This window comes from Ascaphus truei, chromosome 6 (assembly GCF_040206685.1).
Source record: "Ascaphus truei isolate aAscTru1 chromosome 6, aAscTru1.hap1, whole genome shotgun sequence".
In the NCBI taxonomy this organism is placed as follows: Eukaryota; Metazoa; Chordata; class Amphibia; order Anura; family Ascaphidae; genus Ascaphus; species Ascaphus truei.
Window position 1 is genome coordinate 38,649,611 of NC_134488.1, and position 72,089 is coordinate 38,721,699.

Here is a 72,089-nt window from a genome sequence, read left to right on the forward strand (position 1 = left end):
GTTAATTGCCACCCATTGGCAAGAACTATAAGGCTGCTATATATATAACAGTGTTCGACAAACCTATACATTTGCACGCCCCGGGCGAGTCGATTTAACATCGTGGCGAGCTCCTATTGGCCCAGGCATCACACGTTTGGTACTAGGTGGCGAGTAGATTTTTTTGTTGGGCGAGTAGATTTTTTGGTGATTTGTCGACCACTGTATATATATATATATATAGTTATAGGTTGAAGCAGGTCTCCGGAGCTGAACTGTGTTAATTTCAGCTTCAGGACCCCTTGCTTCCTGAGACACTTACCTCCGTAGGCGGTGCTGGTAGCAGCTCCAGTTGGGCTATGTGGGGCTATTAAAATAACGACTTTAAAAGCTCCCATATCACGCGGGCCAATAGAAAGGCATGATGTCATCCCTATCGGCTTCCAATTGGCCCACATGACTGGGAGCTTTAAACATGCGGAACTGCTACCGGCCCCTCCTATGGAGGCAAGTATCTCCGGAAGCAGGGGGTCCCATGAGCTGAAATTAGAAGGGTTCAGCTCCGGAGACCCCCTGCACCAATCCTATTTTTGTTTTGTTTTTAAATGTTCCGGCTTGGATTGCCTCTTTAAAAGGGCAATACCTCTTATATCACAAAAACTATTTGTTGTCAAATAACTTAGCAATGTGGAGAAATCTGATTGCCATTTTTTTCCCTTTGAGACATTATTAAATAATGTTTCACTGGGGTTTTTTGTTTGCCTTCCTTTGGATCAAAATACTGTAAATACAAATATAGGATAAGGACCTGCTGTCTAAATTTAGCATAGGTTTAACATGACGGACATATGTCTTTTTTCAACCTCACCTACTATGTAACTATGTTCGGGTTTATTTTTCTTAACGTGGACACTAAATAGCGGGGATTTTCAATCCAGAGCTTCCTTAACTTGTACTCCACCCTGTAAGAGGGTTAGTAACGAAAGGTCTACACATCGCATAGGACCATATATAAAGTGTTACTGCATAAGACGCCTTCGGAGTTGGCAGACACCGTACAGTCCCATTCAACAGAAAGGAGTAAATAAAAGAATAAAGGGCCATATTTAATAAGCAGTCACTGCATAAGATATTTTACAGCTCATTCCCTTTAATTTAATAAGCTGTACTGGAAGGTGTCTTATGTAGAAGTACCACTTAGTAATATGGCGCGTGATGGCATCACAATAGCAATAGTAATAATGTTATTATTAATCCTCCTCATTTATTGTAAGTGAACACGTGATTTTATCAGTATATTCCAGTTACTTCCAGTGATACTGTAAACGTCACCAACATTGTCTGCTATTTTGCAACTTGTGCCATATGGCATCTTAAAGTCCATTTTAATACCTTATGATTAGCACTACTTAGTATTTATGGTCCTCTATGTCAAAGATGTAAAAGGAAATCATCATCAGCGACCTTAAGGGTTAACTCACCAGCATTTAGCTGTTTAGAATTCTTGTATGTGACATTGTCAGTGATGATATAAGCGCTGAAATAAAAATAATACATTGGTATTAGTTGACATTTATTTTTTGTTAAAACCCCAACATTTTGGAAAACTTGAAGTTTATAATGCTCCATATAATGGCCCCAAGGAGAGCAACCCAATCTTTAAAAACCTTACAGAACAACCAGAGATGTAATACTTTTAGCCCGTTCCAGTAATAATGATGTTTAATGGTCTAATAAAAGAGATATTCACAGATGTATAATGCAATAGAAACTTCCCAGGTCTCGTCTTCATGTGTGTACTGCATGTGTATTTTTCACATCAGTAAATATGAAGCAGAGACTTGTGAGGTTTCTAAAGCTCTATACATCCTATGACTGTGAATTGAGGTACCAGATTTCTGGAAGGCTTAACTGGGACAAAGTTATAGTCAGAGCCAACTATATATCAGATAGAGGGCAGGATACTAAATGATAAGGTTCATGGACCATAACGTGTCTTATGGGGCTGAAGGCGGAATGGGACTTAGCCATGACCAAATCGCCACCGGTGCTCCGCCGCCAAGACAGCTCACCTTTGGTAACCTCAAAGCCGTTCACCTCGTCGCCATCTGCCATTGTTAAATGTCTAGCCGCAGATCTCCCCATCTCCGCAGTAGCCACCGCAGGCAGCTTTATTGAGCGTGCCAAGTGCGCGCGCCCAGCCAGGAAACGTTTTTACATTTCCTGTGGGTGTGCTCAGAAATGCTGTGGCGGCTACTGCTGGGGAGATGGGGAGATCTGCGGCTGAACATTTAGAAATGGCGGACTGGTCCAGTCTTAGGAAGTTTACAGTCTCCGAACTTGTATTATGTATTATACATAGACCTCAGACCTAGCATATGTATTATGCTATGTCCTCTCTGACATTTGACAATGACATGTACCAGCAATACCTTACGTGAGTGCTTTATTCATTTATTAGCACTACACGTCGTTGCGGAATGTAATTATTTTTGAAGTGAAACTTCTTTAGTGGCACCTATTCTGATGGGGTAAAACGGGAGAGATGGGGGACAAATGTGAAACGGAAGTGACGTCACGGCTCCCCCATCCCTCCCCCCCACATGCCTGCTGTGACATGCGGCGGCGGCGATAGCCGCCGGCGCCGCTCCTAACGGCCGCCGTTAACCCCACACGTCCGCTGCCATGGGTGTACAAATATGGCTGGCGCAGAGCTTCCGGTGCTGCGGGTGTGGGTGTAGTTAGATGGCGGAAGCCCCGCAAGTCCTCCGGCTGTTCAGCCTCTCTCCTCCCTAACTACGCTTCCCCTTCCATGTGTCCCGCTGACTGAGCGCTGCCGGGGCCGGAGGAGAGCCGCCATTCCCCCCACACGTCCACACAGACATGGGAGGTTGAGGCGCATGCGCAGATTTGACCGCCGGGTCCCGCAGGCCAGGAAGCTATCTGCATCCGTTGATGCAAGGCAGCGCATGCGCAGAGTCGCCCACCCCTCGTAGCAGCGTCTGAGGGTGAAGCGGAAGCGGCGCCGAGAGTGGAGATGCAGCTGTCCCCATCCCTCCCCAATCCACGCGATTGAACGAGCACAGCACGGGGGGGGGAGGGGGCTCGCCTCTCACTGCTCCGGTAACGCGGGAAGCGGGGGTTTGAGTGCGCCGCTTCCAACGCAGCACTGCCGAGGGGGGGCTCTCAATCAGGGTATCTGCCCCTCACATACGCCGGGCCCGGCAGCGGCCGCGTCTCCCTGGGGGTGGGGGTGCGGGGGAGGAGAGACTCAGACAGAGCCGCCGCGGGTCCGCAGCTCTGCCTGCGTTTTGGGGGGGGGGAGGAGAGTCTCAGACAGCCGCCGCGGGTCCGCAGCTCTGCCTGGGGTGGGGGGATTCAGGAGGGAGGGGGCAGGACACAGAAAGAGAGACACAGATACACTGACACACATACACACACTGACTGACACACACACACACACACACACACACATACACACTGACTGACACACACACACACTGACTGACACACACACTGACTGACACACACACACACTGACTGACACACACACACACTGACTGATACACACACACACATTGACACACACACACACACACACACACACACACACACACTGACTGACACACACACACTGACTGACACACGTACACACGCACACTGACTGACACACGTACACACGCACACTGACTGACACATACACGCGCACACTGACTGACACACATACACACGCACACCGACTGACACATACACACGCACACTGACTGACACATATACACACGCACACTGACTGACACACATACACTCACTGACCGACACAGAGAGAGAGAGAGACATACACTGACACACACAAACACACATTGACTGACACACACACACATTGACTGACACACACATACACACACACATTGACTGACACACACACACACACACACACACACACACACACACACACACACACACACACACACACACACACACACACACACACACATTGACTGACACACTCACTCACACACTGACTGACACACTGACTGACACACATGCACACACTGACCGACACACATGCACACACTGACCGACACACATGCACACACTGACCGACACACATGCACACACTGACCGACACACATGCACACACTGACCGACACACATGCACACACTGACAGACACACATGCACACACTGACCGACACACGCACAAACAAACACACATACATACTCTCTGACTGACACACATACATACTCTCTGACTGACACACATACATACTCTCTGACTGACACACATACATACTCTCTGACTGACACACATACATACTCTCTGACTGACACACATACATAGTCACTGACTGACACTTGTGTGCCGAGCACGCGCGTTATAAGTCAATTTCTGTGACAAAAGTCAAAGAAGTTTCACTTACTATGCGCGTGCACAGCACACACAGCTTTTTTTTCTTATTGTTTTCACTCTATTGCGCTTAATTATTTCACATTCATCTCAAACCTGACAGATTTTGTGATGCTAACAAAGGGACAGAAAAATAACACATGGAGATACAGCTGTTGATAGATCCCAAAATAATGTGTAACACCTCCCTAACTCCTCCTATTAACACTCTCCAAATCACATGCTGAGGCACATGGGACGGATATGGAGCAAAGTACTTTTATAGAATGAAGCCAAGAGATGCATAATGAATCTGCCCTGTCAAGCGCTTTTTCAAAATGTTAAGCGCTTCCCTGTGCTAGAGAAGATATACGCCTCACAGCAAGTTAAATAGGAACCAGAGTGTCATGTCTGCTCTAAATTTGCCTTGATAAATCTCCCTTAGGGTGTTTATACATGTGAGGTTGCATCAGGGTGTTAAGTAAGATCTTGCGCAGGTAAGGTGCCAACCCCACCCATTTCCCTTTCAACATTGATCTTCAGAAAGATAAGGCAGGCTAACAGTAAATTAAATATTTGGTTGGCATAAAATCTGGGTTATTTGGTAATATTCTGCACCAACATGTTCATTAAATTCTAGTGATTCGGTGTTATACCTGTAACAGTTATCTGGGAGAACAGTGCCACACCCCATGTCTGTATAGCCTGTATGACTCATCTGCTGATGTGTTGTTACTTACAAAGAACATGCCACTTACTTTATTACAACATTAGCCACTTGATTTGGTGAAGTCCAGTTTGCCACCAGAGAGCCATTTGCTTGGAATGGATCCTGGAACACGGGGTTTCCTGTACAGTTAGAGTTTACGTTTGCTCCTTCTGACCAAGTTCCAACATTGGAAGAGTTCCATACAGCCTGCAGAACGACTGTAACATTTCCACTTCCAGTGACCGTCACTGCAAATTGTATCACAAAAAGTAATTAGCCATTGATCAGTCAAGTTGTACAAGGCTGGAGCGCCTGACCCAAGCACTTTACAATGTTATGTTTGGTGCATGAGAAAGAAAGGTGCTTAAAGTGACACTCAGGCTTAGCAATGGGGAACCACTTTACTTAATGTGTTGTGGGCCAGCAGGTTTAAAAGGGTTAATGCTTGTGCATCGCCCATCTAATGGTAAGGAAAATGAGGCATGGTCTGGTGCTTGGAGCACACATGACGGGGTTAATGCAACACCTGCCAGCATTATAAAATATTATTGCATAGAAATCCCAAGCTGACCCCAGAGGGCATGAAAGGAATTAGGATCTCTGACAGAACACTTGCAGAAAACAAGATATTTCTTGCCATAGTATTCATGACAACCCTTATCCCTTTGCATTCCCACATTCTGCCATTCTCTCTCTCTCTCTCTCTCTCTCTCTCTCTCTCTCTCTCTCTCTCTCTCTCTCTCTCTCTCTCTCTCTCTCTCTCTCTCTCTCTCTCTCTCTCTCTCTCTCTCTCTCTCTCTCTCTCTCTCTCTCTCTCTCTCTCTCTCTCTCTCTCACTCTCTCTTGAAAACTAGCTATTAAACGTATCACATCTACCCTACTTTCGTTTATTTATTCAACTTGATAACAGGGTACCATCTTCTATTTGTGAGTAGATAGAGCATAATTGGCAATTTATTCAGGTATGCAATGTTTTTCGGTATGCTCAGCTTCGCGTATATACTGTACGAAGGTGCATTTGCACATTATTATCTGACAATTCCATCACGTAAAATATCCGGTTAGAGAACGTTGGGAAGAAAAAAACAATTAAATATCTTAATCTTCCATTGACACTGATGGAAATTAGGGGAACTTTATCGGGGGAAAGTAAATTAAAGATGAGATTTTCACTTTTTGGCACAGTCTCCTGATATATGGGAGAGTGAGGCAGTATGAAGGAAATATGAATATTATTACATCCGCATCATATCTCCCTTTGCATTACCAGCTTTACATAACGTCAATTATTTCCTGTGGTGAAGCCAATATTGACAATCTTGTTAAAGGGAACAGGAACGCCTGATATCCACCTGTTCATATCAATTATTATTTTTAAGGTGACTAGATCCATCACTTATATCCAGTAGCTGAAGCACTATAAAAAGTAGCGATACTGTGCTTGATTTGAAGCATTTTGAAACTTGGCAAAGAATTGGGACTTTAAAACATCATTTTAGAGAGTGATGCAATATCCCCTTTAGTACCATTTTCTAATACTAAAAGCATTAAAAAATTACAGGCTTTTTCAATTAAAATACTAAATATACAGTATATTTGAACCAAATCACTGTAAGATATTGGCCATTATTCTGTAATGTGTGATAAGCACAGATGACGTGCTATCGCAGGAAAAGTCATATTGACTAATGGGTTTTCCATGAGATAGCACGTCATCTGTGCTACTGTAATCACACCTTACAGGATAAGGGCCACTATCTCCCTGTTGAGTGCCATAAGACGGCTTTCTACATTAAGCCTAGATTTGCATGAAGAGGAAAAGACAGCACTTTACTGAGCAGCAAATGGAAAGTGATCTGTGACATGAACACTAGCTCCCAACATAGAGGCCCGAGGCCCGGAGGCTCCCGCAATAGGAGAAGGAGTGGCTCAATGACTAATGACACTGACTGGCAACTGACTGGCACTGAGTGTGAAGCAGGGGAACCTGGTCAAATTCCCGGTGTCGGCTCCTTGTGACCTTGGGCAAGTCACTTTATCGCCCTGTGCCTCAGACACCAAAAACATAGATTGTAAGCTCCACGGGGCAGGGGCTGTGCCTGCAAAATGTCTCTGTAAAGCGCTATGTAAAACTAGCAGCGCTATACAAGAATATGTTGTTATTGTTGTTGTGGTTGTTGTTATTATTATTATTAGTATTATTATGTCAGGGGGCTCAACTCCAATCATCCTCAAGTTCCCCACAACAGGTAAGATTTGAGGATAACCAGCTTCAGCCCAGGTAGCTTAGTCAGATTGAGCCATCTGTGCTGAAGCAGGGCATGATTGAGCTGCCGATGCTGAAGCTGGAGCTCATTGAGTCACCTGTGCTGGTCTTGTGGCCTCGAGTTGAGAACCCCTGCAGAATGGGGAATTCATAAATGCTTGGGCTAGAAATAATATAAAAGAAAGCCAAGACTCAAATACGATCTGAGCAGATAGGAAGATAGTTAGCCGAGGTAAGCCAAGTGCTTCTTATCTGCCCAATGTCTGAGAAATGTAATTCTAATAGGATTTAGACCAGGAACATTCAATGCCCTTTTACTACTCTGTCAAGGGCCACTTTCTTGTCTCTGTAAAGTATCCTGGTGTCTGCTATACAATGTATTCATGTTTTATCATATCAAATAGAAGACCTACACATGCCAAATATTAGGATAACTGCAGCAAATCCCACGAGAGATTTTGGCCAGTGTAAAATAATCACCCAGCAACATCTGTGTGTGCGATATAAAGGTTTCCCTCTTCCCAGGTGATGTTCTATATAATTGATGGGGCAGCCCTTGCCAGATCTGCCATATTGATTCTGGCTTTCTTCAAGCCTCTATAAAACCCAGTAGAGTCCTTTTTATGATTCAATGAAACCTCCATAGGCACGGTATTGATTTCACCAAATCAATGCGTATGTAAACCATCAACAATCAAGCCCTTCAACGCTAATGCATTGCATGACCATGTGACAGTGCAGACAGGGTGAAATCCCAACAGAAACTGGAACAAAAGCAAAAATTAGATCAACTCACCTGTGTACGTTTCATTGGCATTGAGCGTAGTAGATGAGATGGTCAGTGTGAAATTGCTGCTCGCATTGTAGTTGCCATTCAGAATAGTGCAGTTGAAATCAGCGGCTGCAGTGCTGGGTATGAAGACTGGTGAGACCATCAGACCAAGGAGCAGAAGGAACGCAGTGGATGCTGTGAGTGCCATTGTGATGAGAAGCTTTGTCCTATGTAGTTACAGTAATGATCACACAGTACCAGTAACCCTCTCACTCAGTGACACGCTGCTTATATATCCAGCTGGTACAATGCAAATCTGGAAGGGAAGGGCCAAGAAGGGTATAATAAACTGTTCTTGCACAATTTCTGATGCCGTCAGCATTATCAGTGCAGGTTCTGATGTCACAAGAGTCATGAGAGTCACTGGGTAAAGGGCTAAAAAAAAATTGATTTTTAGACTTAATATTACCTCTTCTGCTGCTACATATTGAATACATTTTTTCTTTTTTTGTAAGCTCTGGTGTAATTGTTTCTCCATTTGTTATATACATATGCATTAAAGGTCAGAGCTAATCCTAGGAGACACGTGGGCAGCGTTTCAGGCAGGGCGATATACCACCAACTAGCAGCAAGAGGCTCTTCTCCCCGACGACCGCCCCTATATCGGAGCTCCGGTTCAAGGAGCGTGTGGACGGCTTTGGAGCACTTCTGCAGATGTCCCCCTTCAACGGAGGAGATAGCAGCAGTCTTCTTGTCACAGTTGGATTTGCCTGTTTACTCTGCATTTGTCGTGAGTAGGATTCTGGTCTTTCCAACCAGACCAGCAGCATCACGCAACACTATTTGTAGAATTTTATTGTCTTTTAATTTTTTAAGAAAATTAGCTTAACTGTTTTTCAGCCATTTTTTGTTGTTTGTTTCTTGTAGACTTGTATGTTGTGTAAATGTCTTGTTTATTTGTTTGTTAGTTATATGTGGTGGGTTTTTGTTTGTTATATGTGATTAAGTTTTGTCAGCAGTATACACTATGATTTTCATCTGTGTTTAAATCCCACATATCACGGGACGTATCTCCACGGATCCATCAAGACGGTCCAGGGTGCAAGATTGGACTTCCAATTAAGCTCTACTTTATCATCTTGAAGTTCATTCTGACTTTTTTTGGACCATTTCTGAGGCGCTGGTTCGTATTTGTTATTTATACATATACATTGTGCATATAGTAGAGAAGAGATTAGAAATTGACTATAACTACTGTCTGTCTCACTCTCTTTCTCTCTTTCTGACACTCTAAAATAAGATATTATTTGTGTTTCCTGCCTACCCTTCCCTCTGCTTTCTTTCTTTCTCTCGTTGTTTCTTGCTGACCCTTCCCTCTGCTTTCTTTCTGTCTCTCTGTTTCCTGCTGATCTTCCCTCTGCTTCCTTTCTGTCTCGCTGTTTCTTGCTGACCCTTTCTTCTGCTTTCTTTCTGTCTCGCTGTTTCCTGCTGACCCTTCCCTCTGCTTTCTTTCTTTCTCTCGCTGTTTCCTGCTGACCTTCCCCCTGCTTCCTTTCTGTCTCGCTGTTTCTTGCTGACCCTTTCTTCTGCTTTCTTTCTATGTCTCGCTGTTTCCTGCTGACCCTTTCTTCTGCTTTCTTTCTGTCTCGCTGTTTCCTGCTGACCCTTCTCTCTGCTTTCTTTCTTTTTCTTGCTGTTTCCTGCTGACCCTTTATTCTGCTTTCTTTTTATGTCTTGCTGTTTCTTGCTGACCCTTCCCTCTGCTTTCGTTCTATCTCTCGTAATTTCTTGTGTACCATTCCCTTTGCTTTATTGCTATCTCTCGCTGTTTCTTGCTGAAACTTCCCTCTGCTTTCTTTCTGTCTCTCACTGTTTCTTGCTGACCCTTCCCTATGATTTATTTCTGTGTCTCGCTGTTTCTTGCTGACCCTTCCCTCTGCTTTCTTTGTATCTCTCGTCATTTCTTGCTGACCCTTCCCTCTGCTTCCTTTGTCTTTTTTTGCTTTTTTCCCCTTTTGTTCTGCTATTTTTATTTTACAAATTCAGTTCCATCCCGGTCCCGCTCCCATCTGCAGCCTTACCCATCCAAAGCTAAATAGCTGCAAGTTAATGGATAGATGTATATATTGTGATGCCCACACCACGTTACAGTCTCTTTAAGTCCCAATTTAAGTCCCAATAGGAAACACTGTATTTCTTATATGGGGTGTATTTACAGGGATTAAATCATATGATAACAGGCCCACCGTCCCTTTAAGTCAAACAAATCATAAAATAAAATACCTATTCCCGTTAGGGAAAATCTCAAATTTGCTTCAGCCTTTTCTAACCACAGCTGGCCAACTATACTGGTTCACAGCTTAAAACACGCGTTTTGCTGATCTGTTAGTCCTTTAGAGCAGACGTCCCCACTTTAGCATGGTCTCTCCTCCTTTCCTTCCTAGGGGAACTCGACCCGACGTGAGCTCAGAGAAACACTTTTCTGCAGGTCCACTGTGAAGGGCTGGTCCTGCCTTCCTTCTTTAGCTGGGGAGCACTTCTCTGTCCCCCTCTCTGGGACAGCAATCTCTCACTCTGTGACTCTCAGCATGGCAGCTTCTCTGTAGTCACTTCCTGACTATTAAAAACTCCATGAGAAATCAGGAGTTCAGCCTTCTCAATTAGGCATCAGCTGAACTAGCTACTTCTAAGGAGGATTAACTCTCTGAGAGCTGAAAAGGTCCTTTACTGGAGTGCTCCAGCACCTAGAGGACAGTGATGGTATCACAATATATATATATATATATATATATATATATATATATATATATATATAGTGGCACTGTGTGCTCATTTGCATGTCATTTCCCAGAATCCCTTGCTGCAGTGGAAGTGCTGGGTGCTGGGTGATAACGGGGAAAGGCGGGGTTGCAGACCTGCCTAAGACATGCAGATGAGCATACAGTTGTATTTTTATATATATATATATATATAACAAAGAGAGGTGCAGGCTCCATAGTGTTTAACTGTATAAAAATAAAGTCCATTTAATACGACACGCAGTCCCTAGGAATCACACTTTCAAAATTAAAAAAAGCACTGAACGTTTGAGAGAAATCTCTAAGGGATACGTCAGCTGGGTTGGAGGGTCCAATATTAAACTCTGTCTTGGTATGATACAGCCGTTGGAAACTCCTGTCACACTTCCACAATGCTACACTCGATCAGCCAGTCTCTCAGCACATTAATGCCAGTCCTCCGGTCAGTTGAATGCTCCGGACACAGAACGCATGTGCAGTGTTTGCAACCAGGCTATCCGTCAGTTACAGAGACCTCCTCTCTACCGCCATGCGTGCTGACCTCACCACCTCATCCCAACTAGTTTCGTCACTATCACGTGACATCCTCAGGGGATAATGAATAACCACAGAGTACTACCTAATATAGTGGTGCCTATGTAAATCTAACTCCACTCTTGAGAATCAGCTGTGCTGATTTACTACCATCAGGGACATAACTACTGTATATTAATGCCACATTACAGTGTTCTGTGAAGATAGAAGGCAAGAATAACCTCCATATAACCAATATTATTAATAAACATATATACATTGTAGAAACAAAATGTTAGAACTCATATAATAATAATAATAATAATAATAATAATAATAATAATAATAATAATAATAATAATAATAATAATAATAATAATAATAATAACAATAATAACAATCTGTCAATAATATTATTAATAACTCCAAGATGATCCATTAAATCAAAATATACTTGCTCAGTCTTTTTCTAATTGTACTGTCATGAACTTTAACATTTAACATGCTAACTGAGGTCTGTAGAGTCTGAGATGTAACTCTTTGTTTTTTTTGCAATTTCTCTGCGCATTGCATGGTCTGACCTTGGGGTACATTTGCTGGGACGTCCAATCCTGGGAAGATTGGCAACTGTCTTGAATGTTTTCCACTTTGAATAATCTTTCTCACTGTAGAATGATGGACTTTAAATTGTTTGGAAATGGCCTTATAACCCTTCCCAGATTAATGGGCAGCAACAATTGCTTTTCTAAGATCATTGCTGATGTCTTTCCTCCTTGGCATTGTGTTAACACACACCTGAATGCTCCAGACCAGCAAACTGCTAAAACTTCGACTTTTATAGAGGTGGTTACACTTGCTGATGATCAATTAATCAAAGGCATTTGATTAGCAACACCTGTCTGCTACTTAGCATCTTAATTCCTATGGAAGCAGTACGGGTGTACTTAGTTTTTCACACATACAGTAGCTTCTCCATTTTGGCTTTATTTTTGTTAAATAAATCATGACACGGTGTAATATGTTATGTGTTGTTGTTCATCTGAGGTTGTATTTACCTCATTTTAAGACCTGCTAAGGAACAGATGATTGTTATTATGTCCTGATATGTAAAACCATAGAATTCAAAGAGGGTGTACTTTCTTTTTCACATGACTGTATTTGTAAGGAAGAATGGTCTCTGATATGTCTTCAGCCTTGTCTTCTACCACGAATTGGCGGGACAGTGCGTCAGCTTTCAGTTTTTTTGACCCAGGAATATAAAAGATAAGATAATTGAATCTAGAGAAAAAAAGTGACCAACGGACCTGACAGGCACAAAGGCATCAAGTGCTTTCTATACTGTATAGAGCAAATTTTTATGATCTGTGAGAATTGAGAGGGGGTTTTCAGTACCTTCCAATAGGTGTCTCCATTCTTTAAGTGCAAGCTTGATAGGTAGGAGCTCCTGGTTGCCAACGTCATAGTTCTGCTCCCCTGAAGAAAATGTCTTAGAAAAAAACCCACAAGGGTGTTACTTGGCTTGAGGTGTTTGCCTCTGTGACAAGATAGCCCCAGACCCAACATCAGAAGCATCCACTTCCAGAGTGAAGGGAAGTTTGGGGTTTAGGTGGTGTAAGATAGGGGTGGAAACAAAAGCTTTTTTGAGTGAGTCGAAGGCTTGAAGTGCCGCAGGTGACCAGGAAGAGGGATCTGCTCCTTTTTTTGTTAGAGCAGTGATTGGAGCTACAGTAGAAGAAAAATTTTGAATAAATTTACGATAATAATTAGTGAACCCTAAAAAACATTGAATCACCTTCAGAGATGTAGGTTGTGGCCATTCCAACACAGCCTTGAGTTTATAAGGGTCTATGGAGAATCCAGAGTCTGAAATAATATAGCCCAGGAAAGACGCAGAAGTGTGGTGAAACTGACATTTCTCTAGTTTAGACAGAACCAACTTGTTATGATGAATGTGTTCAGAAAGAGACTTGGAAAAGATAAGAATATTGTCAAGCTAGACTATGACAAAAAGATTGAGGAGGTCTCGAAAAATCTCATTCACTAATTTTTGGAACATGGCCAGGCCATTACACAAGCCAAAAGGCATGACCAAATATTCGTAGTGACCATCGCGCGTGTTGAAGGCCATCTTTCATTCGTCACCCTGATGTATACGTGTCAGATTGTATGCCCCTCGGAGATCCAATTTAGAAAAAATTGTGGAACCTTGCAAGCGATCAAAAAGCTCAGAGATGAGTTGTAAGGGAAAACAGTTCTTCAAAGTGATTTGTTGAGCCCTCTGTAATCTATGCAGGGGAGGAGAGAACCGTCCTTCTTTTTGACAAAGAAAAAAACTGCCCCGGCTGGGGATGAAGAATTTCGAATAAATCCCTTCTTCAGATTTTCTTAAACATATTCCGACATTGCTTTGGTTTCAGGAAGAGAAAGAGGATAAGATTTGGTTCTGGGAAGAACAGCTCCAGGCAGAAGATCAATCAGGCAATCAAAAGGGTGATGAGGGGGCAGAACTTCAGAGTGTACCTTGTCAAAGACATCTAGGAACTTCAGGTAGGACAGACTTGTCCGGCTTGGGAATTTCTAGACCACATATCTGTTGCACAGGGTTGATACAAGATTTAGCACATACAGTAGAGGACTACATTGTATGGGTCTTTTCTCAGTCCAATCCAAGTGTGGATTGTATCGTTGGAGCCTGGGGAGGCCCAAAATTACCTCCACGGATGGTGAATGGATTACGTCCAGACACATCTCCTCTTTGTGACCATCCTTCGTTGAGAGAGAGAGCACGCAGGTTACCAGAGAGATGAAGGCCGGCTGGAGAGGATGTCCGTCAATGGCTTAAAACCTGACAGGCACAGACTTTTGAATTAGAGGAAGGAAAATTGGAAAAAAAACTGGGGTGCTCCCTAGAAAGGTGGTCAGAGTGGATAATCGCAGTAAACTCTAAATTATAGCAAAAAATAAAGAACACAAGATAAACAAAAGGAGCGGTCAAAAAAATATCCCCTGGATCCTCATAGAGTAGGTTGAAGCAGGATGACTTCGAGCGATGAGAGAGAGAAAATAAAAAATATACAATGCTAAATAATATATACTGATAATGAATGTTTATCAGACATCTTATTGCAAGCACATACAATAAATGCAGTGTGAGAGATGGAACACACTCTTGGGGAAGGAGAGGGTATGGGGAAGATAATAATAATCAAATTGATCACTCACACGGCCCTGTGTGAGTGGCCTGCACATATGTTGCAGAGTTGGATAACTCTGTTCTGACACACACTTTTCTTTCAGTGGTTCCTGAAGAGCATGTATGTTGGATACAACGTGGAAAGATGAAAGGAATAAGGGAATGTGGGGAATAATAATAAATGAATACCAGCACTCACACGGCCATGTGTGAGTGGCCTGCACATCTGTTTGCAGAGTAGGCCCACTCTGTTACAGCATACACTTCTGCTTGTACGGTTATATACTACTCCAAACTCCTTAGTTTCTTCCGTATGAGTCTCAGGTATAAAGAGACAGCACAAGTTTGTACCAAGCAAGGGGAGGGTTCAACTATAAATATAGTGAATAGATATACAAATAGCACTCACATGGCCATATGTGAGTGGTTGCTTGTCATAAATATGACAAGCAAACACTCACATATGGCAATGTGAGTAGTATAACCGTACAAGCAGAAGTCTATGCTGTAACAGAGTGGGCCTACGCTGCAACAGATGTGCTGGCCACTCACACATGGCCGTGTGGGTGCTGATATTTATTTATTATTATTCCCACATTCCCTTATTCCTTTTATATTTTAGCTTCCCTTTTAAACTCTTTTTTATTAGTATTTTTTTATCAGTACAGGCTACTCTGATGTTTTTATCATTATGATATTATGTATTTTAGTTATTTTTATCAGCATTAGTTCAGAGCTTACTCTTGATATTTTGTTCTTCGTTGTAGATTTTACATCATTCGTCGAGCCTTCGAGATTAACTGCATTTCTTTTTATGTGACATCATGCTTTTTTTGCACATAATAGTGTTATCATACTATGATCTTTTATATTTAGTAATTAAGCCATATAAGCACCCTGCTATCTGGTACGTTTATGATATGACGTTTATTACACTTAACGGCCAAGATGGATTTATTAGATCTTTCCATAAGGTTATAAATGTATTTTTAGCATGATCACTGCCCTTTATGAATTATACTGCTAACATTCATGAGCCTAAACATGCAGTTGTAGTTATAAGCTCTTTTGTATCCTTCCTGTTTCCCATTATATATCAGTCCAACATATTAACTTGACTGAATTATTGTACTATATATTTTTCAAAGTTTTCCATAGTTTTTTGTTTTTGTCCACTGTGTGCATTATGGGTGTTATATTCACCACAATTAGCTAACTGTGAAATTTCTGTTTTGACACATTCAGTATTGACAAGGCTGTTATATTGCCTATGTGGGTTTTAACTCTTTGAACTATTTGCCACCGGCACTCATTATAGTGGGTCTCCGTAGGCAAATACAACCATGCTTTTGCATCTCTTTTAAAACTCTTGCGGATGCGCTGAACACCTGTTATATTGTCGGTACCACTTTAAGACCAGATGACACTGTATCGGGTGTGCATAGTATCACTGCAGCTAATAGCAATGAGGCAATTATTTCAAGAGTACTTACGGATCGATAACATCCTCGAACACCAGAACCTGAGGAAGCAGTTGTTGCGAAACGTGTTGTTCTAAAGCTAAGAAGAATTTGTACAGCTGTCGGCCACCGTCGCTTCTGAAAGCCTCCTCCCTGCATGTCCTGTGATCCGGACGCGGAAGCAAGAAAACTCCTGCAGCAAGAGACTGACGCAACTTCGGCATGCCCAACTGTGCACTTTTAAGTGTACAAGTGTATACTATGCCCATCAGGAACCATTGAAAGAAATGTGTGTGTCAGAACAGAGTTATCCAACTCTGCAACATATGTGCAGGCCACTCACACATAACTTAAAATGTATTTTAAACCTACACAGCCTAGAAATATTTCAAAGCAAGGATAAACCAACCTCACACTGATGATACCCATCAAGGTTGAAACATGTCTGTGAGTGGTCTGTACTTGCTTTGCTAGTCCCATGCTGTGTTTAAAAGCTGTGCGAATGGCGATGCATCAGCTTAAATGGGCTCCATATAAATGGATATTCCAGGCAAAAGGTGACACATTGTGTGCTCATTTGCATGTCATTTCCCAGACTCCCTTGCTGCAGTGGGAGGAGAGAGAGAGAGTGATCTTCCTCCAGCGATGCTCTGGTGACACGCAGCGTGGCCATCAGCTTCACATACTGCTCTGTGGGGACATACTGGGTACTCAGCCGTTCCTGTAGCACTTGCACTTGGTTAGCAGCCTGGTCACTTGTTTCCTGTAAAACTCGCTGCTTCTCCTTGTCCGCTTACAGATGCGCACGCAGCTCTTGCAGCTGGCTCTGCAGTACTGCCTGTATTTCTAAAATTTCCAGGGACTATTGTTCCTTCATTTGTTTCTGCTTGGTGAAGCTTCTCCTTTCCTTCACTGGCCTGATCAGAAAAATCTGAATTTTCTTCTTTCAGACTTGCATTCTCTTTCTTTAAAGTCTCTAAATCCCTCAGGGCATTCTCATGGGTTTCCTTTAACATACCCAGCTCTGTGTTTAGACCGTAGCCCTCTTTTAGACTCCTTATATTTCTGTTTGAGGTTAGCAAACAGTTTGTCAGACTTGTTCTGCTTTTCCGCCATGGTAGCAATTGAGGTGTTGGCCTTTTCCAGACTAGTCGTCACCTCCTCCAACTCACTCCGTAAGAGACGCTCTGTTTTCTTCAAAGATTTGTACTCTTCTATAGCTGGGAGTATACACCTCTGTACCTCAGCGTAATCTTCTTGCTCCTTATCCAATCATTCCTGCAGGACATCATAATCATGGTGGGCAGTTTGGAGTGCAGAAATTAAGGCCTCTTTATCCTGGATCAAGGATTCAACATTCCTTTGCTCCTCCTTTTCCTTTGCCACCGTTCCCGTGACAATTCTGCCCATCACTCCGGTCTGCAGCACATCTTGGCGCCTTTCTGTCGCATGTTGTTCTGACAGCGCAGGCTCAAGTGGTTCGGTCACTTCCTCTGTGACTTGAGAAATATTTTTCTTTTTCTTCTTCTTTCTCTCTGCTTTATTAGTTTCATAGACATCAGTATTACTGGTCACACACTCACTGGTATCAGCTTCCACATCTTCCTTACGCTCACAACGCAATGTTTGCTTTTGCAGCTGTTTGTCTTTGAAAATTTGGGGACATACATCTTCCATGTGACCTACTTCGTGACAGGCCCAGCATACTAAATTAATTTGCGGGTCTGAGTCGTCATCGTCATCGTCATCGTCATCGTCATCATCATCATCATCATCATCATCATCATCATCATCATCATCATCATCCTCATCATCATCATCATCATCATCATCGTATGACCTGAAGGAACACTGTTTTGTATGATTGCGTACATTGCAAAACAAACATTTCACGTCGGCCATTTTAAAAAGACCCGGCAGGAAAAACTTGACACCCAGCACTTTGCTTATGGCATTAGCTTTCACAATACAGCAATCTTTTCATACCCGACAGGGCTGACTTTACACTCAGCATTTGCTAGATGCAATTTTCACTTTCTTCAGCAAACATTTTTAGTTTTCTGCTTCAGTTCAAGACTTTAACATATCATCATCTACTGAGCTCTGGGTGCTATTGCATCCACACTTCACACATTCTCTTTGTATGCTGTAAGCACAACTGGTCATACACAGCGAGACAGATTTCACTTGCAGACTGCACTTTACTTTGGCCGGGCGGCCATTTTAAATCCCAGCATTTATTTACAAACCCACAACCAACCTCACATCGATGAGGCCACAAGGTTGAAACAGTTTGTTTATGAGTGGGTTTATTGGCTTTGCATCTCATCCCAAGCTATGTTTAAAAGCTGTGTTTAAAGTAGCATGCATTGGTTTAAGGGTTTAACCATGTAATGTGGTCTTGAGACAAAAGATGGCACTGTGTGCTCATTTGCATGTCATTTCCCAGAATCCCGTGCTGTAATGGAAGCACTGTATGCTAGGTGATAATGGTGAAAAGCAGGGTTGCAGACCTGTCTAAGACATGTGAATGTTCTCACAAGTAATATTTTTATATGCTATATGCTATACGGTGGAGGGTTTTTAGTCACCTTTTCACCCACCATAACAGATAGATAGATAAATAGATAGATAGATAGATAGATAGATAGATAGATAGATAGATAGATAGATAGATAGATAGATAGATAGATAGATAGATAGATAGATAGATAGATAGATAGATAGATAGATAGATAGATAGATAGATAGATAGATAGATATTTCCTGCCACAGGTGGAAGATTTTAACCAGCACCCGAGATTTTGCGCAGACATTCTCTCATTTGAATGAATAGAGCACAGTATGTCTGTAATGTTCTTATACTACTCTTTATTCACCGACAAGGCCATATTAAAAAGAAGAAATACAGATTGAGCAATCATCCTTACCCCTGTTAATGCGAGTAAATGCACAAAATGGTGCGTTTAATAAAACGTTATCACCTTAAGCCTTGTTTTCAATTAGCCCTCGTGTTAAATACGGTGCTATCGTTAATGCATTGAGTAAATGACGCAATAACACGTGTACACCTTTGTACAATTTAAAACTTTCAGCATTGTAAAACTAGCCCAATCTCGGCATTTCCTTGTTGATTAATGATTTCATGCAACAGTTGTGGGGAAATGACTTTCGTCACAAGTTCTATTTATAGAATTGTTTTATGGTTCTTCCTGTATCTATGGTACATATACATCTATAATTATTCTACTGTGTAGGGAGGAGTGTGCTTTTGGTTTTGGGATTAGTAAATAGCCCAAGGTCTATAAAATAGAATTAGCAATATAGTGGGTGAGGCTAACTGTGAATATGACTTGCTCTGTTTTGCAACTTGTGCATCATGAGTCAAAAATATTTTGTATAAATTTGCAGGAATGTCACAATCCAAGGACTAACAAATTGTGTTTTATTGGAAACATTTTTGACATCAGGAGGTTTTGAGTTACCCCTCATACCTAGACCACCGCCCCCTCCACACCCAATAAGACACAGACTCCAGAATTGGGGTAACATGGCCACATAATTTATGAATACAACATATCCCAAATAGAAGCGCCACATGGCACCCACATGTGATGAAGCAGACGCAGATGATCTGGCCAGTGAAATGGACAGACGGAATGAAGTATAGGAAGAATGGTCGCAAAGCAAGTAAAAGAAGAGTTTGAGAAATGGAAAGATGAGTTGGTTCGAGAAGTCCTCCGCAGGGTTGAGGAAGCTACTGTAAGCACAAAGCAGTAATTTGAAGAACTTGAGCAGCAGAGGCTCACTGAGTTCCCTGCACAAAAATTCAGAACAGAATGAGAATGGGCAAAGCGTGCCAAGCTAGAGCAAATGCTTGAAGAGACACTGTTCGAGTGCACAGGGTACAAAAACGTTGTCGCCAGTGTTCTCTTCAACAACGATTACACAGAGGGCAGAAACTGATAAAGAGGTAGCGATTTTTTACTTCATGTCCTGATTACCAGAGAATTCCCATAAACGAGAAACCAAAAGATACTTGTAGGAGTGAAGATGGTCTGAAGAGAATACATCGCACAAAGGAGAGCCAGAGTCGTGAACCCCATCGGAAGTTGGATGGCGTGGAAGACACAGAAAGGACTGAAGTGAAGTTTGGAACCATGATGGACTGGAAGTCCAAGAAGAAGAAAAGGGAAGTTGTAACCGAAACACAGCCTAGAAGAAGACTTACCCTCAAGTCGAGTCTTGTCCCCGACAGGGAGGGAGGATGTTGAATGACAAGCGTACGCAGGGCTACACTCTGAGATGGGAATTATGTGAGAGAGTGAAGGGTTAAACTCTTCATGTTCTCTCAGGAAACCCAATCCTAGTGTGTCAGGTTTCCTGAGCTGTTTCAAGGGAACTCCGGATTGAGCCGAGTTTTAAATGCACTAAGTCAAATCCAAAATCCAGCACCAAGCTCCAAGACTGCAGGGACCCGGGCTTCTTGTTCCATAAGGGATTAACATGGGAACACCTGACATCCCTAGCTCTTTGCCAAACCTGTCTTGCCATCACCTCAGACAGACCAACACAGGAAAACTGAATGCCAAATATATCTGTGCTATGTAAAAAATAGATCAACTGTCTGCAAATAATTTCCCCCAACATATATAAATTAACACCAGCGGCTCAGCAAGTGACCTCCTTATTTTCAACAGCTACAGAAGTATTTGCACCCGTCATGTACCCCGAAGGCCCAACCCTGATATCTCAACCACTGACCCAGATATCCCCAGCTGCTTTCCCTATGGGCTTCGATTCGCCCTCTTTTCTGCCCAATGAATGTAGGAATACAACAAACCCAGACTCTGTCAGGGAAGCGACCTAGATAAAGAGGAATGATGGGACATAATGAACAAACCTTAGCACACCTCGCAGCAGCATGAACGTAACTCCTAAAGCGCTGCGACTTTAACCTGCCAATTCAACTTAGCAGCTCATGCCCCAGCTTACACGCTACCATAGCCGCTCCTATTCTAAAGAGTGAGGTATGAACCCAGATGGTTGAAGCCCAACTGCTGCAAAGCCTTTCTAAAATCGAAGGTAAAATGAAATTGTGTAAGAGGCACACCATAAAGTTGAACAAAAATGAGCCCTGGACCAGAATTCTATTAGCTATAAAGGCCCTAATTGCGCTCACAGGGCAAAAAAACCCAAGATCAATAACTGTCAATGAGACCCACACCTCCCTTTCTGCTGGTCTGTTTTGGATCCCCTAATTAAAATCTTCACTGCTGCCTGATCCACCACCCCTTCATAACCTTTATTGTTTAGCTGGTTTATTGTCCTGTGTTTACTAAACCACCATCCCTGCTCTGAAAGGACAAAGGGTGCTTAGGGACCATAAGCGATAGCCACAAATCCATGTTCTTAAAGCCCTATAGAACCGTTTTTTTCACAGCCATCCATTGTAAAAATACTTTGTCGTACTTCCACCAGGCCGATTTATGTCTTGAAAGCCTACCAAATTGTGTCTTGGAATGTGAACAGATCCCAACAGTTTATGTGACTTCACGCCTATTATCAGGCTGGCAAAAATGACATATGCCTCTAGCCAGTTCTTGGTACCTGCTTCTCTTTCTTTTCATCCTCCTTTTCATCCCCTTTTTTGTCCACTCACACAAGCAGGTCTTTATACCTCGAGAGCAATGTCTAAATATCTGTATAGCCGCCTATCCACACCTTTTCTTTTGTGGTTATTGCCAAGTGTGTTACCAGTGAGCTAGCCTGGAAGAAATAGGCCTCCTTGAAGCTGACATAAGTCATCTCCTTTTTGGGCTTCTACTATCATGGCCACCGCGACCATCTGCATTGCCTGTGCCCCGCTTCCCCCCCCCCCCAGTGCTCGCCACTCCTGTCGGGCCCAGTGAAACAGCTAACCCTCTGTCAGCCGCTTTTGCCTGCATGGACACTCCTTTTAATACTCAAACCCCCGCTACCCCCAAAACTGCCTGCACTCCACTGCTTACCACCCTACGTGACTGTAGAGGGAGAGGGGGTTGGCCCGGTATTAAAGGGGTTGCACCCCATATGGAAACCCCCAGACCTCACCAGGGAGGCAAGGGGTTAACTGGACTGCGGTCCAGGAATGTGGTTTACACCTTGTCATGTCATGAAAATGTATGTTCCCCTGTTCCCATGTTTCATTATAATCCTGTATTTTAAAGATGTTTTAAAGTGCATTTCTGTATCTCCAGTTCTGGAGGTCGCAGAGAGTTGATATTTGGCCAATATGTGGAGTCACTGTAGGCATTAAAAACTGGCAAATTTCGACCCACTGAGCCCACCAGAATGGAACTTATTAATATGTGTAGATATTAAAGTGTATATGTATGGTATTTTGGATCTGTTCTGAAAATGCAGACGCCATCTGCTAGGCTAATAGGTCATGAAGGGCAGCCTGCTGATTGAGCCTAAGTACTGTGATCAAAAAGTTAACTGCCCTGATTGTTTACCCAAAGTCTAGGAACCAAGTATTGGTCAAACGACTCTACTACTCTAATTGTTACCTGAGGGCGGAGGAACATCAAACTGGAGTGGTTTGTAAGTGTTATGTCTACACCTACAAACAATGAAGCTCCTGCCAGCTACTTCATTTTGTAGACTGGTCGTCGCCCCTGATTTTATTATGGGGCTACAGAAATAAGACCCTCAAAGTCCCAGTACACATGGACTAATTTGCTGGGGGGCATGGGTTAATCTGTGTCTCCACGTTAGGGACTGGATACAGATAATTGTTCACCAATAGTCTGTATTCAATGTTAAGAATAGGGTTACACAGGTATATAAACTGTGTCAACCCTACAGTTTTTAGTTGTGCTTCTGATTCCACCTGGAATGTCACCGGATTGCTGGAGAATTGCTAGCTGATACTTCTCCATTCCCCAACCCTAAGTAAGTGTTACCTTCTTGTCTGTTAATTGTACTATATTGCTGTGTTCACCTTTTTTAAGGAATAAATTATATTTTATTATATCTAAGCCTCGTTCAGTTCAAACCAGATATTTGGTGTTCATTATATCTTGTCATAAGCTACCGTGACACTGACCCCCTATGGCAACCCCTTGAGCATCTAGCCAGGCAATGACATTACACAACGCTACCCAGGATTTCCAGAACCCTGTCCTCTCCTGCCAGAGGCCCCCCCAACATTGGTCCTCCTATCTTCTCCTGGCCACCCAACCAGGCCAGGGACCACTGCTGTTTCTGCTCAGTTTGTGCTATAAATGACATAGAAGCTGCTGCTGATGTCCGCCTCATTCTCCCGCCAGTCTCTCAGCTACCAGCAACAGATACACTGGTAAGGGACGCTATATCGTCATCTCATGTCTGAACTACCCTTACATCTTCCCGACCTGCAGTTTACCTCCTCACAAACACGGCCTTAGACACACGAATACTGGGAAAAGAGGGGACATATTCCCCTTGGCTGTCCCCTGCCCAAAGATCCCCATATCCAAAGCTATGGGAGGGTACTGACTAATCTAAAACCCCAACCTTCCCCAAACTAACCTCTCTCCAATACCTGGTTGCTCAATACCCCTTATTAACCCCACCTTAACCTAAGCATAAACTTCAGCTCCCACAAAACTTCTCCGCCTCTTCTGCCCCTCAAACTGGCCATCTGTGCCGGTCTGTCATCCCTCTGTTTAGCTGGGGGGCGCTCCTCCTGGTGATGGAAGGTCCTGCCACTGGCGGGTGTGCAGCTCATTAGTCTGATGGGGGAACCACCTCCTCCCCCACAGGAACTTTCCTCCTGTCTCCCCCAGCAGCTGCAGACACAGCAGCAGCAGCAAAGCATGCAGCTGGAACATCAATAACTCCAAGGAGCAAGCCAGACCTGGTGGTACAGGGGGCTACTTCCTTTATTGAGTGAGACTCCACTTAAGTTTGGGACCACTGATAGTGAGACTGCCTCAAATCAGCAAGACTGGTTCAAGAACAGCGAGACTGGCTCCAGAACAGCAAGACTGCATGAGATCAGCATGAATGGTCCCAGAAAAGCGAGACTGTCCGATATCAGGGGGACTGCACGAGATTAGCGAGACAGGATCCAGAACAGCGAGATTTCCCTCAAAACAGTGAGATGGGCACCAGAAAAGTGAGACTGACAAATTAGAGAGACGTAGAAATATAGAAACATACAATTTGATGGCAGATAAGAACTACTTGGCTGCCCACTTTCCAATCTGCTGTAGGAATTTAGACCCTATTTAATCCTTTAATCATATTTAGGATTTAGCTTTATGTTTATCCCATGCATGTTTGAATTCCCTTACTGTATTAGCCCTTACCACCTCTGCTGGCACGCTGTTCCATGAATGCACCAACCATTTGGTGGAGAAGTATTTCCTCACAGTTTCTCTAAACCTGCCACCATCCAGCTTGCGTAAGAGCATGACAACTTGTTCTAGCACTCCTCTTTCCCTGGAATATGCTTCTATCCTCTAAACTGTATGTCTTAAGGGCCTTCAGTCTTTCCTGCCATCTCCAGAACAGCTAGAATTACTTTAAAATAGTAATTTACACTGCTTCTTTAATAAAGCTGCACACCAAGCAATATCCTACATGTGTTTTTTTTTAATAATCCAGTTCTGTATTATGAGAAAATACTTGTAGCTTTTTTGTTTTGTTTTTTAACAATTTTTAAGACATTATTACTGTATTATAATGTAACAAGCGTTTTTGATTCTATAGAAACCCTTTACAAAGTCACATCCCCTTCCTCTTCTAAGACAGGCTCTGGCTCTTGAGCCCTGCCCCCTCTCTAGCAGTGCACCAATTGTATCTAGAGCCTGCCTGGTCACGTGATCTTTCACACAGAATTTTGCATCCTGGGTACTGTTGTGCAGCCATAACAGTGAATTAAATAACCCCTGATATGGGGATCGATTACAGGAGAACGGATCGATCGACAACTTAACTAATCACTTGTCAATGTGCAGATTGTATTGATGCACATATTGAATGGAATTTTTTTTTAATTAAAAAATGACAGTCTGAACTGCAGCTTTAGCAGTGCCAAATAAGATTATTTTTATAATTCTTATTATGAGCAAAAATACAGTACCGTGATCTTCATGCAATGGAACAGGAGGTAAAAAGTACTATTCTAGGTTAATTTCTTTGTTTTTTTTTAAATGAGTTTACTTTTTTTATAGAATGCCCCTTTTTCTTGCAATTTTTGTTTTTTTACCCATCATATCAATGTTGTTTCTGGTTTACACCCCTCCCAGCTTCACAACACAGTATCAATAACCAAGCTCAAAGCTAAGAGTACAAAAGGATAAAAAAGCTGTCTCTGAGTTGGTCTACTGACTCTGTACTTCCTTGTCCCAGGCTTGGCAGAGCAAGCTGTGTAATTTAGGAAAATATCCATGTTTATAGATCGGAAGTAACTAAACCAATGTTTCTCCAGACTCATTATCATTACTTGTTTAATCAACATTATTACTTTGTATGTAGCTGTGTAGTGTACTGTGCATAGAATCCGGCATGCTTACATTTCTGCCGCATTGAGCATACAATCACATTTTCGGAGGGTGGTACAGGGAGATAAGGGGGCCTAAACATTAAAGTGCATGAAAAGTAGCATCTGTATGAAATTAATCAGCCCATATCTCTATACAGAGCCTCTTCTTCTCTCTTCCAGAGCAAACATTTTTTAATCTTGGGATCAGAGAGAAAGATTTTCAGCTCATATCTTGCACTTTATTAAAAACCGCACAAGTATTTAATTTGATGAGATTTCCTCATTGTGACAAGCCAAAATGAGATAGTTATTCATAAACAATTTTTTTTTTCCATTGTTTGGAGAATTGTTTAATGAGTTTAGAGGTGCAAACTGGATTTGCACCTACGCAATGATTGATTGAAAAAACCCTCCCCCATTCAGAAATTCAGTTGGTCAATTATGAGCATGGTTAGAATTGTTTCGGGAAACCAATTAGACTATTAAATCCTTTACAAAAGATGGTTTTCTGGCAGGGTAGATGAGATTACACCTTTAACCAGCTATATTACTTTGGTCAAAAAGAAAACTGACATGGATTCAATTACCTGCTTTCAAGGAAGTACCAGTCTCAGTTAAATACAGGTACAGTACATACCGTCAACTTTCAGTCTCTCCAGGTAACTACTGTAAGTAATTTGAAGCAGAGAGTATTAACCAGGTGCCATACCATGCAAGATCATTTCTTAGAGGTCACAAATGGAAAACATACTCTCGTTGTTACCCTGCAACAGGAGTGCTCAACTCCAGTTCTCAAGACCCTCTAAGAGGTCAGGTTTGAAGGATATCCCTGCTTCAACATAGAGGATCAATCAGTGGCTCAGTCGAAGACTGAGCCACTGATTGAGCAACCTGTGCTGAAGCAGGGATATCCTTCAAACCTGACCGGTTAGGGGTTCTTGAGGACTTGAGTTGAGCACTATTGCCCTACAATACAGCAATACCAGCTTGTTTTGTACAGATTTTATCCGTGCTTATATTCTAAACATATCAGGTGTCATCACTTTGCTTTCTGTCTTTAGTAGATGATGGATCTGGGTTCCTTGTTTATTTATCTATATTTATTGTGCATGGATTATTATCATATGCTGGAAATGATATTGTGCTCCTAGCTGCAGGGAACAGGGCATATTGGTATTGTCAGGTAACCTGACTGTTTATGCATGGACTATTCAAACAGCCCAGATGGAGTAAGGATATAAGCACAAAGCTATTGCAAACTTGCCAGATGAGTATATTGAAATACAACCAATGGTGCCCAAAGAAGGAATAGGAACCATAACAGTACAGTGTAGTTATTAATGAGGAGTAGTATCAGATGTGATTTATAAGGAGAGGTCAGCTAAATTAGATTTGTTTACTTGAAAAAAGAGGCGTCTAAGAGGGGATATGATAACTACAGTACAGTCTTGGTTAGCTGACTTTCGGTTAACCGACACTCCATTTTATCCAACACCAGCCTTATTCTGGTGTATTCTTGGAGTGCAGCTATAAAGGGACTCTTTCCTTTCCCCCCTCTAAAGCCTCGTCTGTGGTTGTTGCTTGTTGGCGGAGGCGCGCTGAGGCGCGCTTCCGCTCAGCACTGAGCCCCTACAGCTGCAATTAGAGCGGCTTTAGTAGGGGCTTGCCTACGCTTCTGCAAGTGCGCGGAAGCGTAGGTCTTAGGGAAATTTTAAATTTCCCCGCTTGCCGGAGCGCAGGGCCGGTCACGTGAGCGGTTCTCCCAATGAGGGCGAACCAGCTCCGCGACGTCACTGACCCGCCCCCGAAATGCTCCCGGCATGCCACGCCCCCTGACGGAGCACAGGGAAAGCACCCGCAAGGCCAGGTAAAGCACCCGCTTTCCCTGAGCCTCAGCGCGCCTCAGCACGCCAGCGGGAAGATTGGCCGAGGCCTAATTGTACATTCCTGCTAGAACCTACCCCTAAATTCTAATTTATTTTTCTATACTGTACAGTATATAGGGGCCTATGCTCTAAGCGTTCATTAAAAAAATCGCCGGGCCATTTCAGTCGCCATTTTTTTGGAGCATTGCTATCACGGTATTCAGAAAGCCTCGATTACCTGTGATAGAAAAATTACCAAAACGGGTGAGTAGCCGGCGGCGTGATGATTGACTCTCTGAAAAGGCCAAATCCGGCGATTTCTTTCAGCTGCAGAGAGAGCCGCCTCTCCCTGTGCAAATCTTGCCTGAAATTAATGTTTTTTTAATATAAATTTTATTACTAGTGTTGATGAGCAGGGGGTGTCCGGAGCAGAACCGCGTTGATTTGAGGTTTGAAGATCCCCTGCTTCCCAAGATACAGGCCCCGTTATTGGGTGCCGGTATCTCCTATGCATTTTATTCCCTAATCGTGGCTGCTAGAACTGCACGAGTTTCAGAACCTACCAATAAGTGGCTTATCACCGTTCACACAGCGATCTTTTTTTGACGGCTGAAAAATGTGGCGATTCATTCCTTTTTCGCCCACTTATCGAGGCTTATAGAATCGCAGTAGGCCTTTTGGCCGATAAGTGCTCGATACGTGGGTTATGAACGATTTTAACATAGGCCCAGTAAAGTTTAAAAAATGAGAGAGACTATTGGACCTGCACTCATAACAGGGATAAAAATCAAGCATTTGAGAGATCATCCCTACACAGATGACATCACCAAATTGGAGTCGAGGTCAAAAGCTGTTACAGTTGGGGCGCATGAGGAACGAGCCGTTTGATCTGCTTGTCTCAGGGTGAATCCACCTTAAGATTTGTAGAGCCGTGGATGAGATCACAACACCCTCGATTCTGCAGCATGTCACTTTTTCCAATCAGCTGCTAACCTGCAGAGAAGAATCAGACCTCCTTGTGTTGTCTTCGTATGCGTGATGACGTCAATCTCATCAGCGAACGACTCTGCATTTCTTCATGTGAGTGTATTTTATTCCCACGATCACGACACGGGACAATTAAATGCATAGGATATACCAGCACCCATAACGGGGTCTGTATCTCGGGAAGCAAGGGGTCCCCGGACCTCACATCAACACGGTTCTGCTCCTGAGACCCCTGCTCATCTACACAACTAATAACATTTATATTAAAACAGCTGCTACCCACAATAAACATAAAAAACACAACAACACTAATACCCACCTCCTCTACCCAACATGATTGATACCAGAGGCTGCGGGATTCCGGGGGTTCTCAGGTGGTCCTCACGGGTGTTTGTGGGCCCTCGAGTGGTCCTCTCAGGTCCCTGCTGGCCAATTTTTTTTTCAATACATTTAAATAAATACCTTCCCCCAACACATACAGTACTGTAATGGGCAAAATAACTATGGCCTTATGTTTATCCCATACATAGTGGGTGGTTAGGCCTCCAAGGTGGGTAGCGGGGGAGGGTGGGTTAATTACTATAGCGGTAATAAACCGCTAAGGTGATTAAGGGGTTAGGGGCCAGTAGATTGTATTTTTTCATGTATTCTTGCTGACATCGGAGGACATGGACCTGCAGTATGCTGATGAGGATGCCCTTGATGATGGCAGGGGTAAGTAGAAAACTGTATTTACTTTATTTATGCTGGCTAATGTTATATTTAATAATGGGTAAATGAGCTTTTATCCATATCTGGATAATAGTTTTTTTGCCCATTACAGTACTGTATGTGTTGGGGGGGAGGGGGGTATTTATTTAAATGTATTGAAAATAAAATGTTGTACACAGGATTGGTAAAGCAGGCTACCGGGGACCTGGAGGGACAACCAGAGGGCTCCCGGACAGCTGCGGACTTTGGTATCAATCATGTGGGGGTTGGGGAGGTGTTATTAGTGTTTACTAGCTGAGAGACCCGGCGTTGCCCGGGATGTAAATGCGTAATAGGTAGTATTATTTATAAATCGTGGAACAATAGGTGACTGTTTGTTGTAAAGGTTGGATAATAATATTGAAAAGAAAGATGGAAGAAAATGTAATACGATGTTGTATAAAAATGGTTTATTGTAACCACACCACAGTACAATGTATATTTTGGTGCCATAAGTGATGTAAAAATCTGAGTCGTGTGTCCTGCTAGGGTGTGAGGCGGCGGGTGGCGCGTGGGTTGTGAGTGCTGTCTGTGAGTGGGGGTCCTGCTAGGGTGTGAGGCGGCGGGTGGCGCGTGGGTTGTGAGTGCTGTCTGTGAGTGGGGGTCCTGCAAGGGTGTGAGGCGGCGGGTGGCGCGTGGGTTGTGAGTGCTGTCTGTGAGTGGGGGTCCTGCTAGGGTGTGAGGCGGCGGCTGGCGCGTGGGTTGTGAGTGCTGTCTGTGAGTGGGGGTCCTGCTAGGGTGTGAGGCGGTGGGTCAGTGATGTCGGGGGGTAGGGGCGGGAGGCAGCAGGTGTGTGTGGCGGCAGGTATGTGTCGAGTGTGGCGGGTGTCTGTTGAGTGCGTGCAGCGGCTGTGAGGCGGTGGGTGAAAGGCAGAGGCGGCCGGAGTAAGGGCGGGTGAAAGGCAGAGGCGGGGGTGGGGAGGCGGTAAGGCGGGCATGAAGGCGAAGGGCGGCGGGAAGGGGAGGAGAGGCAAGGGGTGGAGGAGGGGGGAAGGGTTAGAGGAGGGGGGGGGAAGGGTTAGAGGAGGGGGGGAAGGGTTAGAGGAGGGGGGGAAGGGTTAGAGGAGGGGGGGGAGGGAAGGGGGGAAGGGTTAGAGGAGGGGGGGAAGGGTTAGAGGAGGGGGGGGAAGGGTTTGAGGAGGGGGTTGAAGTGTGGGAGGGGAAAGGGTAAAAAGAGGTGGAGGGGGGGGGGTGGAAAGGGGAGCGGAGGGGGGTTGAAGGGGAGCGTGGGGGGAAGGGGAGCGGGGGGGGAAGGGGAGCGGGGGGGGGGAGGGGAGAAGTGGTGGGAAGGGGGAGGAGGGGGGAGGTGGTGGAAAGGGGGAGAAGGGGGGAGGTGGTGGGAAGGGGGAGAACGGGGGAGGTGGTGGGAAGGGGGGAGGTGGTGGGAAGGAGGAGGAGGGGGAAGGTGGTGGAAAGGGAGAGAAGGGGGGATGTGGTGGGAAGGGGGAGGAGGGGGAAGGTGGTGGGAAGGGGGGGGAGGGGGAAGGTGGTGGGAAGGTGGAGGAGGGGGGAGGTGGTGGGAAGGGGGGAAGGTGGTGGGAAGGGGGAGGAGGGGGGAGGTGGTGGGAAGGGGGGGGAGGTGGTGGGAAGGGGGGGAGGTGGTGGAAAGGGGGGGGAGGGGTGAGGTGGTGGGAAGGGGGAGGAGGTGGGAAGGGGGAGGCGGAGGGAAGGCGGGGGGTGGGAGGCGGTGGGAAGGGGGGGTGGGAGGCGGTGGGAAGGGGGGGTGGGAGGCGGTGTGAAGGGGGGTGGGAGGCGGTGGGAAGGGGGGGAGGGAGGCGGTGGGAAGGGGGGGGAGGCGGTGGGAAGGGGGGGTGGGAGGCGGTGGGAAGGGGGGGTGGGAGGCGGTGGGAAGGGGGGGTGGGAGGCGGTGGGAAGGGGGGGTGGGAGGCAGTGGGAAGGGGGGGTGGGAGGCGGTGGGAAGGGGGGGTGGGAGGCGGTGTGAAGGGGGGGAGGCGGTGTGAAGGGGGGGAGGCGGTGGGAAGGGGGGGAGGCGGTGGGAAGGGGGGGGAGGCGGTGGGAAGGGGGGGGAGGCGGTGGGGAAGGGGGGGAGGCGGTGGGGAAGGGGGGGGGCGGTGGGAAGGGGGGGGAGGCGGTGGGAAGGGGGAGGGGAGGCGGTGGGAATGGGGGGGGAGGCGGTGGGAAGGGGGGGGAGGCGGTGGGAAGGGGGGGGCGGTGGGAAGGGGGGGTGGAGGGGAGGTGAAGGGGTGAAGGGGGGGGTGGAGGGGAGGTGAAGGGGGGGGAGTGGAAGGGAGGTGAAGGGGGGGGGTGGAAGGGAGGGGGGGTGGAGGGGAGGTTAAGGGGGGGTGGAGGGGAGGTGAAGGGGGGGTGGAGGGGGGGGAGGTAAATGGGGAGGTGAGGGGGGAGGTAAATGGGGAGGTGAAGGGGGGTGGAAGGGAGAAGTGGAGTGAGGGGAGGTGAAAGGGGGTGAGGGGAGGTGATGGGGGGTGAGGGGAGGTGATGGGGGGTGAGGGGTGGTGAAGGCCGCTCACTCACCCGTCCGGCAGGTCCCACGTGGATCTGAGGCGGGAGGCAGCGTTATGTGGCCGCTCTCCCGCTGTGTCCCGGGCGTTCGCTCGCTCCCCCGCTGACTGTAGCGGCGCCGGGGGGGGGGGGGGTATCGGGGAGACACTGACACTGGAGGGGAGGGGGGGTGGAGGGGAGGTGAAGGGGGGGTGGAGGGGAGGTGAAGGCCGCTCACTCACCCATCCGGCAGGTCCCACGTGGATCTGAGGCGGGAGGCAGCGTGTTGTGGCCGCTCCCCCGCTGTGTCCCGGGCGCCGCCATCTTGGGCACTCGGCGCCGCGAGGCAGCCTGCCTGGCCACTGGCTGTTCCCCCGCCGGGGAGGGGGTGAGTTGTAGCGCCGGTGAGGGGGGGGCATGTATATGTGTGGGGGGGGAGAGGTGGGAGATATAGAGGGGGGGTCTCGCACGGCCGCTGACACTGGGTGGGGGGGGGCGCTGAAGGGGTAATAATAGTGTGTGTGTGTCCCGCTGACTGTAGCAGCGCCGGGGGAGGGGGGGGTCGGGGTGAAAACGCGGGAGACACGGGGAGAGGAGGAGGTGCGCGCGGGTGCTGCTAACTGTGAGCCCCGCTAATGTAGGTAACAGTGTGTGTGTGTATGTGTGTGTGTGTGTCACTGTGTGTGTGTCTGTCATTGTGTGTGTGTGTGTGTCCCTGTGTGTGTGTGTCCCTGTGTGTGTGTGTCCCTGTGTGTGTGTGTGTCCCTGTGTGTGTGTGTGTCCCTGTGTCTGTGTGTGTGTGTCCCTGTGTGTGTGTGTGTGTCCCTGTGTGTGTGTGTCCCTGTGTGTCCTTTGGCCCGTCACTCCGCCTCAGGCCAATGAGAGGTGTGCGGGGGCGGGCGGGCCAAGGGACCAATGAGATTGCCGCTAGGGACACCGGACATCCAGCATGCATGCATGCATGCAGGCAGGCAAACATACAGTGCTTTCACTAATATAGTATAAGATTATGGGTTACAGGGGTGGGTGAAGGGGGGATTTATATAATGAAGTTTCCTGTAAATGTATTTTTATTACATGGGATTCATGCTGAGGGGTCTCTGGTGTTAATATTAATGGGTATAAGCTCCTGAGACCCCCGTCATCAATCCGATGCAGAAAAAAAAGCATTTTTTTTCCTAGGTCCTGTCTCACCGCCTCTCAGCAGCTTCTCGCCATCCTCACGTCAGGAAAAGTTCCTGGCGTAAGGATTTTGGGAGTAACTTGCCATTCTAGAGCTGCAATTAGCCTTGATAACCTAATCATGGCTACTAGAACTGCACAAGTTTCTGAACCTGCCGATAAGGGGCTTACGCCGCTCACTATGCGATTATTATTTTTTTGAAGGCTCAAAATTTTGGCGATTCAGTCTTTTATCGCCCACTTACTGTATCGACGGTTACAGAATTGTAGTAGGCATTTTAGCCGATACGTGCTCGATATGTGGCTTTTGAATCCTTACAGTTTAAGCCCCATAGTGTTTGAGCAGAATCTCTGACCCCTTTTGGAGTTTCTTCTGTATAGTGTAGCTAATACTAGTAAACTTCAAAACACTAAATTCATGGGGGGTGAAAAGTACATATTGTTTGCTAATGCAAGAAGCAAGATTGAAGCAAAGATTGAATTAAGCACTATGTAGCCATGTTTAAAAATGGTATACAGTTCTTTCTCATGCTGGCAGTAAGCCTGGTAAGTATACAGGATTGCCAGCATCAATCATGGAGGTTTGCCCTCACACCCTGGTGAGGTGTCATATGTACTCAAGGGGAGTGGTAACATGCTCTGAGTCCACTGTTAGTGACATAAGAGGTGTGGCTATTTCCTAAGTCTATATAAGACACAACACTGTCTAAAGTTAGTGTGTGTAATCAGTTGTTCTTCAGTAAGTAGTTCAAGGTCTACAGCAGTAAGGCTGGTAGGCATATTGAGAGGGTCTGCACTGTGTCCAGGGACCTGGCACAGGAGGTGATCTCCCTGAGGGGAGAGGTGACCCAACACCATTAGGAGGAAAGACCTTCTGAAGGAATGGGCATTGCAAGAATGAGCGGCTAAGCTGATCGCTGCGAGGGGCATTCTGCCTATCATGTTAATAAAGATGCCCAGTTTCACAAGAACCCTCATGTGTGAGTGTGGAGTTACTCAGCAGAGGAAGGCACCCCAGAGGAGGTCCTCATCAGACCCATCTCCCTGCGGACGCAGAGATCCTGATGAGGTGGAGGCGCTGCACTGGATGTAGGTAGGACTCAAGCATACTACCTCAGCTGCCTGTCTTGCTGATATCCCCACCAACATCATGCGGGAGACTCAGGAGTCCTGTAGCCAACAGGTGCACCACCAGGCACAACCATGTAATGGGGACCGGTTAGACCACAGGGGCCAATCTGAGATTGGGTGGATCAGGAGGGTCCAAAAACCCTGTTACATTTGGAGGCAAGCTGCTGAGATCTGTGTCAACAGGACAGGCTTTTGCTGGGCACATCAGGAAACAGGGAGAGTGTATGCTGCCAGTCAGTGCTGTGTTTGGGACGGAGCCTAGGGGTAGTCAGGGGGCTGATGGATTTGTCAGCTCACAGGGACAACTAGGATCCTGAGAGGAGTTAAGTGGGTCTGGAGCCAGGGCTATAGCTGTCCTAGTCACCTTGAGGCAGCTAGTTGGTAGGATACCTAAAGGGATAGCCTGTTAACGTGGTCAGGAATCCTGGAGAGGGTCTGCACTAGGCTGACCAACAGTAGGTAGATGCCCTAGTACTGCATGAAGAAGCCAGAGTACTCTAGCCAGTTCCAGACCAGTGAAGCCAACAGTTGCACCACCAGGCACAACCATGTAATGGGGACCGGTTAGACCACAGGGGCCAATCTGAGATTGGGTGGGTCAGGAGGGTCCAAAAACACTGTAACAACTAGAAGGGAACAGAATGATATCATACAGTAGGTAGAGATGGGCGATTTTGGGGGCGGATTTGGATCCGCCGCAAATCATCTACTTCCTTTAGTCAGTGAATTAATCTCAAAAAAGGACAATTCGCCTTTTGTGGATTTTTTGTTATTGTTAACAATAAAATCCGCGGATTCCACAATCTTCTGAGAAGAATTCAATCTGCATATTGTTACAATTCATCAGCGGGTTGTATCCAATGGCGGGGTTTGTCTTAATGCACACGGATTGAAACTAACAATTTTAACAATACACAGATTTTGAATGACAAACTCGGGAAATTACGTAAACGGATTTGGACTTGTCGCCCACCTCTAATCATAGGCATTACTGAAACATGGTGGGATGAATCTCATGACTGGGCAGTTAATTTAGAGGGTAATTCCCTTTTTTGGAAGGATCGAACACATAGAAGAGGAGGTGGAGTATTTGGATATCTTAAACTTGATTTAAAACCTATTATTAGGGAAGATGTTTATGAAGGGAATGATGAAAATGTAGAGACATTGGGGATAGAAATTAGCAGTGGAGGTAAAAGTATAAAGAAAATGTTTGTAGGGATATGCTATAAACCACCAAATATCGGTGAGATTGAGGAAGCTAAAATACTTTTGCAAATGGAGAAGGCATCAAAACTAGGTCATGTTTGCATAATGGGTTATTTTCATTATCCGGACATAGACCGGAGAACTGGTATTAGCATTACAATGAAAGAAAACAGGTTTGTGAGTGTGCAAAAAGACAATTACATAACCCAAATTCATGAAAAAACAACTAGGATTTGGAAATATAAAATACTGTAGAAGTAATAACAAATATTCAAGTCAGGGAACATTGAGAAACAGTGATCATAACATTGCCTAAATTAAAATAAATGATCAAAAGATGTATTATAAAAGTACAACAAAGGCAGATTCTAAAAAACGGAGGAATAATATATAGAATAATGGAGTATAGCATCGCTCAACAGGTAAGTAATATTCATATGAATTTAGAGTGTGTGTAATTTGCCCATTTGCTATTAAACTTTGAAGACAATAAGACAATTAAACTAGGCTGTGGTTAGAAGAAATAAAGGAGTCCTCTAATGAAGAATGCATTAATGGAGCATACCTCTAGACTTTTTAAAACTTACATGTATTTACATACAGTATTGTTAGTACCAAAGTCTAACAGAATAGACAAATTGATAACAATGTGATGACAAACAATAGTGCTCAGACTAAAATATAAGGAAGGATAGGAGAGAAAGTTGGGTATATACATGTAAATGACCCATCAAATAGTTTTTCATATCACTATTGGTGGAGGGATAGTTCCAAATTCACCCCAGATAAATTCCAGAAGTGATCCCACACTGGCTACAATGGTCAAATAGATGTGAGGGCTAATTGCTATGTTAATAACTAATTTAAGTACCACCTGTATAATCGGGATGAGATTTGAACTGCAGTGGGTCTAATCTCAAAACAAATTACTGATATCTGCTGATAGCATAGGTAATCGTATACACCAAACAACCCTCAATAGGCAACGGTAAGACGCACTAGTTAATACTGTAGATGTTATAGAGACTAAATGCTCATAATAACTGACGAAACCAATCAGCGAAACTAAGCCCTCGTAACTTTCTCCGGCTTTCTGCCTTCCTGAATGACATCCCTGTGTCAAGATGCCCTACGTGTTTCCCTCACGCAGGAGTTTTGTCAGAGGCATTAAAGAATAATCTATTAGGAATAACTATTCTTAATAGCAACATTTCAAAGTCCCCTGGACGCTTTGTCAGGTATATTCCTAGTATGATTCCCCCTGTGTTTAAATAGAGTAGACATTGATAATACGCGTGGGTCTCTAACTAGCCTCTCCGAAGGTTCAGCAACCAGAGCAGTGATGTCACCCACATTCCGGTTAGACCGGTCCTGCATTTCCTGTGGTTTGAACTCACTGTGACACAACACTGTGTATTAACACAGGTTTAATACGTAGTCAAACACGTGTTATGGTGTTCCTTTCATCTCCTAATCCATTATACTATACCTGCGAATACCCAATCAGTGAAACCAAGACTTCTCTGGCTAATAATAGCAAGATGAGTCCTCTATGTACATGTTTATACTATATACCTGCTAACTACTGTACACACAACTCCACTGAGTGAAGCAAAACAATAACACATCCTAATAGAAATAAAAACATGATCCTAACTCCTTGTAATTGTTAACATCTTATTACTAATTGTATATAATCTTATATAAATAACGTCATAGGGGAAACGTGAGTGGCATTATTTCACCTACTGTATGTCTTGAATGTAGTGTGGGGATTTTTACCCCCTTATTAGTTAAGATCTATTTCACATTTTCACTGCAATTATCCTCTACACGAGGAACAAAACATCAAATCAGATGCAAAACAATGCATGTAATTATAATTATAGATACAGGTGCGCCGACGAGAATTCTAGAACTTGCATTCGAAATTCTGGGGCAATATCCAGGTAATGCTGCCAACATTCCAGTGAAATTTCTGCAGACAGACTAATGGCCCATCGGATTAACACAGCGGGGGTCCCTGGCAGTCCCATTGAAACTGAATGGGACTGCCTGGGACCCTGCTGTGTTAATACGATGGGCCATTAGTTTTTCTGCAGAAATTTCACAGAAAATATTTCAGCATTACTAGGGTATTGTTGGTGATTGCCCCAGATTTTCCAAGGCAAATTTTAGAATACTCGTCGGCGCAGCTACTGTATAGTCTGCCAAAGACCGCATTACTAGGGGTAACAATATTATTAGTAATAGTCAGCATGGATTTCTGAAGGATATGTCATGCCAAACAAATCATATTAGTTTCTTTAAGGAGATAAGTAGGAATTTAGACTAGTGTGATGCAGTCTCCTTAGATTCTCAAAGGCTTTTGATACGGTGTCACACAAGAGGTTAGTGTATGTATGTATGCATGTATGTCTTTATTTCTATTGCACCCTTAATGTTGATAGCGCTTCACAGCACTAATACATGTGGCATAAAATAAATAACAAATAATATAAATAACACATGGGAATAAGTGCTGCAGAGATAAAAGTAACATTAGAAAAAGGAGTCCCTTCTCCGAAGAGCTTACAATCTAAGTGGCAAACAGTACGAAATTGTCCTGGTAAGTGCATCTGCAAGGAGTCATGGTCGATGTATGAAGTATATAGTATCAGTTAGGGAGGGGTGTTTTAAAATAGGTCATAAAGGTGGATAGAGAGGTTGTAAGATGGAGATTGAAGGTAAGGACATAAAAGAGGTGTGGGGCAGTGAGTGAGAAAGGTTTAAGGCAGGAGAGTGCTTAAGATACAAAAGTGGTAAAGAGAAGACATCCTTGAGCAGAACGCAAGAGTCGGGATGGTGTATAGCGAGCAATTAGGGCTGAGATGTAAGGGGGGGGGGGGCGACTTAAAAGTGAGGAGGAGAATTGTGTGTGTGATATGGGATTTGATAGGAAGCCAGTAGAGGGATTTTAGCAGGAGAGATGCTGAGACAGATTTAGGAAAGAGTAAAGTGATTATGGCAGCAGCATTTAGGATTTATTTATAAAATATTTTACCAGGAAGTAATACATTGAGAGTTACCTCTCGTCAAGTATGTCCTGGGCACAGAGTTAAGATAAATAATACATGGTTACAAATACAGTTACATAAATGAACAGGGTATACATTATAAACAAGACATTGCATGCACAGTTAAAGAAAATATATATTATGGGCGAATAAAACAGTTACAGACCAGATTAAAATGTGAGACAGACTTAGATTTGAAAGAACTTAAACTGGTGGTGGATGTGAGAGTCTCTGGTAGGTTGTTCCAGTTTTGGGGTGCAGGGTATGAGAAGGAGGAACGTCCGGATACTTTGTTGAGCCTTGAGACCATGAACAGTCTTTTGGAGTCTGATCTCAGGTGATAGTGCTGCATGTTGTAGGGGTGAGGAGCTTGTTCAGATAGCTGGGTAGCTTGCCCATAAAGAATTTAAAGGCAAGACAGGAAAGGTGAACTTTGCGCCTAGACTCTAGTGATGACCAATCTAGTTCTTTGAGCATTTCGCAGTGATGTGTGTTATAGTTGCATTGGAGAACGAAACGACAAATTGAATTGTAGAGGGTGTCAAGTTTGCTAAGGTGGGTTTGAGGTGCCGAACCAAATACTATGTCTCCATAGTCAATAATTGGCATTAGCATCTGCTGTGTGATACGCTTTCTGACCAGGAGACTTAGAGAGGATTTGTTCCTGTAAAATACCCCTAGTGTGGCATAGGTCTTGGTTGTCAGGGTATCAATGTGCATTCCGAATGTTAAGTGGGAGTCAAACCATAAGTCCAGGTATTTAAAACTAGTGACAGGGGTTAGGGTGGTGTTAGCGTTGGTTCTAATCTGGAGCTCAGTCGCTGGAAGCTTTTAAAAATTTAGTCTTGGTCCCAAATACTATAGTTACAGTCTTGTCAGTGTTTAAAAACAGTTTGCTTTGGGAAATCCAGTTTTCGAGTCTGAAAAAGTCAGACTGAAGTATGTGTTGAATGTCAGAGAGGCTATGGCTGTGTGCATATAAGATTGTGTCATCTGCATACATGTGTATTGAGGCTTCCTTACAAGGATAGATTGTATTGTAGGGGAGATAGGTGAGAAGCAGGAAGGTCGGACAGCAGGAAGTTACAATAGTCGAGACGGTAGAGAATAAGGGCATATGTCAGAGTTTTAGCGGTAGATGACCAGAGGAAAGGGTGTATCTTTGCAATATTGAGGGGGGAAATGGCAGGTTTTAGCTACATTTTGAATGTGAAAGGAGAATGTGAGGGAGAAGTCAAATGTGATCCCTAGGCAGCGGGCTTGTGATACTGGGTGTATGATAGTGCTGACAGCAGTAATTTTAAAGGGGGAAGTAGGCCCAGGTTTGGGAGGAAGTACTGTATGAGGAGCTCTGTTTTTGACATGTCAAGTTTGAGTCAGCGGAGGGCCATTCAGGATGATATACTGCAGCAGAGAGAAATTCAGAAACTTTGGTCTGTACAGCAGGTATAGTGTCAATGGTTGAAAAGTAAATTTGTGTATCATCAGCCTAGAGGTGATATTTTATCCAAAGAGATGTGATAAAGTCACCTAGATAGAGTCTGTTAAGAGCAAATGTCGCAGGACAGACTACAGGAGTCCACCAACAGAGAGATTCACAGAGGAGGAGGTGTTAACAAACAGGAGACTGAAAATACGATGGGAGAGGTAAGATGAAATCAAGGATAGAGCTTTGTTATGGATAGCAAGAGTATGGAGAGTGTGAAGGAGAAGAAGGTGGTCCACGGTATCAAATGCTGCAAAGGGTTTGAGCAATGTGAGCAGTATAGTGACCTTTGGCTTTGGCAGCATAGAGGTCATTAGTTATTTTAGTAAGGGCTGTTTCAGTACAGTGAGCCGTGCGGAAGCCAGATTCTAGAGGATCTAGGAGAGAATAGGTAGTGAGAAAATGGAGCATTGAGAGAATACAAGGCGTTCAAGGAGTTTAGAGGCAAAAGGCAGGAGGGAGATAGGACGATAATTAGAGAGATAGATTGGGTCAAGCTTGCTGTGTTTGAGTAATGGTATAACTGTTGCATGTTTGAAGTAGGAGAGAAAGGTACCAGAGTTGAAGGAGGAGTTCAAAATATGTGTTAGGGATTAGAGCAGGAGCAAGGGGTTTTAAGAGATGGGAGGGAAGGGGTCGAGAGGGCAAGTGGTAGAGGGAGAAGAGGAGATCAGCAGTGATACATCTAGAGAGGGTTAATTTTGGGCTGGATAGACCCAAAATTGGCCGGATCCTTTGGTCCTTTGCTGCTTTCTTCTTGTGAACCCCTGAGGAAGAAAGCAGCACACTTTCGAAACGCGTGGGGTGGCTTTTCAGGACTTCTACTGTGGCACCAGGTCTGTTTTCTACTCTCCCGAGCAGATCTGGAGGCGAATCAGCTGTTACCAGCCGACGTCCACAATATCACTACAAACGAATCTGCTGCGACGAATCTGACACCATCTGCACGGCTTCCATTGAGCGCCGAGAGAGGTTACACACACACACGCCGGCTGGCGTGTGCAACCTTCCATCTACAGATCCGTTCCAGTGCAGTAGCTGTGCGAGCAGCAGAGAGGGGATACTCTCAAAATTATCCACTGCATGTTTATATCTCCCGTCCGGTGAGTGGGCAGTCCACCTGGTGTTGCAGTGTGCTGGTCCTTTAATCATTTGTCCTTTCATTATTTATATGTATTTTTTATTTTTCATATGTCCATTGTTTTAATATATGTTTTATTAAATATTTTTTAATTAATCTTTCACCTTTCTATCTCAGCTGTTAGTCATTAGTCTTTTATGTTATGTGTAGTATATGTTGTTTGTCCTTTTTTTCATACAGTATTACGCTATGTGTTTTTCTTTTTGTTTTTATTTCTTTCAAGCACAACTCATCCGTCCAACTTGTGTGATATATATCCTTTACCATCTGGCGCCTTTGAAATACGTATTTCTTGTTTCCTTCAGACCAATACAGGCTTTCTTTTGAAGCCCTTTTAGATACGTGTTGAGACCCTTTCACAATGCCCCTTTATAATTATGGAATGAATATACTCAAAATGAACTGGTCTTTAGATTCATAAACTTCTATTAAATGAGAGGTATTCTTTAATATTGTTAGATTTCAATATATTATGAATTGCTCCGGTGGTGGTGTGATTAAATTGTATTTTGTTTCTTCTCATCTGTGCATCAACAAACACTTTTGGGGCCACTTTTTCTCCAAACCTAGTCAATTTGTTTATGTGGTTCTAACTCAACAATATAACGGCACACCAATGCAATCTGTTGTATTGCCATATAGATGATGTTCTATTAATTTGGGAAGGTGGGACTATGGATTACTGTATATTCTAAAAACTCCGAAATTGATAGTCTGACACATTAAGATCAATGGGGCTTTCAAGACCGCACAGATCAGTGATCTCAGAGCTTATAGAATATACACATAGAGATGTCTGTCAGAACTCTAACGGGAGGTGTATGCTCTATCCATTGGAAGACACACCTACGTCAATTCAAAATCTTAAAACTTTATAAAAAAAAACCGGACATTAAAACAGACGTATACCCAGCTCCCTGTAAGATGCGCACGCACCAATCAAGATGGCGGCGCCCCGTCGCGGCAAGAATCAAGAATTGATTGCAGCAGGATCGCAATCGGACGACGAGGGTATAAAACAACAAGCACCCAGTCGTCCATTATCCATTGAGCCTGAGGAAGCCCTGTATAGGACGAAACGCGTAGCTCTCCACTTGGGACAGTTTTTTAGTTCACAGCAAGAGGCAAGAGGTGAAGTTGCAGCTCTCCATACGGACGCGGAGAAAGAAACCCCCTGCCACCTACCACCGAGCTTCTCCCTGTGTTTTAGCATTCCCCCAGAAGCAAGCAGTTGCTTTTGTTTTATCCCCATTTTTTAATCTGTGGCTCCACATTTAGTTTGTATAACACTGTTTGTTTTAATAAAGTTTTACCCCCCATAGACCTTAGTGTCCCATAGTTCATTTTTCATCAGCAGCGAAGCGGATAAAGAAAAAGAAAATAGAAGCAGAAAGAATCTTCTACCAGTGTGTACTCACACTGGCCCGTGTGAGTATTCTGTTATATTTATAGTATTCCACATTCCCTCTCACCACCACCATTGGGTGACCTTAATGTCAAACCTTTCTATTTTATCTGCAATCATATTGCAAGATACTTATAGATAAAATATCTGAAGTCCTGCTCCTACATTTGATACGGGAGATAACAAGATACCGTAATATGAGAACACTCACATTAGCCCATGTGAGTGACATACTATACCAATAAATTGCAATAATATATTGCCTCACCACCCCCTCCTATACCGCAGTTGTTACTTACATACCCTGATCTAATCACCTTTTCATTCTCATGAGAGGAAAATCACTGAGGAACTTCTCCAAAGAAGATAATTGAAGAAATAGCGAGCAAAGAAGAACAGACGGAGGGAAGATCAACACCCTAAATGAAGTTTCGGAAGCTAAAGAAACCTTGATGGGATAGAACTTACACAAGGCCGTGTAATTTATTTACTCATATCTTTCCACCCTCATACAAAAACCATTGTATGCTCACCTACCATTCACGGAGTCTATTACATACACTGATGTTTCAATAGAGGTGTTTTCACCACACTGATCACCAGTCAAAGAAGACACAGAAACTACTCACCCTTCCTCACATTGTGCTCCCCCATTTTTCTTGTGTTCCATTGTCATTAAGGGTCCTGGATAGATCCTGCTTGGGTTCCGAGTCACACGAGGAATTCTTAAGAACATTATCTTAAGGCTGTATTACATCCCTTTTTTTCTCCATCCACTTATAATATTTTATGAGCACCTAAAGAGATAGTGCCCGGGCACTTTATTTGCTTATAGAATATACCCCTATGGCTTTGAAGACATATGTGGAACACAAATATTAATAATGTAAATATTAAATGGGTGGATGATTGAAAAGAGATAACTCACAAAATATGATTTCTAGACTAAATGCAGGTTGAAGTGAAGGTAAAATCTATATAGAAGGGGTTTGATCATTTGTTGGTTGAGAGAGCATTAGGAAAGACACTTAATGGATGGAGCAACATTGTTAGGAGCTAAGAAGGAAAAGATGGGGGGGGGGAAATGATTGTAATAACAATAAACCTTTGTTTATTAAACAATATATTCCTAATCCAAAAGCACTTAATATACATTGGAAAATTATAAATGATATTTGATTTTAAATCATTTATAAAGGAGGATCCAATGCTGTATAACAAACAAGATTAAATGATATTTTAAGCCCAAATTTATTTAAAGGTAATCAAAAGGAGAAAGAGAGGAATCGGCTGCCTAATAAGCATTTGGGCAACGTTTTGTGCAATAAGGGTGTGGTATGTAAATACATGTACTGTATAAACTAAATGTGTTCAGGTCACGGTCAGGAAAGATTAACAAGGTTTATAACTGTCAATCAAAATGTATACTGTAGTGTACAAAATGACCTGTGCATGTGAGTTAGAATATATAGGGTGGAGGGTGGGGGAAACGTAAACTAAATACCAGAGTTAAAGAACGCGTAAATAATATAAAAATTATTTAAAAAATAAAAGTGAAAATAAATAAGAAATGACACAATTTATACCAATACCGTTTCTTGTACACCATGGCTGTAACCTGCTAACACTCTTTAGCTTTATGAGTTTAGAAGAGGGGTGGGTAACTCCAGTCCTCAAGGACAGGTCAGGTTTTTTAGGATATCCCTGCTTCAGCACAGGTGGTGCAGTCGAAGACGGAGCCATTGATTGAGCCACCTCTGCTGAAGCAGGGATATTCTGAAAACGTGACCTACAGTATTGGTGGCTCTTGAGGACTGGAGCTGTCCAACACCTGTTTAGAACAGGATAGGATTGGAAAAAGAGGTGGGGGTGGAAACAGGCTGCTGCTTCAGAGTGAGCTGTTTTCAATCTATCTCCACAGTAAAATGCCTTTGGTCTGAATGACCACATTGTCCCTTTTCTATAAATATATTTTTTTAATAAGTAAATCATGTTGTTATTATAAACTTTGTAAATGAAGATAAATGGCATGATAAGGGTGTCTGATAGCCCTAACAGTAGACAGAATACTTGTTTTTGATACTTTTTTCCCCCTCTTTTTTACTTCCCTTTCAATGTAGCATTTAACTAATGTATTGAAGATTAGCTAATAAGGAAATATACTAGATGCCATGTATTGTATTATACTTTGGTTAGTTATAGGTTGATAATTACAATATTATTGCATCTATGGACTGCCATTTTCTAAGATGTCATTTCAACATTTTTTATTATATACTTGTTAATATTTTACATGGATTATATATGTTAGGTTGCAATGGGACTGGGACAAAGAGACGCTCCACTCTAACTGTGCGTCTTCTGGTCAGCGGTGGCTACTGTACATCCTTCAAACCATACCAAAGTGGATTGAATATTACTGTATGTACTGTATTTCCATTATCTCAGAAGTGAGTGAGGATTGGGGTCTATTGTTGCTTTTAGTAGGTTGTGCTTGTCTTTTTTTCCCTACTATATAGTGTGTCTATTGTTGGGACCTGAAGGGGTTGGGAAACCCAGCCTTTTAGGAAGGAGCAGCAACTTTTTTTGAGGGGGTCAAAAATTATTTTGATTCTTTTAATCTTTCTTAGCTGTAGAATTCTTGAGTTGAGCAGAGATTTAATATATATATGTATATATATATATATATATACACAGATAGATTTTACCAGATGGGGATCCAGGAAAAACGAGACAGCACACAGTCAGGGAAATCCAAAGCTGTTGTATTCAAGACAAATACATAGGCACTGCATCCAACGTTTCGGTCATCTGAATGTGACCTTCCTCAGGGATGTGCACGTCCCTGAGGAAGGTCACATTCAGATGACCGAAACGTTGGATGCAGTGCCTATGTATTTGTCTTGAATACAACAGCTTTGGATTTCCCTGACTGTGTGCTGTCTCATTTTTCCTGGATCCCCATCTGGTAAAATCTATCTGTGTATGTGCATATATGGGATAAGCATCAGTGGATTATCTGTTTACAGTGTGCCAACTGCTCTCTATTTTTTTTTTAATATATATATATATATATATATATATATATATATATATATCAAATATTCCTGTATGCTCATTTGCATGTCTTAGGCAGGTCTGCAACCCCGCCTTTCACCATTATCACCCAGCACACAGCACTTCCACTGCAGCAAGGGATTCTGGGAAATGACAGATTGTATATATATATATATATATATATATATATATATATATATATATATATATATATATATATATATATATACATATACAAATAGACAATACTGTTCTGTGGCTAACTAAATGCTTTAATTTGTACGAGCTTTTCGAAATACACTAATCTCTTCTTTCGGCGATGTTACAATGGATAAAGTAAGGTTTTTACTTAAAAACAGTGCGTCCTGGAATGTATCAGACTGAAGCCTATCCCTCCCCCTGTGCAGTATGCTAATTATGACTTATGGTTTTTTTACACACAAACCATTGATATATATAAATGTTTAACATTTATAGACGTTGTTTATTACTTTGAGTTTTAAAGAATGTAAAAAAATGAACACACAAAAATTAGAGTCTCATAGAAAATGTAATTTTTTTAATTAAGTTCTCATCCAGCAAAAGAGGGTAAATGAGCCAAACAATAACACTTCCAAAAATGAAAGCATTCCAGGTGACCCACAAGTCATAAGTAAACACAGAAATTAGTACAATTAAAAAACTTAAAATTAAAAATCATATAAAGTCCCACAAAGTCTTAGATTTAAGAAAAAAGGAGGTGCTGCTTTCTCACCAAAGAGAATGAAACCCCTAATACTCAACAACACGCACACACACACACACACACATACACACACACTACAGATTTGTTTACACAGGATTTCATTTTTTATATTAAAATAAATATTACTGTACAATATTTAGTGAGTGTAACTAGGGGCCGAAGATCAAGAGAAGCTAGATCAATATAACTGTCTTGCTATTACTTCTTATAAGGCTTTTAGTGATCAAACCTGGAAAACATACGCTTCCATTTTTCACACTAAAGTCCCCATACATAATAAGAGCAGATGCACTATAAGAACTGCCTATGTACACCTGTAAATGTAACACATACAATCCATTATTACTTGTATTAAATTCAACCAAAATGCTTCTATCTTGACACATTGTATTTTTGTCTTGTTATATCTAACATACATACTGTAGAACAGTTCCTAGAAACAACAAACTAACCGACCGTGGCTGAGACACATACTGTAGCATAAGAACATGTTACCTATCTGGGACAATATGTTTGCTCTGGGTATAATATTCATTGTCTGTGCTGCCGTAGCATTTATAGAACAATTTGACACATTGAGAATAACTTTTTAGTGTTCATGCGGTTATCTTGGTCAGTTTAATTTCCTGAGATGAACGACTTTCCTCAAGTTCCACAGAGGTGACACAAGGATTTGAACTGGGTACACACAAAGGAAGGATTTTTTTTTACCACTTTTCTATTCCTTCTCTGAAGTAGGTTTCAGATAGGGTAATAGTATGGCATCATATTTCATACAGGATAACGTAATATTCTAGTGCAAATTATCTACAATATAAAATATAATTGTATGTTATGTCAGAGTTTTGTTTTTTTTAAGTATAATTTATCTTCTTCCACCGGAGGCGAAATGGAAAACCTTTGCATGTGTGGCATAATTTGATTATGTCCATACAAATCTCTCAATTGATCCACTGGGGCAAATGTTGAGTTTTCCGTTTTATGATAACAATTTGCTGCTGATAAGAAGCAGGCCGAGGGTCTGGATCAGAGCCAGGAACACATAGCCAGGCTGTTTCACAGAACCTGTGCTTTTCAAGGTCGTAGCTTTGATTGCTGCGGAAATAAAAAACAATTAGAGAAAAGTTAGTGTTGCTTTGATTGAAATAGAAATTGACAGTACAGTATATGGAGGACACTTTATCTTCGTGTGTGTCTACTTATTTTACTGTAACTCCTCAGACATCATCTCTGTATTTATGGTTTTCTAAGTCCATTCTATACTTTATTTTGAAAATCCTTCACTGTTTTTATCTCCTGGGAGTGTGTAAAGTGCGATCCCTTTTATCTCACAAAACATTTTGCTGCAAAAGTTACGTAGCAATGTACTTCACTACTTTAACCAAAAGTAATCAAAAAGCAGAGATTTGAACTTTCTGGTTTATTTTTCCTAATAGGTACTTGAGATAGGGGGGGGGGGGGGAGGGTTGTCAAGCCAGTGTTTCTTTCCTTCTAGTCCCCATTATAAGTGGGTTAGTAAGAAAGGTTCTGCTCAACACATATTGGACCATATTTAAAGTGTTACTGCATAAGACATCATGACCCCATTTAAGCAAACAAGCCATAAAAGGCCATATATAAGAAGCTGTTACTGCATGAGACACCTCACCGTCCACTCAGTTAATAAGCTGTACGGGATATTGTCTTATGGAGAACCACCACAGAATCATGGCCAATAATGGCAGCATGCAATAGGCCTCTAAATTTCTGCAGACATCTATTGGAAAGAAAGAATAATTTTATAAGTAGAGTTATAACTAACCTGTGGTTTGATTGGCTGGAGCAACTGGGGTTTGTTTGGCTGGAGCAACTGTGGTTTGATTGGTTGGAGCAACTTTGGTTTGATTGGTTAGAGCAACTGTGGTTTGATTGGTTGGAGCAACTGTGGTTTGATTGGTTGGAGCAACTGTGGTTTGATTGGTTGGAGGAACTGTGGCTGCAGCTGAAATAAACAAAAAATGTTAGCATTGCTTTATTTGAAATAGAAATTCACAGAAAATTAGGTGCTTTAGTGCTATTACTCTGCCCGTGTCACTGTAACCCCAACACTATTATCTCATCTCAGATGTTTTGCTTTTCATGTGTCCATGCTAAACTTTCTGTTGGGAAATCTCTCTGTGTATTTATCTCCTGGGAATGGTTAAAGGGACAATGCCTCATATATCACAAAATCATTTAGCTATCAAGTTATTTAGCAATGTGATTGGTTACTTTAACACAACGTAAACTTGAACAAGGCAGAGATTTTACGGTTCTGTTTCTTTTTCTTAATGGGCACACTAAATAGCAATTGTCAATCCAGAGATTCTTTTACTTCTATTCCACCATGTAAGAGGGCTAGTAACGATGGGTCTACACCTCTCATAGGACCATATTTAAATGTATTACTGCATAGGACGCCTTTGGAGTTGGCAGACACCTTACAGTCCCATTCAACAGAAAGAAAAGAGTAAATAAAAGAATAAAGGGCCATATTTAATAAGCAGTTACTGCATAAGACACTTCACAGACGGGTTCCCTTTAATTTACTAAGCTGTACTGGAAGAAGCACCATTTACTGTAGTAATATGGCCCATAATAGTATCACAGTAGCAATAATAATAATGTTATTATTGATCCTCCTCATTTATTGTATGTGATCAACTGATTTTATCAGGATATTCCTGTCCCTTAATTAAATTAATTAAACTTTACCAACATAGTCTTCCGTTTTGCAACTTGTGTTGTATGGCATCTTATATGGTCCATTGTAATACCTTATTGTTAGCACTATTATAGCACTACTTAGTATTATATGGGACTTTATGTCAAAGTAAAAGGAAATCATGATCAGCACATTAAGAGTTAACTCACCTGCATTCAGCTCTTTAGAATTCTTGTATGTGACATTGTCAGTGACGATATAAGCGCTGAAATAAAAAAGAATACATTGGAATTAGTTGACATATATTTTTTGTTAGAAATCCAACATTTTGGAAATCTTGAAGTTTATAATGTTCCATATAATGGCCTCAAGCAGAGCAGCCCGAGCTGTAAAAACCTTACAGAACAACCAGAGTAGAATTGATACTTTTAGCTCCTCCAGTAATAATGGTGTTAAATGGGCTAATAACAGCGATATTCACAGATGTACTGTATAAAGCGTTAGAAACCTTCCAGGTCTCTTCTTGGTGCGAGTACTGCATGTGTAACTTCACTTCAGTAAAGATAAAGAAGAGAGACTTCTTCTGAAGCTCTGTACACATTACAGTATGGCTGTGAAATGAGCCACCACATTTCTGGAAGACTTCACTGGGTCACGTTTATAGTCTATGAGCCAAAAATATATTACAGATAGATGGTTATGGTTCCTACGGGTTAATGTGAATCGGTGAATGGACCATATGGTGTCTTGTAGCGCTGTTAAGGTGTCTTATGGCATAACCAAGCTTTCTAAGTGTGACTCAGAATAGAGAGCAGCTCTAGCAAGTGATCTTTAATACTTTATTTAAAAGAAAACATTGTTTTGGGGATTTTACTAACTATTGATGCTGGTTACGGGAATTAAAAGTGACACTGTACCGTGTAAAGTGTGACATTTGACTATGGTTTGGATAACCATCTTGGTTCATTAAAATGTATCACAACATACAATACGACCAATCTGCCCTTCTTCAGGGCTAGGAAAGTAAAACTTTGCACTAGCTCTGGTTAGTAAGGCAGAAATGGGTGGGATGTACAGATGCAGCAACGAGTATCCGAACACTTGCCTGGGAAAATCTGGGGTAATACCCCAGTAATGCTGCAACATTTCTGTGACATTTCTGCAAACAGACTAATGGCCCATCGGATTAACACAGCGGGGGTCCCTGCAGTCCCATTCTGTTTGAATGGGACTTCCAGGGACCCCCGCTGTGTTAATCTGATGGGCCATTAGTCTGTCTGCAGAAATGTCACAGAAATGTTGCAGCATTACTGGGGTATTACCCCAGATTTTCCCAGGCAAGTGTTCGGATACTCATGGCTGCATCAGTATCAATGCAAAGAAAATATTGTTCCTTAGCTTTGTGAGAGGCAGCATTCGATAGGCGAAAATTACATGTACTGTATATGAGTGAAGATTAACTGCTGGTCATATATAGGTTTTGTTTTTAGACTGTATATGTCTGTATATTATAATTGAGAGATATGATTTAATCATACATTTTTATATGTCTAGATTTTGGTTATCCTATTGATTTCTTTATTTTTACTATTGCTTGCCAGGCTATTGTGCTCGCACATCGTACTTTTTTTCTTTATTTATATACTAACATAGACAAGAAAGGACAGATGGAAATGCATATGATGATACATCCTATAATAATGTATGCTTCATGTAACTCCCCCCTAACTCCTCCTACTAATACTCCACAAACCGCAAGCTGATGCATATGGGACGAATTTGGAACAAATTACTTTGCAATCTGCACTATAATGTAAAGGCGCTTCTCCGTGCCAGATAAGCTTTTTGTCCCATGTATGGAGCAGATCTTTTCTCCAGCGCTGGGAATGTGACCTCCCAGCAAATTGAGTAGGGGCCTGAGTGCCATTTTTACTCCAATCTCCTACAGGGTATTTATAGAGATGAGGGTGAGTTAAGTAAGATCTTGCACAGGTAAGATGCCCACCCAGTTCATTTCCCTTTCATCCTTAATCTTCAGAAAGAAAGGGTAGGTAAATTAAATATTTGGTTGGCATAAAATCTTATCACTGTGGTAATATTCGGCCCCAATATGGTCATTAAATCCTAGTGATATTCTGTGTTATAACAGGATACATTGTGCTATCTGGGAGAACAGTGCCACGCCCCATGTCCATATAGCCTGTATGACTCTTCTGCTGATACTTACAAAGAACATGACACTTACTTTATTACAACTTTAGCCATTTGATTTGGTGAACTCCAGTTTGCAACCAGAGGGCCATTTGCTTGGAATGGATCCTGGAACACGGGGTTTCCTGTACAGTTAGAGTTTGAGTTTGCTCCTGCTGACCAAGTTCCCACATTGGAAGAGTTCCATACAGCCTGCAGAACGACTGTAACATTTCCACTTCCAGTGACCGTCACTGCAAATTGTATCACAAAAAGTAATTAGCCATTGATCAGTCAAGTTGTACAAGGCAGGAGCGCCTGACCCAAGCACTTTACAATGTTATGTTTGGTGCATGAGAAAGAAAGGTGCTTAAAGTTACCCTCAGGCTTAAAAATGGGGAACCACTTTACTTAATGTGTTGTGGCCCAGCGGGTTAAAAGGGTTAATGCTTGTGCATCGCCCATCTAATGTTAGGAGAATTAAATCAGAGAATAATGAGGCATTGTCTTGTGCTTGGAGCACACATGAAGGGGTTAATGAAAGATCTGCCAACATTATAATATATTATTGTATAGAAATACAATGCAACCCCAGAGGGCATGGAAAGTATTGGAATTTCTGACATTCTATACTTAACAAAACAACATATTACTCTTTAATATTCTTTTTAATATGAATTCTCTCTCTCCCTCTCCCCCTCTCATCTGCTATACAATGTATTAATGTTCTATCGTATCAAATAGAAGACATACACATGCCAGATATTAGGATAACTGCAGCAAATCCCACGAGAGATATTGGACAGTGTAAAATAATCACCCAGCAACAATTGTGTGTGCGATATAAAGGTTTCCCTCTTCCCAGGTGTTGTTCTATATAATTGATGGGGCAGCCCTTGCCAGATCTGCCATATTGATTCTAGTTTTCTTCAAGCCTCTATAAAACCCAGTAGAGACCTTTTTAATGATTAAATGAAACCACCATAGGCACGGTATTGATTTTGCCAAATCGAAGCGTATGGAAAACATCAACAATCAACTCCCTCACCGCCAATGCGTTGCAGGACCACGTGACAGTGCAGACCGGGTGAAATCCCGTCAGCAACTTGTTCGGAAGGACAAATTAGATCAACTCACCTGTGTATGTTTGATTGGCATTAAACGTAGTGGATGAGACATTCAGTGTAAAATTGCTGTTCTCATTGTAGTTGCCATTCAGAATAGTGCAGTTGAAATCAGCAGCTGCAGTGCTGTGTATGAAGACAGGTGAGACCATCAGACCAAGGAGCAGAAGGAACGCAGTGGATGCTGTGAGTGCCATTGTGATGGGAAGCTTTGTCCTGAGAAGTTAGTTACCAGTGACCCGTTCACTGAGGCACATGCTGCTTATATACAGTATCCAGCTGGTTCAATGCAAATCTTCAAGGGCAGGGCTGAGAAGGTATTGCATTTTATTCTTGCATACTTCCTCATGCCAGAGGGCTAAGAGGGCTAGAAAAAAAAGTGATACTGTGACTGATTTAGGGAAACTCGGAAAATATGACTTATATGAACCCTTCTGCTGCTACATATTGTTTGTGTGTGTATAATATATATTTGTCTGAATATATTGATTACTTTTTGCAACCCATAGTCTGCCAGTTTATGACATCTCATAGACACGATCCATTTAGTACAACTGACAAAGAACATTATGTGGGAATAGATGTGTACTGTATGTGGGCTACATGTGTATGATGTTCAAGCCCTATATACAAGTATCAATCATAAGCTAAGTAAAGAAGCAATTGAATATTTCCTGATCATATATGGTCTTTTAGCTTTAAGCATAGAGATTTGATCATGAAAGGAAGGCGTGTGGAGGCTGGGAAGTGACCCGCGTGAAGCGGGTGCTTTCCCTGGCAATGGAGGACGGGCCGTGAGGCATACGTAGGGGTGTCACGGAGCTGGTTCGCCCTCATCGGGCGAACCTCTCACGTGACCGGCCTGTCGCGCCAAGAAATCAGTTTCAACTGATTTCTTGCGCAATGCGTGCCCGCTTCCGCGCGCATGCGCCCGCATGCCGCATGGACGCGATCATTGCCTTAAGGCTGAGTCCCTGCTGGCACTGAGCAGGCGGTGCTTGCCGCTTTTAGTTAAACAAATGTAATTGGGCAAGTCCCCGTTCACGCGGTGCGCGCTTGTGAGTGGACACACAAGCTCATCCGCGCTCGGTGCTTACATAAACAAACAAATCTGACTTTCTAGCATGTTCAATGCCCCTTCCCCCCCGTGCGCACGTAAATGTGAGGACAACCGGCGCTCATGCTTGGAGCATTCTCTAAGCATGAGCGCGCTCAGCGCCAGCGGGGACTCAGCCTAAGGCAGTCTGAATGCTCAGCGTTCGGATGCCTCTGCACAGTCTGCGGCACCATGGCCCCAGCCTAAGTATTTCTCTGACTGACTTATTTGTGATGGATAAAAAAACAGTCACACTTTTAAGAGGTGTGGTACCCTTTAGTATGGGTCCTTGGAGCTCCTCACTGCTCTCCCAGACCCTGTCTACTCCCACCTGCTGTTACTTCGGTATTTCTTGGAGGAGACACAGTGGATTTCCAATTGGCCTGTGGAATTACTGAGCTGGTAGAGTCTCCACTTTACTGGATACCCAACTTGCAAAGTTTAATCCATACACATTTCATGACAGTGTGACTTCATCAGGGTGAATGACATGATTACCAGGGTCTGAGTCTTTTATATTCCCAACAATTGGCCTAATTGTTCATTTAACCTGAACAGAATAATTGAACAGCTGTTACGTACAAATAATTCTTACATAAGAGATCTTACAGTAGATCACAACTTTACCCCCGCAAAACATGGACAGGTTACAGTTACCCTCAAAATATCATCAGCATCGGTCAAGGCGTTTGGCCTGTGGAGAGAGAACACACGAACAAAAACACAAACACACAACAAAAAGGTCACAAGTCTTGTAGAAGTCTTAACTGGCTCACTCACTCGCTCAGTCATCCAATAAAGCATCAGTTCTGTTAGTTTTTTTTAAAATTGTAATTGACCAGGGGGCCTGTGGGACTGATCCACGGTTCCACAGCAGCGTAGGCTGCTGCTTTAAGAAGATTAGACTGTAACTGTTTTGGGGACGTGATTCAGAAATGTCTATTTAAGAATGGAGTTTACAAGTGGTTAAATGGCCCTATCGTCTGAAACGTGATCATGCTGTTCTCATTGATCAGAGCTCACAAGTACAAACTAGAAGTGTGCAAATAAATTCAAAAGTGGTTCCAACATTTTTTCCGCAAACGTTTTGTTTCCCCAAATTCGCTCCCACAGCGGATGTTTACACTGAAAATGCTGTTTTGCAAAGCCTTTTTAACCTCGCTCCAGGAATAGGGCTTTTACTCTTGCTCTCATCTCTCCTTTCCAGCAAAAGCCCGATTTCTGGGTCTGAATAATAATTATAATAGCAAGTTCTTGTATAGCGCTGCTAGTTTTACATAGCGCTTTACAGAGACATTTTACAGGCACAGGTCCCTGCCCCATGGAGCTTACAATCTATATTTTTTGGTGCCTGAGGCACAGGGAGATGAATTGACTTGCTGAAGGTCACAAGGAGCTGACACCAGGAATTGAACCAGGTTCCCCAGCTCGAAACACGGTGCCAGTCAGTGTCTTTACTCACTGAGTTAACAGAAAAGAAATCTGCATGCAGTTGAAATCTGCATGCAGTTGAAATCTGCATGCAGTTGGAAGCTGCAGATTGTGAACTCTGCTCAAGCTAAGGAGGGAATCTAATCCAAACAATTGCTAGGGGAGGGTGGTGCTCACAGGGAGTGTACACAGAGTGAATATAAAGAAAGAAAGAATCCCTTTAATGTGGCACTAGAGAGGTTCACCCTAATTAAAACTTAAATTTTATTATACCTGATTAAAATAAATTGTTTGGAATAACCACATACAAAAAACAAACATACAATGATATTAAAAGACGGAGAGGTGTGATAGGGTGTTTAGTGGAGGTATGATTATATATAAATACCTCTCTAATTAATACTTAGTAGACCCTATAGTAAGGGTGATTGCTATACTAAATAGGTATAGATATATATCAGACCCCTAAACCAAAGCAATGGAAGGAGGTAAAGGCAGGTGAATATGCTTAACTGTTGGATGTAAGGCTGAGTATATTGCTGGCTGAGTTGAAGCAGCCACTACTCACTGCACATGGTGTAACTACATACACTGTTGTAAGCTCTATTGTGACAGGTCTAGTGTGAGGCCAGCCACATTCACTGCAGATATATAATAGATCAACCTAGGGTCTGAGTGCTCTTGCTGCCCACGAACGCAGTCTACGAAGCACTCAGACAGTATATAACACACACCTCACCGATGACGTCGGCTCAGAGTTTAACTAACATCCAGAGAGAAATGTTACGCTGATATTCTCTCATTTGAATTAAAAGAGCCTAGTTCATCTACATCGGTACAACGTATAATCTTCTTTACTATATTCAAAATAAGAAATACACCTTGAAACTAGCAATTTACATTTTTCAGTGACATTAAAATCTCTAGATTTCCTTGTAGATAACAAAAAAATGTAACGTGAGAGTCCTGGGGAAATTTTCGTTGTCAGGCGTGTTCTATTTTGAGAATGTTTCATGGTTCTGCCTGTATCTACAATGCACCTGTAATTTGACTGTAGGAAAGGCATGTGCCTTAGTTCAGAAACCCCCCCAGGGCTATAAGATCGCTTTTGCAATATTGTGGGTGAGGCTGACAGGGAATATGATGTGCTCTGTTTTGCAACACAACCAGAAACACATTTTCTACATATTGTGTATACTTTTTCAGGAATGTCACCATTCCAGAATTAAGGAATGGTGTTTTATTGGAAAAGTAATTTCTTAATTGAGTGAGACTCCACTGAAGTCTGGGACCACCGATGGGAGTGAAACGAGCTTCAGAGTAGCGAGACGGGCTCCAGACCATTGAGGCTGGCCCCGGAACAGTGAGGCTGGCCCCAGAACAGTGAGGCTGGCTACAGAGCAACGAGGCTGGCTGTTGAACAGCAAGGCTGTCTGTAGAACAGCAAGGCTGGCTCCAGAACAGCAAGGCTGGCTCCAGAGCAGCGAGGCTGACTGTTGAACAGCTTGGCTGGCTGTAGAACAGCAAGGCTGGCTCCAGAACAGCGAGACTGGCCCCAGAACAGCGAGGCTGGCCCCAGAACAGCGAGGCTGGCTCCAGAACAGCGAGGCTGGCTCCAGAACAGCGAGACTGGCCCCAGAACAGCGAGGCTGGCCCCAGAACAGCGAGGCTGGCTCCAGAACAGCGAGGCTGGCTCCAGAACAGCGAGGCTAGCTCCAGAACAGCGAGGATGGCTGCAGAACAGCGAGTCTGGCTCCAGAAAAGCGAGGCTGGCTGCAGAACAGTGAGGCTGGCCCCAGAACAGCGAGGCTGGCTCCAGAACAGCGAGGCTGGCTCCAGAAAAGAGATTTGATGAGGAGAGATGGAGCACTACAGGAAAAAACTGCTAGAGAGTGTGTTCCCAATAAAAAGGTTTATTGGATCAGAGCATAGCACACAAAAAATGAGCCCTGGGGCCCCCACCAACGCGTTTCGAGCTTGCGCTCTTTCTCAAGGTGCATACCCTCTGGAAAATCCCCTTACCTGATATAGGTTCATTTTCCCGCCTTTCCTCGCCACGCAGAGTACTCTACCCAGCGCGACGGCGCGACTCATGGGGCGTCATGGCAACATGGCGCGCTCCTTGTGACGCTACTGAGCGACGGGTTAGTGGCGAGGAAAGGCGGGAAAATGAACCTATATCAGGTAAGGGGATTTGCCAGAGGGTATGCACCTTGAGAAAGAGCGCAAGCTCGAAACGCGTTGGTGGGGGCCCCAGGGCTCATTTTTTGTGTGCTATGCTCTGATCCAATAAACCTTTTTATTGGGAACACACTCTCTAGCAGTTTTTTCCTGTAGTGCTCCATCTCTCCTCATCAAACCTCTGAATATCCTGGAGAACAGGCAGCACACGTCCATGGAAGAAAAGACCCACAGAAGACCCATCTAACAGTGAGTGATTTGCTCCTTTTACACCACAGTAATCCTATTCAATGTATGAGACTGGACACAAGCAAGTGTGAGTATTCATCAATCAAGGGATGTTGCTCTTCCAGCTTATTGATGCAATGGAAGTGGTGTGATGCTTTAAAGGGTTATTAATCGTGGGACACTTCAAGGATTTGGAATTATGTCTTCATATACATTATCCAGCAAATGGTCAGGTCTGTGTTAGAGCACTATACAGTGTTGTTTACTCCAGAAAAGAGAGGCTGGCTCCAGAACAGCGAGGCTGGCTGCAGAACAGTGAGGCTGGCCCCAAAACAGCGAGGCTGGCCCCAGAACAGCGAGGCTTACCCCAGAACAGCGAGGCTGGTACCAGAAAAGTGACACTGACCCAAGAGCAGCGAGTCTGGCCCTGGAAGAGTGCAGATAAGCGTGGGACTAGGCTGCAGGCTCTGCGCTTAAGTAAAAAGTTTATTTTTTTAAATGTATGAAACCAAGGGGGAAAAAAAGCAAGAGAGGGAAAGATTGTATTGTATTGTATTGTATGTCTTTATTTATATAGCGCCATTAATGTACATAGCGCTTCACAGTAGTAATACATGGGGTAATCAAATAAATAACAGATAATATAAATAACAGATCATGGGAATAAGTGTTTTAGACATAAAAGTAACATTTCGGAAGAGGAGTCCCTGCCCCGAGGAGCTTACAGTCTAATTGGTAGGTAGAACGTACAGAGACAGTAGGAGGGAGTTCTGGTAAGTGCGTCTGCAGGGGGCCAAGCTTTATGTATCGTGTTCAGAATATCCACAGTGCTATTCATATGCTTCTTTAAGCAAGTGTGTCTTAAGGTGGGTCTTAAAGGTGGATAGAGAGGGTGCTAGTCGGGTACTGAGGGGAAGGGCATTCCAGAGGTGTGGGGCAGAAAGTGAGAAAGGTTTAAGGCGGGAGAGGGCTTTAGATACAAAGGGGTTAGAAAGAAGACATCCTTGAGAAGAACGCAAGAGTCTGGATGGTGCATAACGAGAAATTAGGGATGAGATGTAAGGAGGGGCAGAAGAGTGTAAAGCTTTAAAAGTGAGGAGAAGAATGGAATGTGAGATGCGGGATTTGATCGGAAGCCAGGAGAGGGATTTCATGAGGGGAGATGCTGAGACAGATCTAGGAAAGAGTAGAGTGATTCTGGGCTACTGGGTGAATGATTGTAGTTCCAACAGTAATGTGGAAAGAGGTAGTAGGGCCAGGTTTGGGAGGAAGTATGAGGAGCTCTGTTTTAGCCATGTTGAGTTTAAGGCGGCGGAGGGCCATCCAGGATGATATAGCAGAGAGACATTCAGAAACTTTGGTTTGTACAGCAGGTGTAAGGACAGGTGTTGAAAAGTATATTTGTGTGTCGTCGGCATAGAGGTGATAATTAAACCCAAAAGATGTTATTATGTCACCTAGAGAGAGTATGTACAGAGAAAAGAGAAGAGGTCCCAGGACAGAGCCCTGGGGTACCCCCACAGAGAGATCAATAGAGGAGGAGGAGGTGTTAGCAGAAGAGACACTGAAAGTACGATGGGAGAGGTAGGATGAGATTCAGGATAGAGCTTTGTTCCGAATACCTAGAGTATGGCGAATGTGAAGGAGAAGAAGGTGGTCCACGGTGTCAAATGCTGCAGAGAGGTCGAGTAATATGAGCAGAGTGTAATGACCTCTGTCTTTGGCAGCATGGAGTAATCTGTTCTGTAACTATGTAACAGTTATAGACCAGATTAAAATGTGAGACAGCTTTTAGTTTTGAAAGACCTTAGACTGGTGGTGGCTGTGAGAGTCTCTGGTAGATTGTTCCAGTTGTGAGATGCATGGTAAGATAAGGAGGAGCGGCCGGATACTTTGATGAACCATGTGACCATGAACAGTCTTTTGGTTTCAGATCTCAGGTGATAAGTGCTGCATGTGGTAGGATTGAGGAGCTTGTCAGAAAGTATTTGAATGCAAAAAATTAACGTTGTGCCGAAACTCAATTGATGACCAATCTAGTTCTTTGAACATTTCACAGTGATGTGTGTTGTAGTTACATTGGAGGACAAAGCGGCATATTGAATTGTAGAGAGTGTCTAGTTTTAGAAGGTGAGTTTGGGGTGCAGTCCATATACTATGTCCCCATAGTCTATTAGAATAGGATTTTTTCCTATAAAGTAAACCTAGTTTGGCATAGGTTTAGGATATCAGGGTATCAATGTCAAACCCAAAAGTTAAATGGGAGTCAAACCATATTCCCATATATTTAAAACTAGTGACAGGGGCTAGAATGGTGTTAATGTTGATTCTGATCTGTAGCTCGGTTATTGGTAGCTTTAGAGATTTAGCCCTAGTCCCAAAATACCATTTCTACATTTTTTGTCAGTGTTTAAAAACAGGGTTTTTTTGTAAAATCCAGTTTTAAAATCTTTAAAAAAAAAAAGAGATTGAAGTACGTGTCCAAGGTCAACGAGTCTGGGGCTCAGTTTATATAAGATTGTGTCATCCGCATACATGTGTACTGACAGTTCCTTACAGGCTGTAGGAAGATCATTAATAAAGACTTAAAAGTATAGGGGATCAGGAACAGAGCCTTGTGAGACACTGCATGGGACATTCAAGGGATTGCAGTTGGAGTACGAGATAGATACATGTTGGGATCTCTACCCGATAGGCAGGAGTGAATCTAGTTTAAAGCATGTTCCTCTATTCCAGAGCACTGAAGCTTGTTAAACAAGATAATAGATCAACAATATCAAAAGCCTTAGCAAAATCTGGGAATATTGCACCATTAAGTTGTCCCAGTTCCATTCCACACTGGATTTCATTGCAAATTTTTAAGAGGTTAGTTACCGTGGAGTGTTTTGGGCGAAAGCCAGATGGAATTGGCTAGGGAAATTTGTCTTGTTACAGTAATCGATTAATTGGGAGTGGACACATTTTCCTATGACTTTGGATAGGATTGGGAGAACAGAGATTGGCTTGTAGTTTGAGACAGTGTTTTTGTACTAATCATTGTGTGGAATGTATTGATTCACATATTAAAGGGAAATACAAAATGTAAAAAAAATGGTGAGTGCGTCGAGCACGCGCATTTTAACAGAAACTTCTGTCTTTTGTCACTGTTTTGTCACAGAAATTGTATTTGTGATTAAAAATCAAAACATAATTTCAGTGCCAAAACGCAAAGATGTTTGACTTACTGTATAACTGAGCCTTTTGCTGCCATTCGCTGATGTTTGTTGGTGTTAAAATTGCTGTATTTCAATCTGAAACTCTCCAACCCTTTTATCCCCTGCACCCAATTTTCCAACTCTGTCCATGAAATGTATGGGAATTGACTGTATAATCCTGTTCCTTTTATGCAACCATGTATTGTTATAACTCTGTGCCCAGGACATAATTGAAAACGAGAGGTAACTCTCAATGTGTTACTTCCTTCTAAAACATTTTTATAAATAAATATAACAAATAACCTTAAATTAATTGAGACATATTCTTGAATATTGTTATATTTCTTTATTATAAATTGTTCCGGTGTAGATGTGCACAGAATGTATTTTGTGTGTGCTCATCAGTAGATTAACAACCAGTTTTTTAAACTCACAATACATAAATACCATAGTCTGACCGTATATAGATAATAATAATAATAATAATAATAATAATAATAATAATAATAATAATAATAATATTATTATTATTATTATTATTATTATTATTATTATTATTATTATTATTATTATTATTATTATTTTATGAAGCACCAATATATTAAACAGTGCAGTACAATGGGGATACAGGATAATGTATATTACATGAACAGAATGACATGCCAATTAGGGAGAAACAAGTCAAGTAAAATCATTGACATATATCTTCTTATATATATATATAAAACTGAAAAATTGTTTGTGTGTGGGTTTGTGCGGTTGCTGATTGGTTGGCGGCGGCTCACGCTTTGACTGGCCTGCCGGGTGGGGTGACGTCACAAACAGGGCTATGCATGCCCTCACAGCTTCCTCACACTGCGGATCACTATCTCGCGCTCACCTCCCACACGCCGCCTCACTCACCAGCCCACACTCACCTCACAGCCGCCGGCTCACGCCCTATCCCGTGCTCACTTCCCACCAGCCGCCTCATGCCGCAGCCCGCATTCACCTCACAGACACTGGCTCACGCCCTATCCCGTGCTCACCTCTCGCCCGCCGCCTCACGCCCGAACCTGCAGTTAACGAGCGCCGGGGACAGGGGAGGGGGAACGAACACCAGTAACCGGGGGGGGGGGGGTGATGCAGGGGGGACAGTGATGTGAGGGGCAGGGGGGGAGAGTCATGTGAGGTGCAGAGGGGAGTGATGTGGGGTGCAGAGGTGGGAGAGTGATGTGGGGTGCAGGGGGGAGAGTGATGTGGGCTGCAGGGGGGATACTCATGTGGGGTGTGGGGGGGAGACTCATGTGAGGTGCAGGGGGGAGACCACAGCTGTGAAGGGGGAATGGAGCTGGGATGGGGGGACAGAGCTATGAAGGGGGGAATGGAGCTGCAAGGGGGGGGTGGGGCTGTGCAAGAAAATGGAGGTGTGAAGGGGGGGAAACCCAGCAGAGAAGGGGGTGACAGAGATGTGAACGGGGGGGGGCGTAGCTGGGAACAGGGGGGCGGAGCTGTGAATGGGGGGGAATGGAGCTGTGAAGGGGAGGGGAGCAGAGACAGAGGGGAGAGGGAAAATTCTATCCCGGGCAACGCCGGGTATATAAGCTAGTATATACTATTCATACTATTACTCTCTTTAGCCGGTGATATTGAACCTACCCAGGCCCTCCCATTTCAACTCATACATCTGAGAATACCCCTTTCAAACTCCAAAAAGGGCTAGCTGTCGCCCATATAAATATCCGGAGCCTGCTGCCCAAACTGGATGAACTAAGAGCCTTATGCATAAACCCAAAGCCATCGTTCTCACAGAAACATGGCAAACCCCTAATACTCCTGAATATTGCCATTCAGGAATACTCCATTTCTTGGAAAGATAGGAGGGGTATTATTTTATATTGCATACACATTTCTTTTGAAATTCTAGTTGGCAGAATCTGCCTCCCCATCTTGCTTGCTGGCATCTACCGCCCCCCTAAAGCCCTCCACAGTCCCTGATTTATATCACCCAGTTTCTTGGCTCCATTTCCTCTCTGAATGGGAAGAGTGAGCTGCTAGTTCTTGGGGATTTCAACTTCAATTGGCTTGACCCTAAAAACCACAAAATCCAGATACAAATCAAGTTGCTTAACCTATCACAACTCATTTCCAAACCCACACGGTCAAACCTGAAATCGCACAATCATTCCTTGCTAGACTGGATTCTCTCCCCAAATCCCGGGCAGAATCCAATCCTCTGGCATCCTTCCTGACATTTTCAGTGACTATGCAATAGTGTACTGTGTAAGGAAAATTAAACCGCCCCAATCAAGCTCTAAAGTTCTCCTCACTAAAATATTTAGAAACTTTAACCCACAACAGTTTCTGGCTGACCTTACCAACTGCTCTTGGCGCTTAAATCGATTTAATTCCCGACCCTGATTCTGCACTGGACTGTTTCCAATCCGAGTTCTTAAAACTCTGTGATACCCATGCTCCACTACGCAGAATAAGGGTACGGGGGGCCCACCGTCTATGGGTTACAACTGACCTTATAGCACTCTACCAGTTCAGGGATGTCTTGTGGAAAAGCTACAAAGTAACAGGCACTACCAAGGATCTCAATCAGTACAGATGCCTGCGGAACATGTGCACAAAGCATGCAAAGCACTATATTACTCTGACAATCTCCACCAGAATACATCAAACCCATCTAACTTCTGGAAGGTTATCAACAATATATTCCAGCCTTCTAACCATCAACCACCAAGTAATATCACTAAGGGGGATATTACTCTGACAACCCCCACTGACATTGCAAATGCATTCAAAGATTACTTTGTGGGCTGTGATACTTATTAGCGAAACGCAACCCAAACCACAAACCTGAATCTCATCCTGGGAGTACCCTTATAGACTCACCCCCTCCCAACACTGCCCAGAATTTTCAATTTGGCCAGGTATCCGAAGAGGAGATTACACAAGCGCTCCTCAAATTAAAACTAAGCAGCCAATGTGGACCTGACTTACTACAATCTAGGTTCCTAAGACTTGGTGCCCCAGTTATTGCCAAACCAATTGCTTCCATAGTCAACTATCCTGTCTGTAGGCCATATCCCTAAGACCTGGAAAACTACCAGAGTTGTCTCAATCTTCAAAATTGGGAACAAAAACACTGTCTCAACTACAGGCCAATCTCTCTTCTCCCAATACTATCCAAAGTCATGGAAAAATGTGTCAACTCCCAATTAAGCGATTACTATACGAAGACAAATTTTCCTAGCCAATTCCAATCTGGATTTCGCCCCATACACTCTACCGTAACTACCCTGCTAAAAGTTTACAATTAAATCCAGTGTGGAATGGAACCTTGAACCTTGCTCTCTGACCTTGAACACATACAGTACTTCAGTCTGACTTTTTGAGGCTCGAAAATTGGATTTCCCAAAACAAACTGTTTTTAAACATTGACAAGACTGTAACAATGGTATTTGGGACAAAGACTAAATTTTTAAAGCTTCCAGTGATGGAGCTCCAGATCAGAAGCAACGCTAACACCACCCTAACTCATGTTACTAGTTTTAAATACCTGGGCATATGGTTTGACTCCCACTTAACATTCTGGATGCACATTGATACTCTGACATACAAAACCTATGCCAAACTAGGTGTTCTTTACAGAAACAAATCCTCCCTAAGTCTGCTGGTCAGAAAGCGTATCGCACAGCAGATGCTAATGCCAATTATTGACTATGGAGACATAGTATATGGCTCAGCACACCAAACCCCCCTTAGTAAACTTGACACCCTCTACAATTCAGTATGCCGGTTGGTTCTCCAATGCAACTACAACATACATCACTGCGAAATGCTCAAAGAATTAGATTGGTCATCACTCGAGTCTAGGTGCAAAGTTCATCTTTCCTGTCTTGCCGTCAAATACTTTCTGGGCAAGCTATCCGTCTATCTGAACAAGCTCCTCACCCCTACCACATGCAGCACTTATCATCTGAGATCAGACTCCAAAAGACTGTTCATGGTCCCAAGGCTCAACAAAGTATCCAACCGCTCCTCCTTCTCTTACCGTGCATCCCAAAACTGGAACAACCTACTCTCACATCCACCACCAATTTAAGTTCTTTCAAAACTAAAGCTGTCTCACATTTTAATCTGGTCAGTAACTGTTACATACGCCTATAATATATATTATTTTTAACTGTGCATGCAAAGTCTTGTATATAATGTTTACCCTGTTCACTAATGTAACTATGGGCTCTATGCAGTAAGCGGCGATAAGCCGTTTTTCGCCATTTTTTCCCTCCCGATTCAGTAAGCGCCGATAAGTGTGAATTATCGGCAAATTTTGTTCCCGATAAAAACTTATCGGCAGGTAGCCCCGATCAGCTTTTCGATGCTGATCGGCACTCCAGAATGGAGAGTTTTTCGGGAATTCCTCCCGCCAACTAAAGTTGGCAAATTGGTGGAGGAGAAGCATCGGCAAGGGCGACACTTAGAAAAAATCAGGCCTTTTTCCTGTCTGTGACTGATGCCGGGGGTCTCCGGAGCTGATACCAGCACCGGAACCCCCGGCATGCATCCGAGGCAGGAAAAATGCATGTACAGCCCACGTCATTACCTTAGCGGCTAACCGCTAAGGCAATGAAGGGGTTAACCCACCGTGCCAGCTTTATTGTGGATAGTGGGGGTTGGTTGAAGGGGGTATTTGGCCCTGGGTGTAAGTTTAGGGCTTGCGGGGGGGTTGCGGGTGTACTTAACCCCTTCACGACCATAGCAGTTAATACCGCTACGTCATGAAGGGGTTAACCCCTCCCGCTACCCCCCCGCAAGCCCTAAACAACCACCATTGGGGCTAATACCCCCTTCACCCACTCCCGCTACCCACAATAAAATCACACACAGCAGCCCCACACTAAATAAATAAATAAATCTAAATAAATAAATAAATAAATAAATGAATATAAATAAATATATATATATATATATATATATATATATATATATATATATATATATATATATAAAACAACAACCCCTATAACCCCTAACATACACATATATGCACATCAATGATACTATAGGCCGGCGTGGGCCCTCGGGTGTTACTCGCAGGCCTGCAGTTCCAATTATGTGCCCCCCCCCCCAAATTAATGACTAAACAAATACATACTTATAAAGAAATAAACCCCCCCCCCCCCCCTTAACACATACAGTATAGTAATGGCCACAATTACTATTATCCACAAAGGGATAATAGTGAATGTGCCCATTTTTAATACATAAACAGCAATAAATACATGAAATACATATAGTACTCACCCATGTCCGGTTGCCACGATGAAGGCCATACTCCTCTTCATCCTGCCCATGCCCCCTCCACTGCTGAAAAACAGACACAAGAATGAAAACATCCAAAGTAATGTCCCCTAATCACCATAGCGGTTATTAACCGCTACAGTCATTAAGGGGTTAACCCACCCTCACCCACCACTCGGGACACCTACATACCCTCCCCCACTAACCCCCCCACCCCGTGAGGCCTAACCACCCTCACCCACTACCCACAAGGGAGGCCTACCCACATACCGTTGGGGAACACCCCCCACCACAGTACCCACAATTAAAACAATACACAGCCCCACAATAGGCATCATTCTATTTATTAAATACATTATCCACCCCCTGTGCCCCCCTATAAATACAAGATTTATCCTTTTACAAACAGGGTTCATAACACAGCCCCACGCGAGTCCCCGGTGGGCTGGCGGGGCACCTGACAGACATACAGGGTACCAGCAGCTCATTTCAAACAGGTTCTGGAGGCCTGTTGGTGGGTCCTGCCAAGTGCCATGGCCCCCAGGTGGTCCCCACGGTAGGCCCAAGGATGTCTGGGAGCCCCGGGTCAGACCCACAGGTGTCTGCGGGGCCTCGGGTGGTTCCCACGGGGTCTGGGGAACTCACAAGTGCTCACTATGGGTCCGCGGTGCCCCTACGGATGTGGGACCACCGCTTCATCCCCGCACCTATGAGTCGGCGGTGCCCCCACGGATGTGGGACCACCGCTTCATTCCCGCAGACTACGGGTCCACGGTGCCCCCACAGATGTGAGGCCACCGCTTCATCCCCGCATGTGTCACCCGTGGAACCACCAGCCTGATACCCGTGAGATACCCAAGGAGACCGCAGGTGGTCTCCAGAGGTCTCACGCAGAACCACGGAACAAACCCTGAATGTAAAATAAACCTGGCCTATACATTCAATACATACCCCCCTCCCCCCCAACACCTACAGTACAATAATGTGCAAAATAACTATTATCCAGATAGGGATAATAGATTATTTGCCCATTATTAAACACATTAACTAGCATATTCAAATAAATAAAGTATAACTGACCTCATCAATAAGAAGCCTCCGTCGCCAGCAACATCCTGGTCTTTAGTTGCCCACAAAATACATAGCCAATACAAAGCCAATACATTGCAATTACATTCAGATATCTATTAAACCCTTACACACCTTATCAGATAATAAACGCAAAGGTAATTAAGGGGTTAAGCCACACTGGCACGATACCCACCCTTCACCCATGAATTTGTACTGTGGCTTCATCATGCAAATATATATATATAGAGAGAGAGAGATACACACACACATGATGAACCAATATACAAATAAATGTAGAAGGGTTATCAAAAACATGCTGTACTCCAAATAACACTTCTCCATACAGACACACTACAATAAAATTAATTTCCTTTAATAATCCTAACTGATCTTACAATCAAAATCATCAACTGCCAATCAAAAACCTCAAATGCCAATCAACACATTGCATTTACATTGTATATATGATGCATACAATCTATGCACCATATACATTCTGCAAATGAATGTTAACAATAACATTGCAAGCAAAATAAAAAGACCTACAAACAAGTATAGTATTTTAACCAATCCAGTAAACATAAATCAATTAGCATTCATTAATGACATCCCTAAACAATTTACATTCCATCGCTAACAATTAAACAATTAACTAATTCAAGCCTTGAACAGAACAATTTAGCCTGTAAAAAAATATAAGTACCAACAAGAATACAAAATTGAAAACCAAAGTTAACCCTGACCTCAAGTACACCATACAATATCAACAATTACATCTATCTAATTTTAAAATACATTATACACACATTTAAGCATAACAGCATAGACAAATTAATTTAAAACACATCAAATCAAGCTTTTAAAACAACATCAATTCTTACCCTGTATGTATATATCTCTCTAGACATACATACATACAGGCATACCCCACTTTAAGGACACTCACTTTAAGTACACTCGCGAGTAAGTACATATTGCCCAATAGGCAAACGGCAGCTCACGCATGTGCCTATCAGCACGTCCTGAACAGCAATACCGGCTCCCTACCTGTACCGAAGCTGTGCGCAAGCGGGGAGACTAAAGAGCCTGTTACAAATGCGTTATTTACATCAGTTACGCACGTGTATGACGTTTGCAGTACAGTACATGCATCAATAAGTGGAAAAATGTAGTGCTTCACTTTAAGTACATTTTCGCTTTACATACATGCTCCGGTCCCATTGCATACGTTAATGCGGGGTATGCCTGTACATACATATAGTGGCAAGAAATGATATACCACAAATAAATAAATACACATGTTAAAAAAGCATTTAAAAAAATTAACAAGTTGAATTAAATACATTTCTTTAGTTCACTTACCATTACTTGACCTCACCGACTCCCGTTGAACAGCTTACTCACGAACAAAACCACCAGGCACAGGAACCCATAAAATAAAAAACCATAAAAAAATTAAAATTAAACTAAAAATCCAAATCAATCCACGGATCTTCTAATTGTAATCCATCTTCATCTGTATTTTTCTTTCTTCTATCTTCTTCTGGGGTCTTCTTCCCGTCTTCGGCCACGCCCTGGTCTTCTTTCTTCGCCGGAGGTCCTTCCTCCTCGGCGTCTGGCTTCAAAATGAGACGACATAGGCTTTTAGAGGCCTATGACGTCACATTTTCGTCATGGTTCCCACGGTCCTGATTGGGCCGTGAAAACCATGTGTTTTGGCCGATAAAAAAAAATGATGACGTCACTTAAAGGCAATGAAAGCACAGCCAATCAGAATGGCTTTGCTTCAATTGCCTTTAATATGACATCATGAAAAGAAACATGACCATCCTCACATGGTACGGTAGCCAATCAGAGCGTGGGAACTCCATGCCTACTCTGATTGGCTCTAGTATACCATGTGACAGAGGCTTGGGGGAGAACGGATGTGACGTAATTGAAAGCCTGTCACATGGTACTCGAGCAGTATATATATATATATATATATATTTCATATTGGGGAATAGAGGCATAGACTCCATAAACAATGGCTAAATAATATTCCTCTAGGCCAGTTTCATAGATTAAAAAGAAACTGTACTAGAGACAGTGAATTTCTACGCCAGTCGGATTTACTTGGGCAAAAATTTCTGTCCCAAGGTTATGATCCTGATCTGGTCTCCGACTCTTTCAGCAAAGTTAGATCTCTGGACAGGTCTGTCTTATTAAACAAATCCAATTCTAAATCTGACAAAGGTATGCGCCTGAGTTATGATGCTCCAAGAGAATCTATTAAAACTGGTTCCTCAATTGTTAGGTTTATAACCACATATAACCAGCCTTTTAGATCGATTAATAGTATCCTTAATAATCACTGGAGCGTCCTCAAGTGTGATCCCTATTTGGGGTCCATCCTGCCAGAAAAAGCCTCTATAGTCTATAGGAAGGCTAGAAACATTAAAAGTATTTTAGCTCCTACCAAACTCAAGTCAGCTAAATAATTCAATCTTCCCGTTCATGGGTATCTTTTGGGCAATCATAAATGTGAACGCAGCCGGTGTATCACTTGTAGACATCTGTTAATCAAATCCCAATTTTGTTCCCTAAGCAGAGGTACCACACATTGCATCTGTAGTTCCATCAATTGTCAAAGTACATATATACTGCTGCAGCGCATCTGAGTCTAACACATCGCCGGTTTTTCCCTGGCTTTTTCCTGGAATGCGATGCACTTCACCCGGAGCATGCCGCATTCAAGTTGCATTCTCAGCCACGGGTTGATGGGCAGTTGATGCGTTTATTGAGATGGTTCGGATTTAATAGGTTGCAATTCTTCGCGTGTCTGCCAGGTGGCAGATATTCATGAATTGTAATGCGCATGCGCTTCAGTAATGTGTCGACTTGCAGGTGTTTCGTTTAAAAAAGATATTACTGTATACCACAGTGTGCCATTGTAACTTGGCCTTGAGACTGAAGGAAGAGGTTGCAAAAATGTATCAATTTAGGCTTTTCATATTAAAGAAAGACAAAGACCAGTTTTGGTTACAGTATTCTCCAGAGACCCGCCGACCGCCATGAGTGTTCAAGTGCAGCCCGTTTTCCAAAAACCAGACAGAAGTTACGCGTATTTGATATGGGTCGCGATTAATGCAACAGAAGATAAGATGGCAACAGTTGTTCAAATTTATCAGTATTTTATCGAAAACTATGACTTTTACAAATTTTCGCCAGCATGCAATAAGGAAAAGGTTATGTAGCGATCCCTGTTTTTATCGTATTGAGCCATAATTTGTTGGAGGGTATTGGTGTGTATCACCGGCTTTTTCCTGTATCTATGATCATGCAGACGGCAAAAGGCTAAGGGTCGTGTTAAAACCAACTAAGAAACGACAGTCGCTGCCAAGCAGTGCACCGGCACCGTCTTCCGATAACGGTCCCACCGTCAGTGAGCCTGAGACGGATTTCGCGTGCAGTTTCGATCAAGCTTGCATGTACCTAAGCAATTTCCAGCCTCATCAGCTGACTACACGTGGACTAGTCCCGCTGCAAACTTCGACGTGGATGATCAGGAACACTGGACTTGCAGTGGACCGGCGCCAGCGCCAGCTGAATGGGAAATTCTATGGTGAGTATTGTTAGTATTGTTGCCGTATTATTTTCTGTGTTTTTTTTTATTTTGACAATACAGTAACAATATCGGTGCGATTCGAAAGTCAAGCGATTCTCCTGTAAGCAATATCATTGGCTGAGCGGCTTCTACAGTACTGTACTGCAGATACTGAACAATTGGTGGAACGCTAGGCGCATGCGCATTGGAACCTTCTTGAAATGCATGTGCGTGTCATTACATCGACGGTAGCCACATGCGCATGTGAACAGGAGATGCCTCCCCGAGAAAATTATTGGTGGGACTGGCTTGGAACGTCTTTAGGGGACTGACCATTACAGTAAAACTTTTATTTTTGTTTTTCCTCAGAAAATAAAACGGCTGAATCGGATTTAAAAAGCCACGTACCGGAGTCTACAGTTTAGTGGCCGTTGTTATTGATTAGGATAGAATACTGGACCTGAAACAGTATGCTGATATTTTCCGGCCGTACAGTATACAATACTTTTTTATATACAGTATACTGTGTAATAAACCCGGAAAAATAAAAACTATGCATTTATTCTACATGTATTACAGTGACAGTACATACAGTACAGTACAGTATGCGTCTTCTATTTTTTTTGATACTCTTATACTAAGCATGCCTACAGTATACAGTGCAGTACAGTATGCCTCAACACTCTAGAAACACTGTATTTTGTTACAATGGAGCCAATGGAACAATGTAAAACAAATAAACATGTTATTTTATTGGTGGAGTAAGTACAAAAACATTTATTTACAAATACTGTACAATGTAGAAACATTTTAAGTGCACAGCAATTCAAAACATCAACAGGTGTATGGTTTACTGCTACAGTAGTGAAAACATTTATTTATGTATAGAAAGTAAAAACATTTACAGTCAGTCAGTATGGTTTACAGTCACATGCTTTAAAAACAAATTCTTTATTCATAAATTATACAAAACACAACATTTCCTTTATTAAAGTCAAAACATATACAGTGGGATGGTCTGCAAAACAGTCTGCACCAGAACAGTCCTCAAGGGCAGCAGACAGGCCCGGGTTTCAGGACAACCTTGAAAACCGTGCCTGTTTGCGTCCCTCAGAGACTGGCATTGTGCAGGTAGGTACTATGTGTTACAAGTTACAACATTTCTGTATAAATATAAGTTAAAAAACACACAACAACATCTCCTTTATTTAAGTACAGCAGGTCAAAACATGTACAATACAGTTCAGCACAACAATATGGTCTTACCTGTGATTAAAAAAAAATCTTTATTCATAAAATGCAGTATACAAAACTCAACATTTACTTTATTAAAGAAACATACAGTACAGTATACAGTACAGTGGGATGGTGTGCAAAACAGTCAGTCAGGCCTGCACCATTGCACCACGACAGTCCTCGAGGGCAGCAGGCAGGCCCGGTTTTCAGGATAACCTTACCTTGAAAACCATGCGTGTTTTTTTAAAAAGTCACCCGTGTGTGACGAAACGCGTCAGGGAGCGTCATCACGTCAAGACGCACAGACACTACGTCATCACGGAGCGCAGGAGACAACCTACTCGAGCGCCAGACGCCACAGAGACCTGCCAGCAAGGTTTCTATCTTTGGGATCTCTGGAACTCATTTCGAACTATCCATTTCCCTGGAGATCTTGCTAGAGTGTGGTTCCTTCATCCTCGGGATCTATGGTCTTCAAAGAATCGATTGCAGTACCGGATGGTGGTGATTATGATCACGAAATGCTATTAATACTTGTACCCTTGTGAGTGCATTTTTTACCCCCCTTCCCCTCTCCCCCTCAATAAATTTACGGTTTTATGCTATGGGGCGTGCGCTCTCTCCTCTTTCCTTTCTGCATATATATACATATTTATGTATATATATTTTTTGTATATTATATATACATCAATATATGTGTTTTAATTCTTTAA

The 72,089-nt window shown here is 43.1% G+C and overlaps 1 protein-coding gene and 1 long non-coding RNA gene across 5 annotated transcripts; one reads left to right on the plus strand and one right to left on the minus strand.

Annotated features, from left to right (window-relative positions):
• The first annotated feature begins 8,382 nt into the window (after positions 1 to 8,382).
• LOC142496923 (uncharacterized) lies at positions 8,383 to 44,912 on the plus strand. 4 transcript variants are annotated; one of them, XR_012802135.1, is made up of 4 exons: positions 8,383 to 8,539; positions 8,675 to 8,902; positions 9,202 to 9,295; positions 42,599 to 44,912. It is a non-coding gene; the product is annotated as an uncharacterized LOC142496923 (long non-coding RNA). The 4 variants fall into 4 exon arrangements; XR_012802136.1 differs by lacking the exon at positions 42,599 to 44,912 and adding an exon at positions 40,578 to 40,955; XR_012802137.1 differs by lacking the exon at positions 42,599 to 44,912 and adding an exon at positions 19,488 to 23,093.
• A 951-nt stretch (positions 44,913 to 45,863) lies between these two features.
• On the minus strand, positions 45,864 to 52,322 carry LOC142496924 (uncharacterized). The gene is made up of 5 exons (XM_075604026.1): positions 52,075 to 52,322; positions 50,993 to 51,191; positions 48,957 to 49,012; positions 47,866 to 48,045; positions 45,864 to 47,159 (listed from the first exon to the last, which is right to left on the minus strand). The coding sequence occupies exons 1-5, from the start codon at positions 52,256 to 52,258 to the stop codon at positions 47,044 to 47,046; spliced, it is 735 nt and encodes a 244-aa protein (XP_075460141.1). The 5' UTR covers positions 52,259 to 52,322; the 3' UTR covers positions 45,864 to 47,043.
• Between the last annotated feature and the right edge of the window lie 19,767 nt (positions 52,323 to 72,089).

Excerpts from the sequence above, each read along its gene's own strand:
- LOC142496924 (XM_075604026.1), bottom strand. The coding sequence starts at position 52,258 with ATGGCACTCACAGCATCCACTGCGTTCCTTCTGCTCCTTGGTCTGATG. Across the intron at positions 51,192-52,074 it reads TGCCAATCAAACATACACAG|TGACGGTCACTGGAAGTGGA; the intron begins GTGAGTTGATCT and ends TACAATTTGCAG. Across the intron at positions 47,160-47,865 it reads TCCAGCCAATCAAACCACAG|CAATCAAAGCTACGACCTTG; the intron begins GTTAGTTATAAC and ends TTATTTCCGCAG.